We start from the raw sequence: 64,163 nt of genomic DNA, 5'->3' as shown, positions 1-64,163 counted from the left end.
CTGGACGTGTTCAATTGTATTAATGTCAGAGATGTGGTATGGGTTCCAGACAGGTGAGCTGTATTCAAGAATAGGTCTAGCAAATCTTTTGTATGGTCTGGTTAGTAGTGTAGAGTTTTTGGAAAATAAGCTACGTAAAATTAGATTTTAACTCATAGAGCCTTTTTTGCTGTGTAGTTGCAGTGGGCTTTGGCACTTAGATCATTTGATATGAAAACTCCAAGGTCTTTAACAGGGTGGGGGTCATCAGTAAGGTAATGTCCATCAAGCTTATACTTAGTGTTTAGGTTCTTTTTTCCAACATGTAAGACTGAGCATTTGCTGTTTGAGATTTGGAGTTGCCAAGTTTTAGACCAATCGGATACAAAGTCAAGGTCTTTTTGAAGGGTAGAAGTATTGTTGGTGGTGTTAAATAGTTTGACATCGTCAGTAAAGAGAACACAATAACTTGAGATAAGGTCACAGAGATCATTTATGTATAGTATGAAGAGCGTTGGTCCAAGAACGCTGCCTTGGGGATCGCTACTTTTGACAAAAACAGGATTTGATAGAGCGTTGCCAATTTTGACCACTTGTTGTCTGTTTGACAGGAAGGCATTTATTCAATTGTGAAGAGGTCCTGAAATACCATAGAATTTTAGTTTTAGGAGAAGTTTATCATGTACTACTGAGTCAAAAGCTTTGCAGAAGTCTATGTAGATTGCATCTTTTGCTTTGCCTTGTTCAAGGTTAGTAGTCCATATGTTTTTGCAGTGGAGAACTACCCCATGAAGAATCCGCTGCCTTGCTGGCTCCTCTTCTGCATTCCTATGATCTTACGCATGCCGGTCAGTTGGCCGTCACACTCGTGGGAGTGGCATAACCCAGAAGAGCAGCGTTCCAGCACACATGCGCAGGCCGGCACCCGACCTTCCGGGTTGACGTTGCGCGCATGCACGATGGCCAGCTGTTCGTCAGGTGTGCTTCCAGGCCAGTATCTGGGTGCTGCTCTTCCGGGTATCGCTGCTCCCACGCCGTGAAGGCCAGCAGGGCTGCGCATACCTTGCAGGATGGTTTCATGTGCCACTTCCAGCATGCAGGCCAGCACGTGGGAACGCCAAAGGTTCACCATCACAGATATAAGGTCTCTTGTCTGAGCAGGGGCTTGGAGTAGGAAAGATCCCTTCCGACTGTATTATTCTGTCACACTTTTATTCTGATTCTGAACAAATTATTCTTTATCTTAGGAAAGCAGTCTTTTATTTTTATTTTTTTAGTAAGTCCTATCTCATTGATCGCCATCCCACATCTATCTGCCAATTGCGTTTTGAATAATTTCTGCTATTTGTTGGTCAAAATTATTGGCTTTCACATGTAATTTCCTCAGCTCACCTATGGCTCTGCTCCAGTGATAGATGTCAGCACACAGGCTGCTTTCTTGCACCAGACGTTTCCAAATGAAGATCTTCAAATTAAGGGGATGATCCAACTGCTGCTCTATTTCCAGTGGATATGGATTGGGCTGATTGTCCAAAGTACCGATAAACGAGACGGGTTTCTACAGAATAGGATTGCTCTATTTTCTCAGGAAGGTATATGCTTTGACTTTGTGGAAGAGTTACCAAAAGGATCTGTTTCCAATGAAGTTGTAGGTACACTTACACACTATACAAAGATTTACAATGTTATCATGAGGAGCAGAGCCAACGCTGTGATCGGCTATTGCGAAAACCAGGAAACGGCTGTTTTCAGAATGTTGCCCTCTATTTCAGAATTCAAATACAGTGAAGTGAAGAAAAAAGACAAAATTTGGATAATGCCAGCCCAAATGGAGTTCTCATCACTTCATTTTCAAAGATTCCAGAGTATGGATTTCATCCACGGTTCTGTGTCATTTCAAGTTTCCTCAAAGGACATCTTAGAATTCAAGAGATTTCTTCAGATGAGAAAAGTCACTCTTGCCGAGGAAGACAGCTTGATGAGGATATTTTGGGAAAGTGCATTTCAATGTTCTTTCTCCAGTGCCGTGTTAGAGGACGATGCTGTGAACGAATGCACAGGTGAGGAGCAACTGGAGACTCTTCCTCAATCCGTATTTGACACCAGAATGACTGGACAGAGTTACAGTGTCTACAATGCTGTCCATGCTGTGGCACATGCTTTGCAAGCCCTGCTTTCATCCCAGCACAGATGGATGTCAACCAGAAAAAAATCCAAAGTGAGAATTTTGAATAAGAATGTGTGGCAGGTAAAGTGGGGAATGAATTCCCTTTCCATATTAAGCAGGAACCACTAGAACATCCAATAGAACATTTTGATGCAATCTTGATTATTATTTTCAACATTATGAGAGGTCTACAAAGGAGGAGTAAGGAAAAGGCAGTCAGTGGGAAGAAAGAGAAAGAGGACATTGAGCAGAAATTGCATAGGGAATGCAATAAGAGTGAGAATTGTCTTGATTCTATATGGAAACTCAGAATGAATAATGATGAATAGCATTTGGCAACTCAAAATGAATAATGAAGCAACTTATTATAATTTTTTTTTTTTTGCATTTATATCCCGCCCTTCTCCGAAGACTCAGGGCAGCTTACACTATGTTAGCAATAGTCTTATTGCCCCCAACAATCTGGGTCCTCATTTTACCTACCCTATAAAGGATGGAAGGCTGAGTCAACCTTGGGCCTGGTGGGACTAGAACCTGCAGTAATTGCAAGTAGCTGCTATTAATAACAGACTGCATTAGCAGTCTGAGCCACAGAGGCATCTGGTTGCAAACCACTTTATCTTGATCTTTGAATATACAGTAGTGGTCAAAATTTTCCCAAAAGATTTTGGGAAACTGCCGTGTAATGGGTTGAGCTCCCATTACTTGTCTCAGCTTCTGCCAACCTAGAAGTTTCAAAAGCACGTAAAAATGCAAGTAGAAAAAATAGGGACCACCTTGGTGGGAAGGTAACAGCGTTCCGTGTGTCTTTGGCGTTGAGTCATGCCGGCCACATGACCACAGAGACGTCTTCGGACAGTGCTGGTTCTTCAACTTTGAAATGGAGATGAGCACCGCCCCCTAGAGTCAGTAACGACTACCACGTATGTGCGAGGGGAACCTTTACCTTTATATTTTCTAAAACTAGCTAATAACACCATTATTTTTGGGGAATAGCACCATAAAATTATTTATCGATGGAAAGATAATTTAATCCAGAATGTAATACAATAACTTTTATGAAGGATCTGCTATTGGAATAGCAGTTACAATATAAAGAAAAAAGTGAAACACATAGAAAAGACAAGATGTACATAAATTATCACCATGTCAGTGAATACTTAGTTGGGTAACCTTTAGCATGAATTATGGCCTTACAACGTCTTCCCATGGAGTGAACAAAGTCTTTTAGTTCTGCAGATGTTATAATGTGAAACCAAGATTGCATGATTGCTTCTATTAACTGGGTTTTATTGCTGGGTTGCTTCTGACTAACAAGTTTCTTCACTCGGCTCAATAGATTTTCAATTGGGTTAAGGTCCGGGCTATTCCCAGGCCATTCCAGCAGTGGAAATATTTAGCTACCATTAATCTGTATTTGATTAACTTTGTATATTCTTACCATTTTTAATTTAATTTTCTTTAGCTTCATAAGCACCTGAGGACTGTTTCATTTAACAATAGTGCAGGAGAAAATATTTTCTTTGATCAAACTGGGAAAATAGCAACTGGCTTTGATGTAATCAACTGGGTCACTTTCCCCAACCAATCCTTCCATCGAGTCAAAGTTGGGAAAGTAGATCCATTTGCTCCCCCAAACAAGCTGTTGTCCATTTTTGCAGAGATTATTACCTGGCCCACCATGTTTAAGAAGGTAGGCTCTTCACTTATCTCAGAATATGTGAAATGGTTATCTCCTTATTCATATCATGCTTCAGTTTTCAGATAATTTTCTTCTAATCATTGTGAATGTGATCTTACTAAAAAGCATCACCCTGCCAACAAAAGTGCATATAGTCAATGCAATGGTTTTCCCAGTTGCAATGTATGGCTGTGAAAGTTGGACCATAAGAAAGGCTAAGAGCCAAAGAATTGTGGCCTTTGAACTATGGTGCTGGAGAAGACACCTGCAAGACCCTTGGATGGCAAGGCGATCAAACTGGTCAGTCCTAGAGGAAATCAACCCTGACTGCTCTTTAGAAGGCCAGATCCTGAAGATGAAACTCAAATACTTTGGCTACCTAATGAGAAGGAAGGACTTACTGGAGAAGAGCCTAATGCTGGGAAAGATTGAGGGCAAGAGAAGAAGGGGATGACAGAGAATGAGTGGCTGGATGGAGTTGGCGTGAGCTTAAATGGACTCCAGAGGATGGTAGAGGATAGAAAGAAAGGCCTGGAGGAACGTTGTCCATGGGGTCACAATGGGTCGGACATGACTTCGCAATGAAGAAGAAGGAGGAAGCGGAGGAGGAGGAGGAGGAGGAGGAAAAGAAGAAGAAGAAGAAGAAGAAGAAGAAGAAGAAGAAGAAGAAGAAGAAGAAGAAGAAGAAGAAGAAATAGTAGTAGTAGTAGTAGTAGTAGTAGTAGTAGTAGTAGTAGTAGTGTTATGGAATATATCCTACTGTCCAAATGAACAAGGAGTAAAAGAATTTGAAAAAAGTACTCAAAATGCTTTTATTTTCATTGCATGAAAATTAGTGGGGGGAGGGGGGAGAGCCAAACTGGCATACTTAGAATATGTTTCATGCTATTGATCAAGAACCATGTTATTGATCAAGAGGTCCAATAAAATTTCCTATTCAAGAGACTTATGATGTTTTTTGATACTAAAATTAGGACAATTGAACAGATATTTTGAAATGCCCTATACATCTCCATAATAAGGTGCCACAAAGAAGAGGGAGTCAGGCTATTCTCCAAAGCACCTGAAGGCAGGACAAGAAGCAATGGGTGGAAACTAATCAAGGAAAGAAGCAACTTAGAACTAAGGAGAAATTTCCTGACAGTTAGAAAAATTAATAAGTGGAACAACTTGCCTGCAGAAGTTATATATGCTCCAAACTGGAAATTTTTAAGAAAATGTTGGATAACCATCTGTCTGAGATGGTGTAGGGTTTCCTGCCTGGGCAGGGGGTTGGACTAGAAGGCCTCTAAGGTCCCTTCCAATTCTGTTGTTGTTGTTGTTGTTGTTGCTGTTGTTCAGAAACAAACAATTCAATAAATTCAGACTGGTCACAACAGAGAATGATACACTTCATACTAAATGAGAAAGCAGAGTCTCTGAGAAGGAACCCAGGTTTCGTGCTGTCCTAATCTAGACAGAAACAATCAGAACTGAAGGTGATAGAAGCATATGTAGTTGCTGCTGTGCAATTTCTTTTTGGCATATCATTCTTTTAATTTTATTTTCTTCTGCAACTGTAAATCCTTAACAAATCTAAATAAATGGTAAGTTTTCAACCGGTTTGCTTTTATCTGTAAAATAAGGAATGTAGTGAAAATCATAATATTACTCTCCTTTTATGACTCTTGTAATCCTGTAATTCAGGATAAAGTTGGGGTGATTGGAGGAAGAATAGAATAGAATAGAATAGAATAGAATAGAATAGAATAGAATAGAATAGAATAGAATAGAATAGAATAGAATAGAATTTTTTATTGGCCAAGTGTGATTGGACACACAAGGGATTTGTCTTGCTGCATATGCTCTCAGTGTACATAAAAGAAAAGATACGTTCATCAAGGTACAACATTTACAACACAAATGATGGTCAATATATCAATATAAATCATAAGGATTGCCAGCAACAAAGTTACAGTCATACAGTCATAAGTGGAAAGAGATTGGTGATGGGAACGATGAGAAGATTAATAGTAGTGCAGATTTAGTAAATAGTTTGACAGCATTGAGGGAATTATTTGTTTAGCAGAGTGATGGCCTTCGGGAAAAAACTGTTCTTGTGTCTAGTTGTTCTGGTGTGCAGGGCTCTATAGCGTCGTTTTGAGGGTAGGAGTTGAAACAGTTTATGTCCAGGATGTGAGGGATCTGTAACTATTTTCACGGCCCTCTTCTTGATTCGTGCAGTATACAGGTCCTCAATGGAAGGCAGGTTGGTAGCAATTATTTTTTCTGCAGTTCTAATTATCCTCTGAAGTCCGTGTCTTTCTTGTTGGGTTGCAGAACCGAACCAGACAGTTATAGAGGTGTAAATGACAGACTCACTTCGTACTAAATGAGAAAGCAGAGTCTCTTAGAAGGAACCCAGGTTTTGTGCTGTCCTAATCTAGACAGAAAGAATCAGAACTGAAGGTGATAGAAGCATATGTAGTTGCTGCTGTGCAATTTCTTTTTGGCATATCATTCTTTTAATTTTATTTTCATCTGCAACTGTAAATCCTTAACAAATCTAAATAAATGGTAAGTTTTCAACTGGTTTGCTTTTATCTGTAAAATAAGGAATGTAGTGAAAATCATAATATTACTCTCCTTTTATGACTCTTGTAATCCCTTAATTCAGGATAAAGTTGAGGTGATTGGAGGAAGAATAGAATAGAATAGAATAGAATAGAATAGAATAGAATAGAATAGAATAGAATAGAATAGAATAGAATAGAATAGAATAGAATAGAATAGAATTTTTTATTGGCCAAGTGTGATTGGACACACAAGGGATTTGTCTTGGTGCATATGCTCTCAGTGTACATAAAAGAAAAGATACGTTCATCAAGGTACAACATTTACAACACAAATGATGGTCAATATATCAATATAAATCATAAGGATTGCCAGCAACAAAGTTACAGTCCAACAGTCATAAGTGGAAAGAGATTGGTGATGGGAACAATGAGAAGATTAATAGTAGTGCAGATTTAGTAAATAGTTTGACAGCGTAGAGGGAATTATTTTTTTAGCAGAGTGATGGCCTTCGGGGAAAAACTGTTCTTGTGTCTAGTTGTTCTGGTGTGCAAGGCTCTATAGCATCGTTTTGAGGGTAGGAGTTGAAACAGTTTATGTCCATGATGTGAGGGATCTGTAACTATTTTCACGGCCCTCTTCTTGATTCGTGCAGTATACAGGTCCTCAATGGAAGGCAGGTTGGTAGCAATTATTTTTTCTGCAGTTCTAATTATCCTCTGAAGTCCGTGTCTTTCTTGTTGGGTTGCAGAACCGAACCAGACAGTTATAGAGGTGTAAATGACAGACTCACTTCGTACTAAATGAGAAAGCAGAGTCTCTTAGAAGGAACCCAGGTTTTGTGCTGTCCTAATCTAGACAGAAACAAGAACTGAAGGTGATACAATGAAGGAGCATATGTAGTTGCTGCTGTGCAATTTCTTTTTGGCATATCATTCTTTTAATTTTATTTTGGTCTTGATGATGATGATGATGATGATGATGATGATGATGATGATGATGATGATGATGATGATGATGATGATGATGATGATGATGATGATGATGATGATGATGATGATGATGATGATGATGATGATGATGATGATGATGATGATGATGATGATGATGATGATGATGATGATGATGATGATGATGATGATGATGATGATGATGATGATGATGATGATGATGATGATGATGATGATGATGATGATGATGATGATGATGATGATGATGATGATGATGATGATGATGATGATGATGATGATGATGATGATGATGATGATGATGATGATGATGATGATGATGATGATGATGATGATGATGATGATGATGATGATGATGATGATGATGATGATGATGATGATGATGATGATGATGATGATGATGATGATGATGATGATGATGATGATGATGATGATGATGATGATGATGATGATGATGATGATGATGATGATGATGATGATGATGATGATGATGATGATGATGATGATGATGATGATGATGATGATGATGATGATGATGATGATGATGATGATGATGATGATGATGATGATGATGATGATGATGATGATGATGATGATGATGATGATGATGATGATGATGATGATGATGATGATGATGATGATGATGATGATGATGATGATGATGATGATGATGATGATGATGATGATGATGATGATGATGATGATGATGATGATGATGATGATGATGATGATGATGATGATGATGATGATGATGATGATGATGATGATGATGATGATGATGATGATGATGATGATGATGATGATGATGATGATGATGATGATGATGATGATGATGATGATGATGATGATGATGATGATGATGATGATGATGATGATGATGATGATGATGATGATGATGATGATGATGATGATGATGATGATGATGATGATGATGATGATGATGATGATGATGATGATGATGATGATGATGATGATGATGATGATGATGATGATGATGATGATGATGATGATGATGATGATGATGATGATGATGATGATGATGATGATGATGATGATGATGATGATGATGATGATGATGATGATGATGATGATGATGATGATGATGATGATGATGATGATGATGATGATGATGATGATGATGATGATGATGATGATGATGATGATGATGATGATGATGATGATGATGATGATGATGATGATGATGATGATGATGATGATGATGATGATGATGATGATGATGATGATGATGATGATGATGATGATGATGATGATGATGATGATGATGATGATGATGATGATGATGATGATGATGATGATGATGATGATGATGATGATGATGATGATGATGATGATGATGATGATGATGATGATGATGATGATGATGATGATGATGATGATGATGATGATGATGATGATGATGATGATGATGATGATGATGATGATGATGATGATGATGATGATGATGATGATGATGATGATGATGATGATGATGATGATGATGATGATGATGATGATGATGATGATGATGATGATGATGATGATGATGATGATGATGATGATGATGATGATGATGATGATGATGATGATGATGATGATGATGATGATGATGATGATGATGATGATGATGATGATGATGATGATGATGATGATGATGATGATGATGATGATGATGATGATGATGATGATGATGATGATGATGATGATGATGATGATGATGATGATGATGATGATGATGATGATGATGATGATGATGATGATGATGATGATGATGATGATGATGATGATGATGATGATGATGATGATGATGATGATGATGATGATGATGATGATGATGATGATGATGATGATGATGATGATGATGATGATGATGATGATGATGATGATGATGATGATGATGATGATGATGATGATGATGATGATGATGATGATGATGATGATGATGATGATGATGATGATGATGATGATGATGATTTATATTGATATATAAAAGTAAATAAATAAAAATAAATAAAAAAATAAATAAATAAATAAATTCTTCTGCTTGGAACCAATCACCACGACCAAACGCCGAGATTTATTTTGGACAATAAAGGATTATACGGACAGAGCGAAAGTGGGAGAACTTTAAGTAAGTAGCCAAGCCGATTCCCGATACTTTGTAACAAGCTTGAAAACAGCAAGAAAATGGAGGCGAATTGTTAACAAGTTAACGAGTGGAAAGCGAAAGTGATAGTTGCTGCTGTGCAATTTCTTTTTGGCATATCATTCTTTTAATTTTATTTTGGTCTGCAACTGTAAATCCTTAACAAATCTAAATAAATGGTAAGTTTTCAACAGGTTTGCCTTTATCTGTAGAATAAGGAATGTAGTGAAAATCATTATATTACTCTCCTTTTATGACTCCTGTAATACCTTAATTCAGGATAAAGTTGGGGTGATTGGAGGAAGCTGAGCATTTACTGGCCAGATGCCTTCCTGATGCCACACAGAGTTCACAGCAGATATTTTTTTTCCTTTGCACCCTAGGAGAGAAACATCTGTCATTACCTAGGGTTGAAGTCTTAAACTTCTGAGTTCAAAGCAAGCCTCTTCACAACTAGGCTACAATGCTGCTCTAGTGGAAATAATAATATTATATATTATTAATACAGAATATTAGTGAAATGGAGTGAAGACCATAATAACTGTTCTTACAAATGTTTATGATTCCGATTTTAAGAATGATGTCATTCTAAGACTAAGAATATTAAATAGAAATTTTATTTTGGTCTGCAACTGTAAATCCTGAACAAATCTAAATAAATGGTAAGTTTTCAACAGGTTTGCTTTTATCTGTAGAATAAGGAATGTAGTGAAAATCATAATATTACTCTTCTTTTATGACTCCTGTAATACCTTAATTCAGGATAAAGTTGGGGTGATTGGAGGAAACTGAGCATTTACTGGCCAGATGCCTTCCTGATGCCACACAGAGTTCACAGCAGATATTTTTTTTCCTTTGCACCCTAGGAGAGAAACATCTGTCATTACCTAGGGTTGAACTCTTAAACTTTTGAGTTCAAAGCAAGCCTCTTCACAACTAGGCTACAATGCTGCTCTAGTGGAAATAATAATATTATATATTATTAATACAGAATATTAGTGAAATGGAGTGAAGGCCATGTTCTTACAAATGTTTATGATTCCGATTTTAAGAATGATGTCATTCTAAGACTAAGAATATTAAATAGAAATTTTATTTTGGTCTGCAACTGTAAATCCTGAACAAATCTAAATAAATGGTAAGTTTTCAACAGGTTTGCTTTTATCTGTAGAATAAGGAATGTAGTGAAAATCATAATATTACTCTCCTTTTATGACTCCTGTAATACCTTAATTCAGGATAAAGTTGGGGTGATTGGAGGAAGCTGAGCATTTACTGGCCAGATGCCTTCCTGATGCCACACAGAGTTCACAGCAGATATTTTTTTTCCTTTGCACCCTAGGAGAGAAACATCTGTCATTACCTAGGGTTGAAGTCTTAAACTTCTGAGTTCAAAGCAAGCCTCTTCACAACTAGGCTACAATGCTGCTCTAGTGGAAATAATAATATTATATATTATTAATACAGAATATTAGTGAAATGGAGTGAAGACCATAATAACTGTTCTTACAAATGTTTATGATTCCGATTTTAAGAATGATGTCATTCTAAGACTAAGAATATTAAATAGAAATTTTATTTTCTGAGGAATCTCTACAATTTACACCACAGAAATGTGCCAAGTGAATAATATATTCATGCCATAGCCAAATAGAAAAATCTGAAATATATATAGCAAAAGTTGTGGAATCCGTGCCTCTGAAATACAAGAATTTCTGAATATTAAAGAATTTCTGTATATTAAAGAAGAATTTCTGAATATTAAAGAATTTCTGTATATTAAAGAAGAATTTCTGAATATTAAAGAATTTCTGAATATTAAAGAAGAATTTCTGAATATTAAAGAATTTCTGAATATTAAAGAAGAATTTCTGAATATTAAAGAAGAATTTCTGAATATTAAAGAATTTCTGAATATTAAAGAAGAATTTCTGAATATTAAAGAAGAATTTCTGTATATTAAAGAATTTCTGTATATTAAAGAATTTCTGAATATTAAAGAAGAATTTCTGAATATTAAAGAAGAATTTCTGTATATTAAAGAATTTCTGTATATTAAAGAATTTCTGTATATTAAAGAATTTCTGAATATTAAAGAATTTCTGAATATTAAAGAAGAATTTCTGAATATTAAAGAATTTCTGAATATTAAAGAATTTCTGAATATTAAAGAATTTCTGAATATTAAAGAATTTCTGTATATTAAAGAATTTCTGTATATTAAAGAATTTCTGAATATTAAAGAAGAATTTCTGAATATTAAAGAAGAATTTCTGTATATTAAAGAATTTCTGAATATTAAAGAAGAATTTCTGTATATTAAAGAAGAATTTCTGTATATTAAAGAATTTCTGAATATTAAAGAATTTCTGTATATTAAAGAATTTCTGTATATTAAAGAATTTCTGAATATTCCATTATTTATTTATTTGATTTCTATACCGCCCTTCTCCCAAAGGACTCAAGGTGGTTTACAGCCAGATAAAAACAATTATACATATAATATAAAATTTAAAAAATCTTTTAAAAAACTAATTCAATTTGGCCGAATTAAAACTTAAAAACGTCAGATTGAATATAGATGGGATATTCCAACTGGTATAATAGTATATTATGCAGGAAGTACATCGTCTCAATACAGTTGGAAAAGCGAGAGAATTTTATGTTGAGGCATTAAAAGTTGGAAGTCTTTCTCCACTGGATGCTAGAAGAAAGGAGACTGAAGTGAAGGAAAGAGAAGTGAAGCAGGTTCAAGAACAGATTGCGATGGAAGAAGATTTATTACAAGTGTTGGAAATACCTATGACGGGTCCAGATTCAAAAGAACAAAGGCTGACAAGAGCTGCTGCTAAACGCAAGGAACAAGAGATGAAGGCACAACAACAACTGGCAACTACTACAACGGAAACAGTGGGAGGAGCAAGGCCTAAAGCAAAATGTGATTTGCGGCTAGTATTCCAAAAGTTTCCTTTGGCCGATAATGGCAATTAAACTATTATCTTGGAATGTTAATGGTTTGAATTCACCAGAAGAGAAGGAAAGTATTTCATTATTTGAAACAATTTAAAATGACATTACTTGTTTACAAGAAACACATATTAGATCTTTAGACCAGAAATATTTGATAAATTCAAAACTGGGAGTACATTTGTTGCCTCCTCTTTGGAGAAAAAAATGGTTTAGTTATATATATAAAGAAGGATATATCAGCAAAATTAATTGAGGTGGATAAGCAAGGAAGATACATTGCTATTGAACTCTTGTTGGAGGAAAGAAGACATTATTAATAGGAGTTTATGCTCGAATCAACAACAAGAAAATTTTTCAAGTTTTACATAAAAGAATAGTATTTTGGGATTATAAATCATATATATTAATGGGTGATTGGAATGGTGTGTTGGATACTCAAAAGACAAAAAAGCTTAAGGAAGATATCAAGCGGGCGAAATTACCAAAGGCTTTTTGATATGATGGAGGACTTGGAATTAAGAGATATTTGGAGAGAACATAATACAGAAGAGAGGATTTTACCTTCTTTTCTGATAGGCACCAATCATTTTCGAGGATTGATTTTATTTTGATTACTAATGACTTGTATTCTAGAGTGAAGAAGACGAAGATTTGTTCAAGAACTTTATCTGATCATAGTCCAGTTTGGATTGAATTTGATCGGAAAAGGAGGCTAGGAGATCATGGAGGTTGAATGAGAATTTGTTTAAATATGAACAAAATGTAAATGAATGTAAAAACAAATGAAAGAATTTTTATTATGAATATGAAAAAGAGACATCTATAGAGATGATTTGGGACTCCAGTAAGGCTTATATGAGAGGAAATCTTATACAAATGAATATTAAATACAAAAATAAATTGCAGAAAAGAAAAAGGAACTGGAAGAGGAAATTAAAAGAAAGAACAATTATTGATAAATAGCCCAGGAAATAGTAAAATAAAAGAATCAATAAATATATTGAGAGGTCAGTTTAATATGTTGATGGCAGATCAAGTAGCAATTAATTTACAATATGTAAAACATAATCGTTTAATAATGCCAATAAGCCAGGAAGATGGCTTGCCTATTTAATAAGGAAAAACAGAAATCACGAACGATTGATAAAATAGAATATAGGGGTAAGGAAGTTTATCAAAAGAACTTGATTAAAAAGCATTTTAGAGTATTATAGTAAGTTATATTCTAGGGATATGGTTGATGATACAGAGATAGAAAGATATTTACAACAACAAAATATTTGTGAGCTTACAGAAAATCAAAGAGAAGAATTGAATCAATTAATTACTTCAGAGGAAATTTTCTTAGCAATCAAACAACTTAAAATCGGTAAAGCACCAGGAACAGATGGTTTAACAGCTGTTTATTATAAAAATTTACAAAATGAGATGGTTGAACCACTTAAAGAGTTATTTAATAAAATTCAAATGGGAGGAGATGTTCCCCCTTCATGGAGGACAGCCTTTATTTCGTTAATACCGAAGGAAGATCGAGATGGTATTAAAGCAGAGAATTATAGGCCTATATCACTTTTAAATACTGATTACAAGATATTTACCAAGATATTGGCTAATAGATTAATGCCAGTGATGAATCAAATAATTCATAATGATCAGTCAGGATTTATTAAGGGTAGGCAGATGAGATATAATGTGAGGCAAATCGTAAATTTACTTGAATATTTGGAACGAAACAACCAAGTATCAGCGGCATTCCTTTTTGGATGCTGAAAAAGCTTTTGATAGATTGGATTGGCAGTTTTGTTTAAAGTAATAGAAAAATGCAATTTGGGGATTATTTTATTCGTGCAATTAAAGCAATATATCAGAAGCAAACAGCACAAATAATAGTAAATGGTGGGTTAACAGAAACTTTTAAAATTGAGAAAGGGACGAGACAGGGATGTCCCTTGTCCCCATTACTTTTATTTTAACTTTAGAAATTCTTCTGAATAACATACGTGGTTCCGATCGAATAAAGGGAATTAGAGTTAAACATCAAGATTATAGATTAAGAGCTTTTGCAGATGACCTGGTTGTTACTGTATCTCAACCAATATACTCAGTAACTGGTTTAAAAGATATAATTGGTCAGTATGGTAAAGTATCTGGATTTAAGGTGAATCAGCAAAAGACAAAGATGATAACTAAAAATATGAATATACAACAAAAGAAGAGTTAGAAAGAACTTCAGGTTTTGAAATCGTTAAAAGGTTAAATATTTAGGAATATATATTACAGCTTCAAATGTTAAATTATACAAAAATAATTATGAGGTATTGTGGCAGAAGGTATGGAAAGAAATGGAGAGTTGGAAGAAGTTACAACTATCTTTGCTGGGAAGAATAGCGGCTATAAAATGAATGTTTTGCCCAGGTTTTGTTTTTGTTTCAAATGATACCGGTGTTTAAGAATGATATTAAATTACAGGAATGGCAAAAGGGATTAGTAAATTTGTATGGATGGGCAAAAACCAAGAATAAAATTAAAAGTAATGCAGGATATAAGGAAAGGGGGTCTTAAAATGCCTAATTTAAAATTGTATTATGAAGCAGTTGTTTTATCATTAATTACTGATTGGATTAATTTAACTGAGGAAAGAGTTCTGAATATAGAAGGTTATGGTTTGTTATATGGGTGGCATGCCTATTTATTATATGATAAGAAAGTTGATAAAATATTTAAAAATAATATAATTAGAAATGCATTATTGAGGGTTTGGAGGAAATATCAATACAAATTAGAGGGAAAGATTCCAATATGGGCAAACCGAGACACATGATAGAAAATATAAATATATATCAAAAGATGGAGGTAGTTACTTATAAAGAACTTCTTTGTATGGAAAAGGGGAGTTACAATTAAAATCTAGAGAAAAGATGGGGAAGAAGGAAAAATTATACATGGTTCCAATATGGACAACTACAAGCTAGATGGAAATTAGATCAAAAATAGGTGTTAAGCAAATTGAGGATAATTTGTTAAAACAAATGAGAGATCAAGGTCAACAGCATATTAAGAGGTTGTATAATGTATTAGTAGAAATAGATTCAGAGACTGATTTGGTTAAGGATTGTATGATTAAGTGGGCACAAAATTTTCAGCAACCAATAATGTTGGAAACTTGGGAAAGAATTTGGGTGAGGAATGTTAAATTTACACAAGCGCAAAATATGAGAGAAAATTTTATAAGATGTTTTATAGATGGCATTTAGACCCCAAAAATTGTCATGTATGTATCCTAATGTACAGGCTAAATGCTGGAGATGTGATTGTGAAGATGCTACTTATTATCATATATGGTGGACTTGCAAAAAGTTAAAGCATTTTGGATTAAAGTATGGTGGATCATGCAGAATATTTTGAAAAGAAGATTAAGTTTACCCGCAGTTCTTTTTACTAGGAATAATTATGGATTGTACAGCTATAGAGACTAAATTGATTCGAACTTAATAACAGCCGCAAGACTTTTGATTGCTCAATATTGGAAGAAAGAAGAATTACCTACAATTGAAGAATGGACTCTTAAAGTATCAAATCTGGCAGAAATGGCAAAATTTCTGCTTACTTGAAAGACTATACACAAGAAAATATATTTTAGAATGGAAAATGTGGATTGATTATATTCAAAATAAGTATCAGATAAAAAATATCAAATAGCATATGAGTAAATTTAGGAAATAATTTGTATTAGATATATTTTTGAAGGAGAGGGAATTGAGAGTGTGAATAAGCGTGGAGAGACTAGGGATTATTGAAGATGTATAAATATAATTAATGTAGGGTCGGGTCTGACCAGTTGCCATTTTAGAACGGTGGGGAGGAAAAAGAGAGTAGGAGGTAGGAAAGAGGAGAAGAGGAAGGAAGAGGGGTAGAAGAGGGAGAAGAGTGTAGGGTGGAGGGAGGAGAGGAGGTAGATAAGAGAAGGAGAGGAAGGTTTGGAAAGTAAAAGAAGGTAGAAGAGGGAAGAAGGTTAAAAAGGGGGATGGTGACTGGGCAGGCCCGACTAATTGTATATAACTGTACATTGGATGAATTATTTGATAAGATTGTAAAAATAAAACTTTTTTATAAAAAAAAAACAAAAAACATATATATACATAGGGGAAAAAACAGGACAGGAACGGTAGGCACGTATGTGCTCTTATGCACGCCCCTTAAAGTTCAAAGCAAGCCTCTTCACAACTAGGCTACAATGCTGCTCTAGTGGAAATAATAATATTATATATTATTAATACAGAATATTAGTGAAATGGAGTGAAGACCATAATAACTGTTCTTACAAATGTTTATGATTCCGATTTTAAGAATGATGTCATTCTAAGACTAAGAATATTAAATAGAAATTTTATTTTCTGAGGAATCTCTACAATTTACACCACAGAAATGTGCCAAGTGAATAATATATTCATGCCATAGCCAAATAGAAAAATCTGAAATATATATAGCAAAAGTTGTGGAATCCGTGCCTCTGAAATACAAGAATTTCTGAATATTAAAGAATTTCTGTATATTAAAGAAGAATTTCTGAATATTCCATTATTTATTTCCAACAGGTGCAACCCATTTCTGCATGCAATGATCATTGTGTTTCCGGTTACAGTAAGGTGAAAATAGAAGGGAAGCCATTTTGCTGCTATGATTGCCTCCGGTGTCCAGAAGGGAAGATCTCAAATAAGGCAGGTAAGAAATACCATAAAAGGAAAATCCTAATAAGTTTTCCAGAAATCAAATTAGGGCCTCTGGTGGCTCAGCAGACTAAGTCTGTCTGTTATTAACACAGCTGCTTGCAATTACTGCAAATTCAAGTCCCACCAGACCCAAGGTTGACTCAGCCTTCCATCCTTTATAAGGTAGGTTAAATGAGGACCCAGATTGTTGGGGGCAATAAAAGTTGACTTTGTGTATAATACACAAATGGACGAAGACTATTGCTTAACACTGTGTAAGCCACCCTGAGTCTTCGGAGAAGGGCAAGATATAAATTCAAATTTTAAAAAAATTACAAGTTTAACAAGTTGTTCATGTTGGCAGGTTGTAGAGATCACTCCCCTCTGGCCGCTGTGGGTATCCCTCGGAGACAGTCTTGAGAGAGATATGTCTGGAATGTGCTTTTGTTTTTGGCTGCCGTGCTGCTTCACCATTTCCCCATCCCCTTTGCCTATGGTAACTCGAGAGCAGGCGAGGGATGCTTTGTGAGTTGACAGTATTGACAAGTTGCAAAGGAATTTTGAAAGAATAAAATATCGTATAATTTCTTAAATATGAAAAATGAGTTGCCTTAAATCGTATCCTAATTTCATAATTTTTCATCCAAATGAAGAGTTTTTAATGCTTAAGTAAATGAACAATATCAATGTAAAAGGTCTTCTCAAGTTAAGGCACCTTTAGTAGAAAGGCTAAATGAAAAGCATTTAGACTTTACTATGAAAGTTAGCTTGCTTTCGCCATTTATTGTGGTGGAATGTCTATGAAGGGGGAGATGGTATGAAGTAGCAGTTTCCCAGGAATATAGGAGCACTGTTGTGGCTCCCGCCCCTGAACCTGGCCCCATGCCCGAAAGTGACTCGGAGCCGGGCCTGCTGCCAGAAAGTGATTTGGACAGTAAGGGGGAAGGGCCATCAGGACTTACCTCGGAAACAGCGGCCTCCCTGGATCAGCTCCAGGAGCCAGAAGCAGGCCAAGCAAAAGAGATAATGAGGCCTTCTTCTCCTGACTATTCCCCCCCCCAGGCCACATCTGCAGACCCAGCTGACAGCAATCAGGCTTGTAGCAATCAGGTTTCGTAGGCAGGAGAGAAGGGAGTGACAGAAACAGGGGAGGGGCAGACCTAGGAAGTGCTGAGTCATGGAGTCACACCCCACAGGATATAAAAGGCAGCAAGAGCTGGTGTGTCTCTTAGTATCAGGCAAATCCATGGATTGACTAGAGCTGAAGGTTGTGACTCACCAGCGTCTTGGCAGCCAATGAGGGCTCTTGGCAGACGCTGGCTGTTTTGTTGCCAGAGCTGATAAGAGCCGGCTAATTAAGCTATCATTTGGACGGAGGCGAGGAGGACATAACAAGCACCTTCTATGGAAGGTGAGGGAGTGAGACAAGATAAATCACAACCATGAGCTGGATCAAAGAAATAGGAAGTTTTAGGATAGCCATTCCCTAGAATCTCCAGGACTTATCCATTACGATTAGAGTAATATAGGTTTAGTCCGGCAAGATTCTGTCTATATGGTATGAGCAAATAAAGAAGTGAAGTTTGGCTGTTCTGTGTTATTCTTGGGCTAGGTCTGACATTTATAAACTTTTTAAATATGACTGAAATTATTTCTTTTTCAGATGCAGATGACTGTTTCTGGTGTTCAGAGGATCAATACCCCAATAAAGCTCAAAATATTTGTATTCCAAAACAGATCACATTTTTGTCGTATGAAGAAAACTTGGGAATCACCTTGACCAGTGTTGCTTTCTTCTTTTCTTTCTCCTCAGCCATGGTACTGGGGATCTTCATTAAAAAGCGGGACACTCCCATTGTCAAAGCCAACAACAGGAACCTGACCTATGTTCTCCTCATTGCTCTCCTTCTCTCCTTTCTTTGCACTTTGCTCTTCATTGGGCAACCAGATCAGGTGAAATGTCTCTTGCGGCAAACTGTTTTTAGCATCATCTTCTCTGTAGCCATTTCTTGTATATTGGGGAAAACAACCATTGTTGTTCTTGCTTTCATGGCCACCAAGCCAGGCTCTAAAATGAGGAAATGGGTGGGGAAAAGGCTGGCTTATACTATTGTCTTGTCTTGCTCCCTGGTACAAGTCACTATTTGTAGTGTGTGGCTGGCAATTTCCCCTCCATTCCCAGATTCAGACACATACTCTGTATCTGAAGAAATTATTCTGGAATGTAGTGAAGGTTCATCCATCATGTTTTATACTGCCCTTGGTTTTATGGGTTTCTTGACTGTTATCAGTTTCATGGTTGCTTTCCTGGCTAGGAAGCTGCCTGATAGTTTCAATGAGGCCAAATTTATCACCTTCAGCATGTTGGTCTTTTGTAGTGTCTGGATATCATTTGTTCCCAGCTATCTGAGCACTAAGGGGAAATATATGGTAGCTGTGGAGATCTTTTCCATTTTGGCTTCTGCAGCTGGATTACTGGGTTGCATCTTTGCCCCTAAATGCTACATTATTGTTCTGAGGCCTGATTTGAACAGAAAGGAGCAGCTGATTAAGAAAGAAAACTGACTCTTTTAGTCCAGTGCACTATAATTTCTCCAAATTATGAGAGAAACTTAATTTGTTTCATTAAGAGTCACACTAATAACTCAAATAGCTCATAGAAAAACATTTAGTAATTGGTAAGCATCTAAAAGAGACTTGAATGGAATGAGAAGAGGTTACATATTTACATATTTATAGGGATAGCTTTAAGGATTGTGTTTAAACAGAGATTGAATACAGTCAATTCAATGTAAGAATACAAAAGAATGCAACTAATAAACCAATTGTAAGTAACAAACAGGAAAGTTCTTAAAAAGTGTGTTTATGTACATATATTTACCTATTTCCCTGTGTGCACACATAAAATGTGTGTCTTTCTGTGCATGTATGCACACACACATATGCAAGTGAAATAGTAGCTCAGATATAGGAAAGTGTTTATTAGTAGCATATGTTTGCCAATCTGAATGGATTAAAAACCCTTTCAAACTCTCCTTCAATACCTTTATTTTTGTTTGTTAGTATTTCTTCTTAATTAGTTGCTTTTTAATCTTGTGTTTACCAAAAAAACTGTGAGATGGGCTACTGTAAATATAGCAGTAAAGTATGAATGTATGAATAATGAAATAAACAATGAAAAATAAATACCGTATTTTTCGGAGTATAAGGCGCTCCGGACTATAAGACGCACCTACCTTTTTGCAGGAAGAAAACAAAAGAAAACAAAATCCTGCCTCTGCCTCCCAGCAATTTGCCTCATTGTAGTAAACAGCAGAGGCCCACACGGCAATGGGCAATGGCAATCCCTGCAGCCTGAAACAGCTGAGGGTCTGGAGGCTGATCCAACTGACAATCAACTGCTTGTGATAATCAGGTTGTGCTGAAGCTGAAACGGGCTCTTTGCTGTTGGCTGCTTATTGCAAGGAGGTAAATTACTGGGAGGCAGAGGCCAAAAGGTGGGGGCCAATGGGATGGTGGGTCTACATTCAGTGTATAAGACGCAGCCAGGTTTTCACTCTCCTTTAGGAGGGAAAAAGTGTGTCTTATACTCTGAAAAATATGGTAAATAACTGAATTGTGTAAAGAGCCAACTCTCTGTATGTTAGATTCGGGCAATAACGAGGCAGGAGACCAGATGAGTGACAACAGCTCTTTAGTTTATAGTGAACCCAGCAGCGAACAACAGACAAACCCCTCTTTATATACAGTTCAGTCGGAGGCAACAGCCAATCAGCAACGTGCTATTTCCCGCTCTAATTTCCCTCCAAAACTCTTAAAGATACATTACACTCCTTCCCTCCCAGAAAACATTGTACCCCTATTTACATGAAATTAGCATCTTATTTCTCTACGTAGTCACGCAAGTAGACTGGGCGTCTCCTAACTCTTTCGGACCTGCGCAATTCATTCTCTGGGAGTGAGTCGAGCTGGCCGGAGGGACTGTTTGTTCCTCTCAGCTCCTCCTCTAGGCCATCCGGCCCTGGATTATTTGCAGAATCGTTCCTGCTCTCTTCAGGAGGGACCGGTTGGTGTCGCTGGACCTCATCGTACTCAGATAAGTCCCGCTTTTGCCCCGGGTTTGAGTCAGCTGTGAATTCAAACATTGGATAGTCAGGGCCTGTTTCTGGACTTGTGATTGTTCTTTTTCTTAATTGATCTATGTGGCGCTTCCAAACCCGGCCATCCTCTATCTCTACCCAATACGATTTGGGTCCAGTTGTTTCAAGGATTGTCCCCTTTACCCAATTTGGGCCTTCTCCGTAATTGTGTGCCCATACTGGACTTCCCACTGTCATTTCTCTTGTTTTACCGTTTGTCCCTTTGTACCCGTCTGGGGTGTAGTTTGGATTTAACCGGTCTAATGGGCACCTCAGCTTCCTGCCCATCAGTAGTTCTGCTGGGCTGCGGCCAGTTGCTACACAGGGGGTTCTGTGTTGCACTGCTAGGAAGGTGTCAATTTTTAATTGCCAATCGCCTGGCCTGATTCTGGACAATGCTTCCTTTGCACTCCGTACGAAACGTTCTGCAAGGCCGTTCGTCGCAGGGTGGAACGGCGCCGAGAGGACATGCCGGATGCCCTCTTCTGCCAAGTACCCTTCAAACAGGGTCGCTGTGAATTGAGGGCCGTTGTCGGAGACTAGGGTGTCTGGTAACCCGTGGGTTACAAATAGGCGCCGCAGGACTGGGATTACGGCCTCGGCTGTCATGGATCTCATAAGAATGATTTCCAGCCATTTGGAATAGGCATCGACTACCACTAGGAATGTTTGCCCATGGAAGGGGCCGGCAAAATCGATGTGGATCCTAGACCATGGGCCCTGGGGTTTCTCCCACTCCCGAGTTGGGGCCGTTGGTGGTAGTGGTCTGGACTCCTGGCAGGCTTGGCATTTTCCTACCCTGTCGCTAATCTCCTTGTCCATCAAAGGCCACCACACATAGCTCCTTGCTAAACCCTTCATTCTCACTATCCCAGGGTGGCCCTCGTGCAGGAGTTCCAAAACTTTTTTCCGCAATTTCTCCGGGATCACCACTCTATCCCCCCAGAGCAGACACCCTCCTTGAGCCGACAACTCCCCGTGTTTCTTTACATATTCCTTAAACCGCTCGCCCGGCGCAGCGGGCCATCCTCTTTGCACCCAACCCATTACAGTTCTGATTGTAATGTCCTTGTAAGAAGCCCGAGCCACCTCCTTGGAAGTGACTGGACCCGAGTCCAAAGAGTCAATTAGCAGGACGGGTGCGCCCGGAGTGGGGTCTTCGATAGTCTCTGGTAGTGGGCATCTGCTCAAAGCGTCTGCATGCCCTAACTCCTTTCCTGGCCGATGCAACAATTTGTACGAATACGCAGCCAGAAAGATAGTCCATCGGGTCAGTCTAGGCGAAAGTGCCACGGGCGTTGGGCGGTCACCTGCCAACAGGCCTAGCAGGGGTCTATGGTCTGTGACTATTTCGAAATCACGGCCAAATACATATTCATGGAACTTCTTTACCCCGGAAACTATGGCCAAGGCTTCTCTATCTAGCTGACTATAGTTTCTTTCAGCCGATGACATTGTTCGGGAGTAAAATGCTATAGGGGCTTCTGTGCCATTTGGCAACCTGTGGCTGAGCACAGCCCCCACCCCGTAGGGAGACGCATCACAAACTAACACCAATGGCAGCGTGCCATTGTATTGAATCAGTAAACTATCGCTAGACAGAAGGTTTTTTACTGCTTCGAATGCCCTAGCTTCCGCCTTTCCCCAAGACCACACAGCTGTCTTCGTTAGTAATTTGTGGAGCGGTTCGGCTATGGTCGCCTTATTTTTTAAAAATACCGCGTAAAAATTGACCAGACCTAAGAACGCCTATAACTCCGTTTTGTTTTGGGGAGCTGGGGCCTTCCTGATTGCCCTAACCTTGCTCTCAATGGGGTGGATTCCTTCCTTGTCTATCCTATAGCCCAGGAATTCCACGGATCCTACCCCTATCTGGCATTTATTCAGTTTGACTTTGAGACCGGCAGACCGGAAAATGCCCAGAACTTTTCTCAACTGTACCCCTAAGTCTTCTAGATTTTCGGCGGATACCAGTACGTCATCAAAGTACGGTACCACCCCGGGGAGTCCCTGCAATAGCCGCTCCATTAGGTTCTGAAATAACCCTGGAGCCACACTAACCCCAAACTGTAACCGGGTGCATTTAAAAGCACCCCTGTGCGTTACGATCATTTGTGCTTTGGCTGTGTTGCTATCTACGGGTAACTGCTGATAGGCTTGGGCCAAATCTAGCTTGGCGAAGACCTGGCCTTGCCCCAAAGAGTGCAGTAAGTGTTGTACTACTGGGACGGGGTAGGCACTCTTCTGCAACGCTTTATTAAGCGTTGCCTTGTAGTCAGCACAAATCCGGACCGACCCGTCCGGTTTGATCGGGGTGACTATGGGTGTCTCCCACTTTGCATGGTCAACTGGCACTAGTATTCCCTGGCTTACTAGTTTGTCCAGCTCCGGGTCAATTTTGGGCTTCAGGGCGAACGGGACCCTCCTAGCCTTTAACCGGATAGGGGCAACCTGTGGGTCAAGGTTAAAGGAGATCGGGGTCCCCTCGTACTTGCCCAAACAGTCTTTGAAGACGTCCCCGAACTCTTTCATTAGTGCGTCCTTTAGGTCGACGTCGTTCCGGAAGACTCCGGTCACTCCCATGCCCAATGCCCGGAACCAGTCCAGTCCCAACAAGCTCGGCAAGGTTCCGTCGACCACGGTGATGGGCAGGGTCTTGTTGTGTTGTCCATACTTGACTTGGACGGACGTTACCCCTCGGACGGGGATGCGATTTCCTTGGTAATCTTGTACCCTTAGTTTCTGTGGTTGTGTTGTGTCTTGCCCGCCCTCAGAGCAGCCGGGGCCTTCTTACCTGCTCCCGCACACTGAGGAATGTATGCCTCCCGGTCCCAGTCCTGGCTCCATGCCCACACAAACTGCAGAAGGAGAATCTCCCTGCCCCAGCCCTGACTCCATGCCCAGGCAAACGGAGCAGCTAGACCCCTCCCCCTCCTCCACAGCAGGTGAGCCTGAGGAGGGTTTATTACCAACAGCTGATTGGTGTGACCCTCGCATCAGAAGATTGGAGAGGCGGAGGCTACAGAGGAAGGAGGGCAGGCCTTAATGAGTGCTGAGTCATGGAGCCACACCCCATGGCCTATATAAAGGATCTACTTTCTGGCAGTCTCTGAGTCAGGCAAAAGTCAAACTTATCTTGCTGAAGTCACTTACTGGTCTCCTGCCTGCTCTGAGGACTTTGCTAGGACTTTGGGCAGAGCTGCAGAGGCACACCTGATTCGGATTTCCCGGACCCAGCCGTCAGCGGAGGAGTGGGACACGACATCTTGCCTGACTCCTCACACATCTACAAGATGGATCAGCAACAGCTGGCGCTGATTGTGCAGCAGCTACAAACAGACAACCAGCAACTGCAACAGCAAGTCGCCCAGCTGACTGCTCAACTGGCTGCTGGGAATGCCCCAGCAGTCCAACCTCCTCCTCCTCAGCGCCACAGCCCGGTACCGGTGCCGGAGAAGTTCTCAGGACGGATGGAGATGTTCCCGGCCTTCATGGCCCAGTGCCAGACCTACATGGCAATGCGGCCGGGGGACTTTCCAGATGACCGGGCCAGGGTGGCCTTCATGATGAACCTGTTGTCTGGCCAGGCTGCGCAGTGGGCCACGCCCTTGGTGCTCAGGGACAGCCCCTTGCTGGCGGACTACCAGGGGTTCTGGGGGCAACTACGCCTGATGTATGAAGACCCTGTGCGGGCCCAGACGGCTGCCTGGCGCCTCGGAGAGATCCAACAAGGGCCCCGCCCCCTCCGGGAGTACATCGCGGAATTCCGGTTGCTGTACCATGATTCGGACTGGAACGACACGGCACTAGCGGACGCGTTCAAGAGGGCCTTCGGAAGAGCTGCAGGGCGAGCTGGCTCGGGTGGGCGCCGCGGACCCTCGTTGACCTGGTGCCCCTCTGCCTGCGCCTCGACACCCGTCTCCAGCAACGCCCGTCCTGTCGCCGCCCGCAACCGTCAAGACCGTCGCCCTCCTCGACCCGTGCCGACCCGTCCCGGGCCACCCGCGCCGTGGCGCGCCGAGAGCCCATGGAGTTAGGAGCGGCCAGGCCTCGCCTGACGGCCCAGGAGCGGAGCCGAGGCGCCAAGGGGCTGTGCTTGTACTGTGGGAGCCCGGCCATTTCGCGCGCATGCCCCAGGAAGCGGCGGAACACGTCACGCCCGTCCCGAATCGGCCTGGCCAGTCGGGAAGCGGGCAGGCCCGGCCAGAAACCCTAGGCGGGCACGGACCAAGCCCGCCAGACATGGCGGCGTGGACCCTGGGCCCCTCGGCACCTGATTTTGGACACCGGGTGTGGGTGGGTGACCGGCGGAAGGATCCCGGCACACGCTGGTGGATTCAGGGGCCACCACGAACTTTATGGACCGGGCCTTCGTGGACCATTTGGTGTCCCCTTGGTTCCGTAGACCCTCCGATGGCGTCGAGACCATCGGCGGGAGGGAGCTGGTGGCGGACCCATTAACCGCCACGCAGCCCTTGCGCCTCGCCATCGGGGACCACGAGGAGGCGATTCGCTTCACGTGACGGCGGACCTCCACTTCCCAGTGATCCTCGGACTGGCCTGGCTGCGGACGCACGACCCTCAGGTGGCCTGGTCGCGAACGCCATCTCGTTCCCAGCCTGCAGTGTGTCGACCACATCCGCCACACCTGCGCCCGGCCAGGGCGTCTTCACCCGGCCGTCGCCGTGCCCCGAGCTGCAGGACTTCGCTGGCGTCTTCAGCGAAAAGGAGGCGGACCGCTTACCCCGCACCGCCCTCGACTGCCCGTGGACCTGCAAACCGGCGCCCGCTGCCCACGGGCGCCTGTATTCCATGTCCGAGCCGAGTTGGCGCCTCAGGGACTTTCTGGACAAAAATCTGGCCCGAGGTTCATCCGGCCTTCAAGTCCCTCTGTCGGCCCCGGTCCTCTTCGTAAAAAGAAGACGGGATTTGCGCCTGTGTTGCGACTACCGCCGGCTGAGCGCCATCACGGTGCGGAATCGCTACCCCTGCCGCTCATCCGGAGCTGATGGACCGGCTGCGGAGGCCTCCATCTTTACCAAGCTCGACCTCCGGGGCCTACAACCTGGTGCGGATGCGTGAAGGGACGAGTGGAAGACGGCGTTCGCACCGCACGGACACTACGAGTACACGGTCATGCCGTTCGGGCTGACCAACGCCCCGCCGTCTTCCAACATTTTATGAACGATGTGTTCCAGGACATGTTGGATCGGTTCGTGGTGATCTACCTGGGCGACATCCTGGTCTACTCGGTCCAGGAAAGTCACCTCCAGCACCTCCGCCTGGTCCTGCAGCGCCTGCGGAGCACCAGCTCGCCAAGCTGGAGAAGTGTTTTTCCTCCGGTCGTCCATTGAGTTCCTCGGCACATCCTCTCACCCGAGGATCGCCATGGACCAGCGCAAGGTGGAGGCCCTGAGCAGCTGGGAAGCCCGCGTCGGGTGAAGGATGTCCAGCGGCTGCTGGGCTTCGCCAATTACTATCGGACCTTCATCCCGGGCTTCGCCACGCTGACGGCTCCGCTCACCCAGCTCCTTCAGAAGAAGGTCCCGTTCCGGTGGGGTCCCCCGCAGGAGGAAGCCTTCACGGCTCTCAGGAAGGCTTTCATCACGGAGCCCATCCTGCGACATCCCGACCCGCACCGGCCTTTCGTGGTGGAGACGGACGCCTCCAACGTCGCCCTCGGAGCGGTGCTGCTACAGGCCCCGGCGGATGGCGGCACTCTTTTTCCCTGCGCGTACTACTCACGGAAGCTCAACCCTTCCGAGCACAACTATACCATCTGGGAAAAGGAGTTGCTGGCTATCAAGGCTGCGTTCGAGGCGTGGCGGCACCACCTGGAGGGGGCCCGGCATCAGGTGGAGGTCCGAACGGACCATCGGAACCTCGAACATCTCACCACGGCTCGGAAGTTGAACCAGCGGCAGATCCGGTGGTCGCTGTTCTTTGCCCGGTTCAACTTCCACGTCACCTATATCCCCAGTGGCCACAACCGGAGGGCGGACGCCCTGTCCCGTAAGCCGGAGTACCTGAGCGCCCAAGACCCTCTTCCTCCACGGACTGTACTGCCGGCGGAAGCCTTGGCCGCCGCCCGGGAACCGGTGGACTTATGGGCCCGGGTGCGAGAGGCGCAGCGCCAAGACGCCTGGTCTCAGCAGCGGCGAGCGGAGGCGGGCCCCACGTCTCCGTGGACATTGGAAGACGACGTACTCAAGTTCCGGGGGCGGTTGTATGTGCCCACGGAGCCACTCCGGTCCCTCGTCCTGACCCAGTGCCACGACAACCCTGCCGCGGGCCATTTCGGGTTTTTCAAGACTCTCAACCTGGTAACGCGGACCTTCTGGTGGCCCCGGGTGCGGCATGATGTCCATGCCTATGTGACGTCCTGCGTGCCGTGCCGGCAAGCCAAGGCCACCACGGGGGCCCCTCCCGGTCTCCTCCAGCCCTTGCCGACTCCTGACAGACCCTGGGGGGCGATTTCCATGGACTTCCTGACGGACCTGCCACCGTCCTCGGGGTTCACCACGGTGCTGGTGGTGGTGGACATGCTCACCAAGATGGCACACTTCATCCCGTGCCGCGGGCTGCCCACCGCCACCAAGACGGCCCGTCTCTTCTTGCAGCACGTCTTCGCCTCCACGGCCTGCGGACAGGGTGGTGTCGGACCGTGGGGTGCAGTTCACGGCCCGCTTTTGGAAGAGCCTGATGGCGCATTGGAAGTGCAGGTGTGCCTGTCGTCGGCGCACCATCCGGAGACCGACGGCGGACGGAGAAGATCATTGGCGTCCTGGAGCAGTACCTCCGGTGCCGTGAACCAACAGCAGGACAACTGGGCGATTACCTGTCCCTGGCGGAGTTCGCATTCAACAACTCCCAACACACCTCCACCCAGACCACCCCGTTCCTGGCCAACTTGGGGTACCATCCGCGGCTCTTCCCTCTGGCGCCCCCGGACTCCCCGGTTCCCGAGACACAGTCCTTTCTCTCTGAGTTGCACGCGGTCCAGCAGATGGTGCGTCGGCAGCTGAATCGGGCGAAGGAGGACTACAAGCGGGTCGCCGATCGTTCCCGACGGGCAACACCCCCGCTGGTGGTCGGAGACCGCGTGTGGCTCTCCACAAAGCATCTCCCGTCCGACCGGCCGGCAAAGAAACTGGACCACCGGTTCATCGGTCCGTTCCCCGTCGAGGCGGTCATCAATCCGGTGGCCTACCGATTGACCCTGCCGCGTTCCATGCGGATCCATCCCGTCTTCCATCGGTCCTTGCTGGTCCCTGAGGCCCCGCCGTCTCCCCTCCGGCGCCCGGCGCCACCCGTCGCTGTCGACGAGGACGGGGCGGGGGAGGACGAGGTGCACAGCATACGCGACTCCCGCTGGCTGAAGGGGCGCTTCCAATACCTGGTGGCGTGGCAAGGGTACGGGACCGAGTTCACCTGGGTCAATGCCTCCGACGTCCACGCCCCGGACCTGGTGCGGGCCTTCCACGAGCAGAACCCGGCCCGACCGCATACCAATCGTCAGCCCCGGGGGAAGGGCCCTGCGGTGAGGGATAGTGTTGTGTCTTGCCCGCCCTCAGAGCAGCCGGGGCCTTCTTACCTGCTCCCGCACACTGAGGAATGTATGCCTCCCGGTCCCAGTCCTGGCTCCATGCCCACACAAACTGCAGAAGGAGAATCTCCCTGCCCCAGCCCTGACTCCATGCCCAGGCAAACGGAGCAGCTAGACCCCTCCCCCTCCTCCACAGCAGGTGAGCCTGAGGAGGGTTTATTACCAACAGCTGATTGGTGTGACCCTCGCATCAGAAGATTGGAGAGGCGGAGGCTACAGAGGGAAGGGAGGGGCAGGCCTTAATGAGTGCTGAGTCATGGAGCCACACCCCATGGCCTATATAAAGGATCTACTTTCTGGCAGTCTCTGAGTCAGGCAAAAGTCAAACTTATCTTGCTGAAGTCACTTACTGGTCTCCTGCCTGCTCTGAGGACTTTGCTAGGACTTTGGGCAGAGCTGCAGAGGCACGCCTGATTCGGATTTCCCGGACCCAGCCGTCAGCGGAGGAGTGGGACACGACAGGTTGCAGCTTGCGCTTCGCGACAGCTGGCAAACGTTTCACGAGAGTGTCCCAGGACATGATCGTGATCGATGAACCGGTGTCCACTTCCATTCGGCACGGCACCCCTTCAATGTGCGTTTTAGTAAAAATCTTTTTTTCAAGGCGCGTGGCTGCTTGGCCTACTCTCACGGCAGTCTGATTGAGTTTCGCGCCTTTTTTGAATTGACCAATCACTGGCCTCTTCGTCGTTCCCGCGCTCTGATTGGTCGGTTTGAATTTTTGGCGGGAAGGTTGGGGCGCTCGACAGGCCTGTGCTATGTGCCCCTTCCTTTCGCAATGCCGACAAGTCGCATCCTTAAATTTGCAGTCTTGTCATTTGTGTTGTCCCCCGCAACTCGCGCATTCGTCCCTGTCTTCTTTCCTTGGCCTCCCGGTGTGGAAGACTTCTTCCTCTTCCTCGCCGTCCTCTTCGGCCTGGACTTCCTCATTGTGGACCGGGGTTGTTTTCGCCCTAGCCCCCATCGCGATCGGTGTTTGCAAGGTTTCTGCCGCTTGGGTGGACATCTCGTGAGCCCTGGCCTCGTCCAAGGCGACGGCCAGTGTTAGGTTGCTTCTGGACAGCAGCCGCCGTCGCAATCGGATGTCTCTGACCCCGCAGATGAGTTGGTCGAGTAATGCGTCTTCCAAGTCTCGGTATTCGCAATGGTTAGCGGCTTTTCTCAGCGCTGCCATGTATTCACGAATCGATTCGCCCTCTCGTTGCATCCGTTGCCGCAATTCGAACCTTTGAACAAATTTTGAGGGCATTGGTGCGTAGTGAGCCCGAAGGGCGGTCTGCAGGGTTTGCCACGGTACCGACTGTACCGGCGTTGGCTCCGAAAGCGACTCTGCGGTGTCGAAAACTTCCGAACCGCAGTGGCTTAGGAAGTATGCTCTCTTCCTGTTGTCGGAGACCCCCTGGAGTTCGTTTGCTTCGAGGAAACACTCGAAACGAGCCATGTATGACCCCCATTTTTCTTTGGCTGGGTCGAATGGCACTGGCGGTGTATAGCTGGACATCGTTGCTATCCGCCCTTATTTTGCTGGGTTCGTTCCTGGCGCTCTTTTGCCTTGAGATCCCACCTTCGTCGCCAGTGTTAGATTCGGGCAATAACGAGACAGGAGACCAGATGAGTGACAACAGCTCTTTAGTTTATAGTGAACCCAGCAGCGAACAACAGACAAACCCCTCTTTATATACAGTTCAGTCGGAGGCAACAGCCAATCAGCAACGTGCTATTTCCCGCTCTAATTTCCCTCCAAAACTCTTAAAGATACATTACACTGTAGAAATGTTTAATGCTGGGAAAGGTGAAGGGAAAAATAAGAAGAGGACAATCAGCAATAAGATGATGACTGTTCCATTGGGAGACTGGTAAAGAACAGTTCTGAGATAGAATATTAATTCAACCTGGTGTCAAGATTTTAACATAATTTACAAATTCTGTGACAACAATTTAGACACTTTAATTATCAACTGCAAACCTTACTATTCGCCTCGTGAATTTTCCTCATTTCTTCTAATTGCTGTTTATGTCCCACCACAAGCCTGTGTAAACAAGGCATTACGAACTCTAGCTGACCAAATCATGGAGGCTGAAGCCAAACACCCTGATTCACTGGCCATTGTTTTGGGAGATCTAAACAAGGCAAACTTAAGGAAAGAACTACCAAAATACTTTCAGCATGTCAATTGTCCCACCAGAGGCAAGAATACTCTAGACCACTGCTACACAACACTAAAAGATGCCTATCGGTCTTTACCACGTGCAGCTGTAGGACACTCTGATCATTGCATGATTCACCTTGTACCTGCTTACAGGCAAAGACTTAAAGCCATAAAACCAATAATTAAATCAGTGAAAACCTGGACGGAGGAATCAGAATTAAAGCTACAGGCATGTTTTGACTGCACTGATTGGAATATTTTTAAAGATACCTCTGCAGACCTGGATGAACTCACAGATACTGTAACATCATATGTCAGCTTCTGTGAAGACCTATGTGTACCTACAAGGAACTTGCGAATACACAGTAATAACAAACCTTGGTTTACACCTAAACTTAAGCAGCTACGACATTCCAAAGAGGAACCCTACAGAAAAGGTGATAAAATGCTGTACAATCAGGCCAGAAATGCACTAACAAGGGAGATTAGAGCAGCAAAAAGAAGCTACTCTGAAAAGCTAAAGAATCAATTTTCAGCAAATGAACCAGCAAACATGTGGCAAACTCTTAAAAATATCACCGGCTATGGCAAACCTCCTTCCCAGGCTGAAGGTAATCAACAACTGGCAGATGACCTGAATGAGTTTTACTGCAGGTTTGAAAGGAAACTACAGCCACCTATCTCCACAACCCCCATCTCAGACACACCAACAACAGCCAAGTCTCCTACAACTGACCCCATTTCATTGGGTTCACAACCCCTAGTGATCACAGAAAAGGAAGTGCAGGACCTATTTCACAGACAAAAGCCAGGAAAAGCTCCAGGCCCAGACAAGATAACTCCTTCTTGCTTAAAAGTCTGTGCTGACCAATTGGCCCCCATCTTCACCCATATTTTCAATAAATCACTAGAGATGTGCTATGTTCCTTCTTGCTTCAAACGCTCTACCATCATCCCAGTGCCGAAGAAGCCCACCATCAAGGAACTGAATGACTACAGACCAGTTGCTCTAACATCTGTAGTCATGAAAACCTTTGAAAGGCTAGTGCTTTCCTACCTGAAAACCATCACGAATCCGCTCTTAGATCCCTTGCAATTTGCATACCGAGCAAATAGATCAACAGATGATGCTGTTAATATGGCTCTGCACTACATCCTACAACATCTTGAGTCTCCAAAGACCTATGCAAGGGTCCTTTTTGTAGACTTTAGTTCAGCATTCAATACCATCATTCCACACATTCTTCTAACTAAGCTAAACCAGCTACAGGTACCGGAACAGACTTGTAAGTGGATCACAAGCTTCCTAACAAACAGGAAGCAACAGGTGAAGCTAAGCAAGATCACATCAAATACCTGTACAATTAGCACAGGGGCCTCCAAGGCTGTGTGCTCTCCCACTTCTCTTCTCTCTGTATACCAATGACTGCATCTCCAATGATCCATTTGTTAAGCTACTGAAGTTCGCAGATGACACAACAGTGATTGGTCTCATTCGAGACAATGACGAATCCATATAGGCAGAGGTCGAACGACTAGCCTTGTGGTGCAACCAAAACAATCTGGAACTGAACACACTCAAAACCGTAGAAATGGTGGTAGACTTTAGTAAAAACCCTTCCATACTTCCACCTCTCACAATACTTGACAACACAGTATCAACAGTAGAAACCTTCAAATTTCTGGGTTCTATCATATCGCAAGATCTCAAATGGACAGCTAACATCAAAAACATCATTAAAAAAGGACAACAAAGAATGTTCTTTCTTCGCCAACTCAGTAAGCTCAAACTGCCCAAGGAGCTGCTGATCCAATTCTACAGAGGAATTATTGAGTCTGTCATTTGCACCTCTATAACTGTCTGGTTCGGTTCTGCAACCCAACAAGAAAAACACAGACTTCAGAGGATAATTAGAACTGCAGAAAAAATAATTGCTACCAACTTGCCTTCCATTGAGGACCTGTATACTGCACGAATCAAGAAGAGGGCCATGAAAATATTTGCAGATCACTCGCATCCTGGACATAAACTGTTTCAACTCCTACCCTCAAAACGACGCTATAGAGCACTGCACACCAGAACAACTAGACACAAGAACAGTTTTTTCCCGAAGGCCATCACTCTGCTAAACAAATAATTCCCTCAACACTGTCAGACTATTTACTGAATCTGCACTACTATTAATCGTTTCATAGTTCCAATCACCAATCTCTTTCCACTTATGACTGTAGGACTATAACTTGTTGCTGTCAATCCTTATGATTTATATTGATATATTGATCATCAATTGTGTTGTAAATGTTGTACCTTGATGAACGTATCTTTTCTTTTATGTACACTGAGAGCATATGCAGCAAGACAAATCCCTTGTGTGTCCAATCACACTTGGCCAATAAAATCCTATTCTATTCTATTCTATTGTCATGGACAAGATCTATCGGTATGTTGACTAGGAGTCAAAATGATAATCATGGCACATATTCATTTTTTTTTTTAATCCCATAGTTTCACAAAAATAGCCACTGTTGATTTTTGGAAAACATGTCAAGTATTCTTCAACTACATCATAGCAAAACCTTCCCCAAGCATATAATGACTATCTTCCTGCCATTACGAAAATTTCCGTAATTATTTCAAGTCCCTCTGGAGACCTAAGGAACAGAACAAAACAATGCAATAAAACTGTAGGATATTAATATTATCTTTTTTTTCCCTGTCTTGCAATGCAAGTGGAGAACTTAAAGCTTTTCCAGTCTGATTCTTTAGATGGTACATTTACACCCAAAAGAACATCTGTTCTCCAACATGATTTGGTTCCTTGCAACTTTATTAATGTTGTTGCCTCGGATCACACGTTATATTCCTCTCAGTAAATGCAGTGTGGGAGACCCAGTCCTTATTAAGCACAAGAAATATCATTCAGAGGATCTGGTTATTGGTGGAATCACTTCTCAAATTTCCATGTTTTCCAGTTCTATGACATTCATAAGGAATCCATCAGAAGAAACAGTTGATGATTTCATGTAATTATTACTTATTAGTTTGTATTGCAGAAAAGGAAAAGAAACAAGAACTAGCATAAAGAAAAGAGATAAAGGGAAACAAAGAACAAAGAAAAAGCAAAGGGGAAGAATAAAAAAAAAAGAAATAGAAAGAAGCAGCTTCCAAATTTCCTTACAGCAATTATAGGTACAAATATAAAGTTAACTCTTGATTCATGCAGTTATTTTTAAAGGGGAGGGGGAAGGGGAGGGGAAACCCAAGGTATTTATTCTGGCAAGATATTTGTTTGGGAGATTCTCCAGGGTTAAGGCAACATTTATTTTATTTAAAAAATGTATTGTGTGTTTGCATTTGTGATAATTATTTATATCATTTTTGTTTTCATTGTTTGAGTTACAATCAAGTAGGTCCTCTTTCCCTATTGTAGCAGCATTACAAAGTGACAGGTTATATTTTGTCATCTCAAACGATCTAAGTGCCAGAGCCCACTGTAACAGAATTGCCAAAAAGGCATTACAAGTTGTTAACCTAATCTTGCATAGCTTCTTCTCTGGTAATATTGTACTATTAACTAGAGCATACAAAACATTTGCTAGACCAATTCTCAAATACAGCTCATCTGTCTGGATCTTGCACAGCATATCGGACATTAACACAATTGAGAGTCCAGAGATATTTCACGAGAAGAGTCCTCCGTACCTCCACCCGTAATAGAATACCTTATGCCACCAGACTTGAAATTTTGGGCTTAGAATTACGCTGCCTTCGGTCTGACCTAAGCATAGTACATAAAATTATCTGCTACAATGTTCTACCTGTCAACGACTACTTCAGCTTCAACCCAACAATACACGAGCAAACAATAGATGCAAACTCAAGGTAAACTGCTCCAAACTCGACTGCAGAAAATATGACTTCAGCAACAGCGTGGTCAATGCCTGGAATCCACTACCTGACTCTGTGGTTTCTTCCCCAAACCCCCAAAACTTTAACCTTAGACTGTCTACTGTCGATCTCACCCCATTCCTATTCCACAGGCATTTCCACCCACATTTGGGGGGAGGAGTGCATCTTATAATCCAAAAACTATGGTATATTAGCCTATAGACCACATCAATGTACAGGTTCAAACACATATTACCTATAAAATTCCTAAACATGTAAAATAGAATAAAAAGACATAAAATAATATTACTTTATCACCCCTGCAATCTACTCTAATCAGGCCCACGTATGCCAATATTATATCCAGATCGGGGTGAAATCTAAAAATTTTCCCTACCGGTTCTGTGGGCATGGCTTAATTGGTGGGCGTGGCTTGGTGGTCAGATGGCTTGGTGGGCGTGGCCAATAACAATAAATAATAAAAATAATAAATAAAGTATAAAAAACAATAAGAGGTACCAAAAACCAACTTTCACACTTTACACACACACAACATAACACAACACAACTGACTCACACACAATGTAAAAGCAGCTGCACTTCAAACTTCACATAGCCACAAGAAGCTCAAAAACCAACTTTCACACTTTACATACACACAACACAACACAACACAACTGACTCACACACAATGTAAAAGCAGCTGCACTTCACACTTCACATAGCCACAAAAAGGTCAAAAACCAACTTTCACACTTTACACACACACAACACAATACAACACAACTGACTCACACACAATGTAAAAGCAGCTGCACTTCACACTTCACATAGCCACAAAAAGGTCAAAAACCAATTTTCACACTTTACACACACACAACTAACACACACACACACACACACAATATGCCACATACAGCTTTCTGATATTTTGTGTGTTTGTGTAGTTAGAGTGAAACACTACAGAAACACACCAAATCTCAGAAAGCTGCACAAATATTTTATTTTATTTTATTTTATTGTGGACTTCAAATCCCAGAGTTCCTCAGCAAAGCCAGCCAGTTGATCACAGAGGAAATAGATTAGCTGAGCGATTGATGCTGTCTGACTGAAATGAAACTAGAGCTTTCAGGCTGGAAAGAGAGCCATGTGTTCATCAGTAATCAGGTAAGTGCCTTAAAATCTCTATTTTTACTTGTAGAAAACATGTTTTCTACAAGTAAGAGTACAAGTAAGGTTCTGCTGTTTTTTACTTTTAAAGGCCTGTTTCGGCTGAAGCAAAACCGGCTTTTAAAAGTAAAAAAAACCAAACCTCTGCAGACGGTGCGGCTCAGCAGAGGCAGGGAGGGCAGGGCCAGGGATTTTTGCTACCGATCCTCCGAACCAGCCGCCGCCATCGCTACCAGATCGCGCGATCCTCTCCGATCCAGTAGCATTTCACCCCTGATCCAGATAGAAATATTCAATTTGCATATCAGAGCCAGGGGAATCCAAAATCTTCAACTGTAGTAATTCTGAATATTAAGGACAAATTCACAAATCTCCCATTATTAATTATCAACAGGCACAGCCCTTTTCTGTATGCAGCTACCATTGCTTTTCAGAGTATAGCAAGATAAAAAGAGAAGGCAAGCCATTTTGCTGCTATGATTGCCTTCGGTGTCCAGCAGGGGGAATTTCTAAAAAGACAGGTAAGATTAATAATAATAATATACAGAATTTACCTGATATATTTCACGGAATTTCAATTTAGACTTTGAGATAGTTGTTGATTACTGATAGAAGGATTTTTTTGAACTGTACCAACATAGGACTCAGGGTGCAATGGGAAATCATGATTGTGTCTTCCAAAGGATACATCAATGAATATGTAGAATTCCCACTGGATGGTTTTGTTTATAAACTTCCTTTGCTACATGAAATGAAGCAACTGTCCAATCTGGAACAAAATGGAAATCCATGCTAAATGTTTCCAGCTTGGATAGCTTATAATGCCATGTGCATATAATCCTGCAGAATAGAATAAAAAATTTCAGCAGCAAAATTATATCAGACTTGCGACATCTGCCTTTGACTGAGCAAAAAGGATTTGATTACATGGAAGAGCTATGGGAACAGTAGGCTGAAATCTACAGTAGTGGCCAAAATTGTGGAAATCTTTTGGGGAAAGCGTATTTTCTAAAACTAGCTAATAATACCACTTTTTTGGGGAGTAGTACCATTAAATTATATATCAATGGAAAGATAATTTAATCAAGAATGTAGTGCAATAACTTTTATGAAGGATTTGCTATTAGAATAGCAATTACAGTATAAAGAAGAAAAGTGAAACACGTAGAAAAAATGAGATGTACAAACATTATCACCATAGAAAAAACAAGATATACAAAAATGATCACCATGTCAGTTAATACTTAGTTGGGTGACCTTTAGCATGAATTATGGCCTTATAACATCTTCCCATGGAGTGAACCAAGTCTTTTAGTTCTGCAGCTGTTATAATGTGCAACCAAGATTGAATGATTGCGTCTATTAACTGGGTTTTATTGCTGGGTCGCTTCTGACTAACAAGTTTCTTTCGTCGGCTCCATCGATTTTCAATTGGGTTAAGGTCTGGGCTATTCCCAGGCCATTCCAGCAGTGGAATATGATTATCTTGAAACTCCCCAAAAAAAAAAAAAAAGTGGTGTTATTAGCCAGCAAACCTCAAAAATACACTTTCCCCAAAAGGTTTCTGCAATTTTGGCCACTACTGTAGTCTAAACAAATCTTACGCCTGTTATTTTCATCAAGGAAAGTTATTCGTAAAAAGCAGTCAATTATTTGGGGTTACCGTTAAACAGGATATTGCTCTAAATAAGGATATTTCAGGACCTAAAGGCTATTTCATCTGCCTCTTTGAGGGAGATGGGCAGTTCAAAAATGTCAAATATAAATAAATATTGACTGATTAATTATCTGAATGCATACCCTATTTTAATATTTTACCAATAACCAAAGGGAAATCTTTGTCTGATGAAAACAACAACCGGCAATCATGCGTCAAAAACTTCTAACTCCATTCCTACTACCACCATTATTGAAATTTTCTGTAATTTTGGTAGATGGACTACAATGAATTCATTACAGAGGAGATGAAAAGATGGGCAACCTTTCTTTCCCATTTTTCCCCTCACTCCATTTTTTCTTCCCAATAAATAAATAAATGCATAAGAGCACAAACGTGCCTACCGTTCCTGTCCTATTGTTTTTTCTTTTCTTCTTCATATATATATATATATATGCTTGTACCTCCTAATATTTACTCATATATATGTTTATATATTATATAATCTTTTTGTATGATACTTATATATATTGTTGTGACAAAATAAATAAATAAATAAATAAAATTAAAATAAGCTTCTAGGCTATACATCTAAATTCTTCACTCTGCCTTTGAATTGCATTTGAATTAGCTTCTAAACCAGGGGTGTCAAACTCGAGGCCCGTGGGCTGGATGCGGCCTGAGATGTGGTCAGATCCAGCCCGCAGGGCGGTCCTGCTCTGCTCAGGGCAAAGAAAGATTGGGCCAGTGCAGCTTCAGCCTGTGTTCTGTCTCCGTCCTCACTTTGGAGTAACGAGCTGGCCTACAGCCAGTGGATACACGGCTCCTTTCAGTCCTGGCCGAGAAAATGCAGCTGCCTGCCAAAAGGTTCAAACAGATTAAGACTTCAGCTCACTTCGACATGTTTCAGCTAATTTGCTTCCCGTGGAACTGAGAGAAGTCCCAAAACTCTTTATATATCCTGTGGAGCCCCACCCTTCCCTTTGATGATGCCGCCTGTCTAATCTTCTAAAGCGTGAGTCGATCCAGGCTTGATTAGTATGATTATCAGCTGCATCTGTAGGCATAGCCGGAGGAAGGGAGGAATCAGGGGATGTCGGCCTCATTACGTCCTCCAACTGGTCTGGTTCTGGCTCCTGGAGCCAGGCCAAAGGAATCAGTGCTCCTGAAGTAAGCCTTACCAGCCCTTCCCCTTCACTCTCAGAGTCACTTTCAGGCATGGAGCCAGATTCGGAGGCTGGAGCCACAACAGCCTGGTTTACCTGGTGTGAAGAGGAAAGATCAGGCCAACATAGCTTCAGCCTAGTCTATCCAGTTCAAAGAGGAAAGATCTGGCCAATGTAATTTCAGCCTCGTCTACCCAGTGCAAAGAGGAATGTTCGGGTCTGCCTGGTATCAGTCTGGTCTACCTAATGCAGAGGAAACATGCCAGCAATTGGGTGAGTGGCATCAAGCTGGCCACACCCACCAAGTTGGCCATGCTTACCCAGTCCCCCAAGGTCAACCACAGCCCTGATGTTGCCCTCAATGAAATTGAGTTTGTCTTCCCTGTTCTAGACCATATTTATCCATTCAACAAACACCTTTTACCACCCATATGGCCAAAAATGGCCATTTGAGATATATATCATTATAATTATTTATTTTTCAGATCCAGATTACTGTTTCAATGCTCAGAAGGCCAATATCCAAATGAAGCTCACAATCTTTGCATTCCCAAACACATCATATTTTTGTCTTACAAAGAACCTCTGGGTCTCACACTGACAACCATTGCTTTATTTTTTTTCCATCACTTCAGCTTTCGTGCTTAAGATCTTTATCAGTCATTGGAACACTCCTATAGTAAAAGCCAACAATAGGAACTTCACTTTTGTTCTTCTCATAGTTCTTCTGCTCTCTTTTGTCTGCACTCTGCTGTTCCCTGGGCAGCCCAACCAAGTGAAATGTCTCACATGACAAACTTCTTTTGGCATCATCTTCTCTTTAGCCATTTCTTATATATTAGGAAAAACAACCATTGTTGTTCTTGCCTTCATAGCCACCAAGCCAGGCTCCAAAATGAGGAAATGGGTGGGGAAAAACCTTGCTATCTCTATTGTCCTGTCTTGCTCCCTGGTGCAGATCACCATTTGTATAGTGTGGGTGACTATTTCACCCCCATTCCCAGATTCTGACATGCACTCCATGCCTGAAGAAATTGTCCTGAAATGCAATGAAGGTTCAACCACAATGTTTTATCTAGTCCTTGGTTTCATGAGTTTCCTGGCTGTGATTAACTTTATAGTGGCTTTCTTTCCTAGGAAGTTACCCGATAGCTTTAATGAGGCTAAGTTTATTACCTTCAGCATGTTAGTCTTTTGCAGTGTCTGGATATTATTCATTCCCACCTAGTTGAGCACCAAGGGAAAGTACATGGTGGCTGTGGAGATCTTCTCCATTTTGGCTTCTGCAGCTGGATTACTGGGCTGCATCTTTTTCCCCAAATGCTACATTATTATCCTAAGGCCTGATTTAAACAGAAAGAAACAACTGATAAAGAAACAAATTGATTTCTTCCTTTCATTATGCTATAACTTCTCTAAGCTGTAACTTCAGACATATTTCTGTGGTTAAGATACTGCATTCATTTTGTTTTGCTTTAATCATAAATAAAATTGTGATACATGCAGTTACCTTATAAGTAAGATATATTACAGGTGGATTTTTGTGAGAAACAGATATGCAATGCAGCTACCGTAAGTGCAGCTACCATAAGAGCTGTTGAAGGTTACACTTAAAACCATAATTTCTAAGTTTAAAAAAGAATTATGAAGTGAGGAAAAATGATTTATATGCATGTATTAGTTGTGTGATGGGAGCAATATACACAGATGCCATTAAGGTCTTTCAATTAAAGCCATTGTCTTCTAACTAAAATTGAAGTAGTACATAACTTCATATCTCTATGTATCCATATAAATTACAGATTTAACTCAGGAAAACAACTAAATAGAATCTCAATTTTTGTATTTCAACAGATTAAAAGGTTTTCTTCAAAATGGATGTTGTTAACTTTCACTTCTTATAACTTGGAGGATAGAATCTCAAACCTTCCCAATTACCTTAACAGCCTTATATTTGGGCATGGAAATTATTCATTGTCTATTTAATTCTTCTAGTAATTTTGAAATTTAGCAAATCTTGCCTGTCTTTCAACAGGTATTTCATAAATAAATAACAACAGCTAATGAATAAAAAGGGAGTTTAAAAGCAAAAAGTATATGTGTGAATATACATACTAAAACACATGAATCCATTATTTGCATGTGATGATTTTCCTGAATGTTATAATCAAGAAATATCAAGCTCTATTTAACTATTAAAGTTGTTATAGTGTTTTATTTTTTATACTGAATTACATTCCCACACTATCAATTGCCAGACTTCAAAGAAAGGCCTCCAAGTGTCAGACTTGGAAGCCATCTTTCTACCTTTGTGCCTTCAGGCTTCAGGCCTGACACAAGCCTACCATGGGAAGTTGGGAGGGGTGATAGCATACAGTGAAGATGATTGTAGTCATAATAAAATTCTTTGTAGAAAGTCAAGGCCAAAGTGCCCTGCAGCTGTGCGGAGAAGAAGAGGAGGATATCTTCTGTTCTGGACTATATATGATTGGATGTGTGGTGGACATGTGGGTGAGGGGTAAGGTGTTGAACTTTCTTTTGGGTGTGGAAAACCCAGAATCTCTCAGATTCAGGTTTTCCCAGATGTGCCAATATGACATCTCTAATAAAAGTTAGCTTTGAGGAATGTCAAGCCTCTGAGTTTGATTTCATGTGGAGTGTTACTTGGAACCCTGACAATAATCCAAATCTCCTTTCAAACTAAAGCAGCGTCCACAAATTTCAGGGAGCTGTTTGGGGTCCTGAGCCCCAAGAGGCAACCCGATTCTGGGTGGCACAAAGACTCAGAGAAGATGGAAGAAGAAAAGAAGTCCACAGAGGGAGCAGCAAGCATGGGCTGAGCAAATATTTCTGAGACCCTCTACTCTCCCTCCCTGGCGATTGAGGAATCCATGAAGACCGTGGATACCAACAATGGCTGAATGATCTAGAATTAGGGGATTTAGTCATCAACCCCTTGTCATGGTCAGATCATTCTCTCCTTCGACTTGACTTCCGAACTGCCAACCCACACCGCAGGGAGACGGAGCTGACTGTTTCCCAGGCGCCTGATGGACCCAGAGAGGTTTCTAACGGAGCTTGGGCCACTTCCTGAGGACCTAGATCACAGCTCGGTGGAAGAACGAGTCGCCGCCTGGGATAGGGCGGTGGCAGGAGCTTTGGACCGAGTCGTTCCTTTGCGGCCTCTGACCCGGCCGATCTTGACTAGCTCCTCGGTATTCTGAGGAGCTGAGAAAGATGAAGCGCCGAAAAAGATGCCTAGAGAGTGATTGGAGGGCCAGCCACTCTGAATCCAACTGAACACTAGTTAGGTCTTATATTCAGACCTATCTAGTGGCGAGAAGAGTGGCAAAACGTGAATATTTTTCCGCTCTTATTGCATCGGCAGATAATCGCCCAGCCGCCCTGTTTAGGGTGACCCGCTCCCTACTTCATCAGGGAGCTCGAGAGGACCCCTTGCAGGGTCGTGCTGAGGATTTTGGCCAATATCTGCACGATAAAATCGCTCAGATTCGGGAAGGTTTGGACTCTGATAGGGTAGATTCGAGTGGGATGACAAAGGCTGTTCTTGATGATATTATCTGAGATGAGTTCGACTCTGTGGGTCCCGAGGACATGGACAGGATACTGGGGAGGCTGAATGCGACCACGTTTATTGGATCTGTGTCCCTCCTGGTTGGTATTGGCCACATAGGAGTTTACACGAGGCTGGCTCCAGGGAATTGTTAACGCTTCCTTGATGGAGGGTGTCTTCCCATCCGCCTTGAAAGAGGCGGTGGTGAGGCCCCTCCTCAAGAAGCCTTCCCTGGATCCAGCTATTTTATCGAATTACTGTTCTGTTTCCAACCTTCATTTTGTGGCAAAGGTTGTTGAGCGTGTGGTGGCACGACAGTTTCCCCAGTACCTGAAAGAATCTGTCTATCTCGACCCGTTTTAGTCCGGCTTCCGACCGGGGTACAGCACAGAGACGGCTTTGGTCACGTTGGTTGATGATCTCTGGAGGGCTTGGGACAGGGGTTGTTCCTCTGTCCTGGTCCTATTAGACCTTTCAGCAGCTTTTGATACCATCGACCATGGTATCCTGCTGCGGCGGCTGGGGGGATTGGGAGTGGGGGGCACCGTTTTTCGGTGGTTCTCCTCCTAACTCTCTGATCGGTCACAAACGGTGTTGGCAGGGGGGCAGAGATCGGCCGTGAGGCACCTCATATGTGGGGTGCCACAGGGGTCAGTCCTCTCGCCTCTCCTCTCGCATCTATATGAAGCCGCTGGATGAGATCATCCGTGGTTTTGGGGTGCGATGTCATCTGTACGCTGATGACACTCAGCTGTACATTTCCACCCCTAACCACCCCAACGAGGCCGTCAAAGGTGTCTGGAGGCCATGCGGGTCTGGATGGGGAGGAACAGGCTCCAGCTCAATCCGTCCAAGACTGAGTGGCTGTGGATGCCAGCATCCCGGTACAGTCAGCTGGTTCCATCGCTGACTGTTGGAGGTGAGTCATTGGCCCCTATGGAGAGGGTCCGCAACTTGGGCGTTATCCTGGATGCTTGGCTGTCGTTAGAAGAACATATGACGGCCGTTGCCAGGAGAGCTTTTTATCAGGTCCACCTGATTCGCCAGTTGCGTCCCTTCATGGACCAGGATTCCTTATGCATGGTCACTCACGCCCTCGTCACTTCCCGCCTGGACTACTGTAATGCTCTCTACATGGGGCTCCCCTTGAAGAGCTCCTGGAGGCTCCAACTGGTCCAGAATGCGGCTGCACAGGTAATAGAGGGAGCTACTCGTGGTTCCCATATAACACCTCTCCTGCGCAAGCTGCACTGGTTGCCGGTGGTCTTCTGGGTGTAATTCAAGGTGTTGGTTACCACCTTTAAGGCACTCCATGGCACAGGACTGGGATATCTACGGGACTGCCTGCTGCCACCAATAGCCTCCCATCGTCCTGTGTGCTCCCATAGGGAGGGTCTCCTCAGGGTGCCGTCAGTCAATTAATGTCGGCTGGTGACCCCCAGGGGGAGAGCCTTCTCTGTGGGGGCACCTACCCTCTGGAATGAGCTGCCTCTGGGTTTGCGTTTATTCCCCAACCTTCGGACCTTCCGATGTGAGCTCAAGACTTTTCTGTTTCACCACGCAGGGCTGGCCTAATTTTAATATAGTTTTTAACGTGGGATTTATTATTGTTTTATTGTTTTAATGGAATTCGGCCTAATTGAATTAGATTTTTATAATTACTTTTTAATTTATTGATGAATCTATTTTATGATGGCTGTAAACCGCCCTGAGTCCTTCGGGAGAAGGGCGGTATAGAAATTCAAATAAACTAAACTAAACTAAACTAAACCGTCAGCTGGGTGCCGATGCTAGAGCAGAAATTGCAACAGGACCTGGCCATGCAGGACAAAGCTGCAGGAGTTACCCCGATTCAAGGAACGCTGTGGGAACTATGCACCACTCAGTGCCACAGCAGCCGCACCACTGGCGTACTGAAGAATGGGGATTCTGTCACTGTTGTGCATTCAGTCAGTACCTGTTCTGTCCTCCTTCACCTCCGTCCAAGTGATGGCTTAATTAGCCGGCACTATCAGCTCTGGCAGCAGAATAGCGAGCATCTGCAAAGTATCTCTGTTATCTCCCTTGGCACCGATGAGTCACCCAGGAACAAACTTCAGCTCTTAGTTAATCAGTTGATTTGCCTGCTACGAAGAGGCACAGCAATTCTTGCTGCCTTTATATCCTGTGGGGTGTGGCTCCATGACTCAGCACTTCCTAGGCCTGCCCCACCCCTGCTTCTGTTGTTCCCTCCTCTCCTGCCTACGAAACCTAGGGTCCATCCAGGCCTGATTGCCATCAACTCGGTCTGAAGGCATGGCCTGGGGGGGGAAGAGTCAGGGGATGGAGGCCTTGTTATCTCTTCCATCTGGCCTGCCTCTGGCTCCTGGAGCTGAGCCAGAGGACCCGGTGCTCCAGAGGTAAGTCCTGACGGCCCTTCCCTCTCACTTTCCAAGTCACTTTCTGGAAGGAGGCCCGGCTTGGGGGGCGCAGACACAACACTACCAGGTCTCTCGGAGCAGTTGAGCCAACTCAGCATGAGCGAGGCGGCCTAGCCTTTCAGCACAGGCCAGCCTAGGTGGACATTGGCACAGCCAACATTCATCTTTCCAAGCCAGGGAGCTGCAGTGCAATGGACCGAAGACTCAACCTCTTTTCACTCGGTCCCAAGCCACTCAACTCCCAGCCTGATGTTTCTGCAACCCCAAGCTGCAACCCCTCAACAGGTACCAGTGATCCCGCAACAAGCTCCAGTCCAGCAGCAAGTGCCTGGCCAGCCACCTGAGCAAACCCAGCTGCCAGACCCATCGGCTGCTACTCTTGAGTTCTTGAGGTCCATCGGGTCCATATAAGGACTTAGCTCGGCTTTTCATCTGGGGATGTTACTTGGCACCCTGACACCAAGGTCCCTACCAGCTCTATTCTGATTAATTGATCAATAGCCAGGAGCTCAGGAAAAATCTCAACTTAAAGACTCCCACACCATCGAAGAGAAGGTCATGTCACCCAGATTAAGATCACAGCAGAAAAACTAAACAGCAAGTCACCCCTTCTAAGATTTGCCTTCGTTACTTTTCACATCCAGTTTCTCATAGTCATAGGCACTAGGTCACAATCAAATGACAACCACAATTGTGTTTGACATAAACATCAACTGGGTAGTTTTGAGAGAGGGGGAAGGATAAAACATTGTCTATCTCCAGTCTACAACATAGTCCTTTTAACAATTCTATTAAAGGTCCACACCCATTTCCAATACTCAGTTGACCCTGATAACACAGATAAATCTCCAGGTGGCCTCAGTGACTCTCTTTGTTGTTGTTAGTTGCAAGTCATGTCCGACCCATCGCGATCCCATGGACAACATTCCTCCAGGCCTTCCTGTCCTCTATCATCCTCTGGAGTCCATTTAAACTCATGCCTACTGCTTCAGTGACTCCATCGAGTCACCTCGTTCTCTGTCGTCCCTTTCTTCTTTTGCCCTCAATGACTCTCTAAAAGAATGCAAATGATCAGCTATCTGCAAGGAATATAAATCCTTCCATTCCCCACCATCCAGTCAGAAGCTTCTTGGATGAGAAGCAAAATGTCTTCACAGAAAAACGAAAAAGTCCAGATGCCTCTTAAAAAAGAACATTGGGGACAACCATGAACTGGATAACTGAGAATCTCCATAGACATTTGATTTAGTCATTCCCTCTCGTCCATAAGAAGAACAGAATGGTAAACCATTTATGAAAGTATCAAATTTATGGACTTCTTGTAAGCACCACAAATCAAGGTTGAATCAATCAATTATAACAGTATCATCCATACATTTTGTAAAACAAATGAATTTTACTATAATTCAAGGACTTTTTGCTGGAAAAGAGTAATTAACTCTTGGTCATCTAAGACTAAAAAGCTGTATTCAATAAAAAAAAGTTTCATTATCTGCCAGAAATATTTTTGATTGGATATGGCTACTTTCTCATTTTGGTAGCCTACTGCAAGTGCAAAACTGAATTCCGTGTCATTCCATATATACCAGTGCAAAGCTGAAAAGATTTGTTCTTTTTCCTTTTAATGTTATTTATTTGAGTATTTATTTCCCTTGGTTTTTATTTATTTTTGATTGTGATCTTTTTTTCTCCCTTATTGCTGCTACCTAGAAAGCAACAAACCGCATCACAATTAGATCAATTATTATTGCTACAATTTCATGAAACTGTTGATCAACAGTGGTTGTGCCCTTTAATTGACCACATTTAATTCTACTCTCCTGAACCCTAGGGAGTTACAAACAGCACAGTGAATTGGAATCCAAATCATACTGGTGTTATTAATACTCTTTGTTGCTAAACATATTCAAAGATGAGGCCTGAAGGACAAGGTTGTGTGAGTCTATTTTTCCTATACTTTTCTGCCTTCAGATCATCCAAGAGAAAAAGCCAGAATGTTAGATTACCCTATATGCAGAAGCCAAATCAATTATCATTTGGGCAAAGCACAACTGAAATTTGCTCTGTTGCTCTTCAGACTGTGGCTGTTAATATGGTTTCCTCGGGTTATGTGCCATGATGCTAAATGCACCCTCAACAACCCTAGTATTAAATATAAATCTTATCATTCAGGTGATCTCATCATTGGTGGCATTATTTCCTTGATTTATGTGATATCTAACCTGATCACCTTCAAAAAAGATCCATCAGAAGAGTTACTTGATGATCCTATGTATGTAAATATTTTTTTCTTAACTATACCAGTTCTGAAATGTGGCTGATTAAAGGGTTAATGTATTTTGAGAAGGGCATAAATGATTGTAAGACAACTTTCACTCCCTTTCAGTTAAACTTTCTCTGCTCAGAGATTCTACTATATCATTTACATATTTTATAATAAATGGCTAGAAGCAAGACCGTGCTCGGCTTCAACTTTATAAAATTTCCCACTACAGTTGTCTTGGTCTCATTTAACAGATATATAACTTCCCCCAAACTCTCTGCTTTCTAGATTCTTCTAGCTTGAGTGCCAAACTTCAATGGCACCAAAAAAAATCTAGCATAGCATATCAGCTTTTCTCTAATTCAATCCTCTTGACAATGGAAAATCAATCTTTGAAGCTGCAGATTCTGTATATGTTTTAGATACTACTAAGTACAATAGTGGACCTTTAAAAATCAGGTACTATACAAATATAGAACACTATAAAGAAATTATCTGCCAAATATCTAATTCGCTATTTCACTCATGAAACTGAGGACAAGTATTTTCTACACACTTTCTTTGAGGGCATAGAGTTTATATTTTGGACCTTGATGTTAACAATTATTATTAATTTGAAATCCTCTGTGTGGAAATGTTACTGTTATGACCCTCCTTTGAAGCTTGTTTCTGCAGAACTATCTACATATCTTGTCCTTGAACTTTGCTGTAAATGAGATCAACGCAACTCCTCAGATCTTGCCAAATATCACTCTGGGCTTTGGTGTATCTAACGGCAATTTCATGGCAACATGGGCATATCTTGCTTCTATGGAGCTTCTTTCTTCACATGACAGTTTCATTCCCAACTACAGATGTAACATCCACCAAAATTTAGTATGTGTTATTGCGGGATCCAATTCTCATAACTCTCGAGTAATGGCAGACATATTGAGCATTTACAAGATTCCACAGGTAAGACCTGCCCAAGAAACCAAGTGATGTATATCTGTGTCAGGAACCCTTCCTCTTTAATGAAATTTTCTCTGTTGCTTGTTACTAATGGAAATCTGAACATAAGTAAAATTTGGTCACATGATACTTTCAAATTTCCCTGTCCTAATTTACAGAAAAGCATTTTGTGAAAAGATATCTTGTCTCCACTTTGTCTCAAAGGGGCTTTTTCAAAAGGCAACTGGACTGTTTTTTCCGTGAGGAAGGAGAAGACATCTCACTTCTCATCCAAGAAGCTTCAACAGTTATGGCAGGATGGTGGGGTCAATCCAATGAAAGGTCATGTATGAGAAGCAAAACATCTTCATTTTCTCATTTTCTTTTTCATTTCCAGTTGCCTTTTGAAACAGCACAACCATGACCTCCATTAAATTAAATCTGAAAATTCTGTTGTAAGATCAAGAGGAAACAGGACAAATCCTCTTGATCTTACAACAGAATTTTCAGATTTAATTTGAAATATTTCTCTGTTCCTTTCCATGAAAGTTTCATATAAGGTTGAAAAACAGACTGTCTCTTGGAGTTAGGAGTGTTCCGTCACTGTTTTTAAGGAAAGTTGGACAACTGTGCATTGGATTTCTACCTTTGGAAGGGGATTGGAATATATGATCTCTGAGGTGCCTTCAAACCTATAGTCCATGGGTTTATAAAAAACAGTTTACCTAATCTAGTTGCCATTGGCTATGTAAAATGGTTATGCTTGTTTATCAAATTTCTTTTCTTCAACCTGCACTTTTAGAAAATGATGGTATCTCTTACCATTGTGGTAGAAGGTTCTACTCTTATGTAATATACTTTAAAAAATCATGGCAGAATGAGATCTTGCAAGATATTATTAATATAATTTTACAATAAAGCTAGGACTGTTATTCATTGTTTTGTTTCTTGTATAGACTACATCAAAGGGCTAACAACGAATTACAATTCTACAAGTATTGGTCCCACTCCTTTCCTTTGACTCTCCTGAAAACTGTTGCTCTTCTAAAACATTCCCCATATTGCCTCTGCTTTTGTGGATTTTGTGAAAGAACATCCAAAGATTTGATACCAAAAGACTCTTCTTTTCTTCTCTTTTTTCAGATTACATATGGCTCTGCCCCAGTGATTGATAACATAATTCATGAAGTCTTCTTCCATCAAATGTTTCCAAATGAACATCTTCAAATTATGGGCATTGTCCAATTGCTGCTGCATTTTAGTTGGACCTGGATCGGGATAATTTTTCATGCGAATGACGTTGGTGAAAGATTTCTGAGGGAAGAGCTCATTATGTTTTCTCAGACTGGAATCTGTTTTGATTACATTCAAGAGTTTCCAACGGAAATTTTTTCAGATGAGATGGGAGAACTACTGGATAGTTTTCTTGAAATATACAAAGTCATTATGACAAGTACCTCCAATGTTGTCATTTTATATTCAGAAAACCAAGTGATGGCATTTTTCAGAATGATCTCTGTTTCAGAAATTGTGGATACTGTGGCTGTGGAGAGAAAAGACAAAGTTTGGATTTTGCCAGCCCAAATGGAATACGCTTCTGTTCCATTTCAAAGATACAGAAGAATGGACTTCATCCATGGTACTCTTTCTTTCGCAGTTTCATCAAAAGAATTATTAGGATTCAATAGATTTCTTCAGATGAGAAACAATGTTCCAGAAGAGAAAGACAGACTTTCACGAGTCTTTTGGGAACAAGCCTTTGGATGTTCCTTGTCAACTTCAACTTTAAAGCCAAACTCAGAGAAAAGATGTACTGGGGAAGAGAAGCTGGAGGCTCTTCCAGACTCTGTTTTTGAACTGAGCATGACTGGGCAAAGCTACAGTATCTACAATGCAGTCCATGTTGTGGCACATGCTCTCCAAGGCATGCTTACTTCCTACTCCAAACACAGAGCAATGACCGGTACCGGTATTAGTAAAAGGAAACTTCTCGATCATCAAGTATGGCAGGTAATCTCCTGCATTTATTAATTTAGCAAGTGATTTTTATTTCCATAGCTTCAACTCAGTGGTGGGTTTCTACCGGTTCGCCCCAGTTCAGATGAACTGGTAGTGGACATCATCACAGACACTCTGCGCATGTGCTCCCGGTTCTGTACCGGTAGCGAAGGTAAGAGGAACCCACTACTGCTACCACTGTACACAAAGTATTTCAATATAAGGTGGAAAAATGATCTTGTTGTAGAAATGACAAGACACAAGCCAGCTCCTCTGGGAAGGAAGGGTTTATTATATGCGCAGGTTCAAGTACAGAACAAGGCTGTAAGTCTGAACGAGTTAGGGGTTTTCCAGCAAGGCTTTATATACCTTATAGCTACGTGCAAGCAGCAAATACATCGTCTCAGCATGTTACATTCCATATATGGGTATAATTCCAGGAATAACAGAAATGGGGAACTGATACTATATCAGGGGGTCACATAAACATGTTTACCATTATTGCAAAGTACATTTTCTGCAGAACAGCAGGATGTGGTTATCCGAGCTTAGCACATTTCTGGGTGGTACATGGGTATATGGTCTATTGAGCAAGCGTCTTCTCTGTTACCGCTGACAAGCCTTTTTATTTGCTTGACCAAAGATGTCTCTAGGGCCTGCAGACACAGGCCCGGACACAGGCCTGCCTATTAGGGTCTCAGGTTACCTTAGCAACCCACCTAAATCTAGATGGATCAAAATGTTTACATCTCCTCATTCTATATCAAATGGTTGATTTCTCCCAGAATGTTTCTTTCTGTGTGACCCAGATATTGTATTACTTGTATATTCATGTTTTATGTGGTCTTTCTATAATATTAGAATAGAATAGAATAGAATTTTTTATCGGCCAAGTGTGATTGGACACACAAGGAATTTGTCTTGGTGCATATGCTCTTAGTGTACATAAAAGAAAAGATACGTTCATCAAGGTACAACATTTACAACACTTATTATTATAAATAAGTGGTACGAATTCTGGTTTATAAATTTACAATTACTCTAATATCTGCTGATCAAAATGGGTATGCCTTCTCCCTGGCATTGTTCAATTACATTCTAATTAATCAACTTATTTGTAACTTAATGTAATTAAATTTATTGATTACGATGTATGGAAGAAAAAAAGGATCCCTAAAATTTAGGAATTTGGTGGAAGCACTTTCCCTCCTTGGAAAATGTAAGGGAAATGATGCATAGACTTTTTCTCTTAACACATAAAGTAGAGAATTTTGAAAGGACATAACTAACCCTGCAGTATCGCAGGATAAATCATTGTTCACTGCCAAGAGTTCAATCCTGACAGACTCAAAGTTGACTCAGCCTTCCATTCTTCCATCCTTCCAAGGTCTATAAAATGAGGACCCAGATTGTTTGGGGCAATATATTGACTTTGAGTGCTGTAAAGCACTGTGAAGCGGTATATAAGTCTAAGTGCTTGTTCTAGTTAGATGCATAACATTAAGAGAGAAGAACAGGACAAAATGTTGGCAGTTTCAGACTCTGAGAATGAAAATTGCTGGTAATGGAGGCATGTATCTTTAAATCAAACTAGGGTTGTTAATACTTCCCTGACCCATTTGATAGTTCTTCTGGCTGCTGTGGATGGAGCTGATGGATCAGCACCATTATTTAAGAGTGCAGCAATATTTTTTGAAATAGTATTGCTGTTTATTTTTGCCATTCCTGCATATTAACTTCAGTGATATTCTTCCCTTGAGCTTCATCACTACCTAAGAAAAGTCTCATTTAACAACACTGCAGGAGAAAACATTTTCTTTGACCAGAATGGGAAGGTTGCAACTGGCTTTGACATTATCAACTGGGTCACCTTTCCAAATCAATCCTTTCTTAGGATCAAAGTTGGAAAAGTAAATCCATCAGCTCAACTAGAAAGCCTTTTCTCTCTATCAGCAGATAACATTGTCTGGGCCAACCTTTTTAATCAGGTAACTTCTATTCATTTTCAAGGGTTGCATTGATGCTGCAGCTATGTCTGGATAGTTTTTTGAATAGTTGAACAAATTAATAAATAAGCTAAATGAAAATTAGTGTTTTTGATTCAGAGGACTTTGAGGAGAATTACGTGTAAGAAATAGTAACTCATGAACTCCTAGCTCTGTGCTAAGTAGACTTAATCTTTGAATTATTTATTTATTTTATTTTATTTATTTATTTTATTAAATTTCTATACCTCCCTTCTCCCGAAGGACTCAGGGCGGTTTACAGCCAAATATAAAACAATATTCATAATACAATTAAAAATACTATAAAAATCTAATTAAATTTTGGCTCCCATTAAAACTGTTAAAACGATAATAAAATCCCAATTAAAAACCATAATAAAATTAGGCCAACCCTGCGCGATGAAACAAGAGGGTCTTGAGCTCGTGTCGGAAGGCCCGGAGGTTGGGGAGTGATCGTAACCCCGGAGGAAGGTCATTCCAGAGGGTAGGAGCCCCCACAGAGAAAGCTCTCCCCCTGGGGGTCGCCAGCCGACATTGTTTGGCTGATGGCACCCTAAGGAGACCCTCCCTGTGGGAGTGCACAGGTCGATGGGAGGCTATCGGTGGCAGAATTATACGCAGAATAAGAGAATTTTCCATTTACATAGCTTATTATGCCATATATTCTATGAAATAACACCAGTCATGCACACCAGCATGTAAGGTTTCAAAACTCTAATACAAAAATGAAAGGGCAGATTCCTTGAAGGTTATAATTTCTTAGATTAATGCTTAAATTCTAAATGTATTTTACTTTATTTTAGAATTTAGAATAACAGAGTTGGAAGGGACCTTGGAGGTCTTCTAGTCCAACCCATGGCTTAGGCAGGAAACCCTATACTATTTCAGACAAAATAGTTATCCAATCTCTTCTTAAAAAGTTCCAGTGTTGGAGCATTTACAATTTCTTGAAGCAAATTAATCCACTGATCGATTGTTCTAATTGTCCGGAAATTTCACCTTCGTTCCATGTTGCTTCTCGCCTTGATTAGTTTCTACCTTTTGCTTCTTGACCTGCCCTAAGATGCTTTGGAGAATAATAGCTTCACTCTTTCATTTATTAACAGACACCACCTCTTTCTTTGTGCAATGATCATTGCTCCTTTGGTTACAGCAAGATCAAAATAAAAGGGAAACCATTTTGCTGTTACAGATGCCTTCGTTGCTCAGAAGGGAAAATTGCCAATCAGACAGGTAAAAGATGCCACTCAAGAACTGTTGATGTGCTTTTAACTCTGCAGGTCAATAATTTTGTTTTAGGATGGAAGATTCAAGCGCAAAACCAAGAAATAACTTTGAAAACTCATTTTGTCACAGGAAATAACAAAAGTAAAACGATGTGTAAATTTATTTTTAAAAGGTGATTCTATTTCCATATTGTTTTTCCCCAATGAATGTGAAAGACTGTGGATTATATGGTACCTTTCGTACAAGAAACTTAAATGAGTCACATAAAAGGACGTAAGCCAGTTTTTGAAAAATAAATAAATCTAAAGGCATTTTTTGGGAAATAAAGGTCTGCCCTTCATACTAAAGTATGCATAGGTAAAGGTAAAGGTTCCCCTCGTTGCCGACTCTAGGGGGCGGTGCTCATCTCCGTTTCAGAGCTAAAGAGCCAGCACTGTCCGAAGACGTCTCCATGGTCATGTGGCCGGCATGATGAAATGCCAAAGGCGCACGGAACGCTGTTACCTTCCCACCAAAGGTGGTCCTTATTTTTTCTACTTGCATTTTTACGTGCTTTCGAAACTGCTAGGTTGGCAGAAGCTGGGACAAGTAACGGGAGCTCACCCCATTACATGGCAGCACTAGGGATTCGAACCGCTGAGCTGCCGACCTTTTGATTGACAAGCTCAACATCCTAGCCCCTGAGCCTTGGCAGAAGCTGGGACAAGTAACAGGAGCTCACCCCATTACATGGCAGCACTAGAGATTTGAACTGCCGAGCTGCCGACCTTTCGATCGACAAGCTCAACGTCCTAGCCCCTGAGCCACCGCGTCCCCTAAAGTATGCATAGTCACTGCATATATACATTGTTTTGATACACTGTACAAATAATCCTCAACACACAGTCATTTATTTAGTCACCATTGAAAGTAACAACAGCACTGAAAAAGTGACTTATAATCATTTTCCACACTTATGACCATTGCAGAATCCCCATGGTCACATGGCCAAAATTTGGATGCTTGACAACTGGTATGTATTTATGGTGGTTGCAATGTCCCAGGGCCATGTGATCATGTTTTCAGACCTTCTGACAAGCAAAGGCTACAGGGAAGTTAGATACACTCTTTGTTACAATATCTTTGTTACTAATTTAACAACTACAATGATTCACTCAACAACTATGGCAAGAAAGATCATACACTGGGCAAAACTCACTTGTCAATTATCTGTAATGTGCTCTGCATGGGGTCTTCTCTTGAAAACTCTCTGGTTTGCTTAAAACGTGGTGGCCCACATGGTTTTATGTAAGTCTACATTCACAGTAAGTCTACGGGACCGCCTACTGCTACCGAATACCTCTCACCGACCCGTGCGCTCTCATAGAGAGGGACTCCTCAGGGTGCCGTCAGCGAGGCAATGTCGTCTGGCGACGCCCAGGGGAAGGGCCTTCTCTGTGGGGGCTCCCACCCTCTGGAACGAACTGCCCCCAGGACTTCGTCAGCTTCCGGACCTTCGGACCTTCCGCCGCGAGCTTAAAACATACTTATTTAATTGCGCAGGACTGAGCTAGATTTTAATTTACGGGTTTAAATTGGGTTTTATTCTTATATTTTTAATTATTAGGCTTTTAGAATAAGTTTTTAAATTGTTTTTAGACTGTATTTATCTGTTTTTAAATGCCTGTAAACCGCCCTGAGTCTTTTGGGAGATAGGGCGGTATATAAATATGAATAATAAATAAATAAATAAAATATGTGTCACCTCGCTTGTGGGAGATCCATTGATTACCAATTTTCTTCCAGAACCAAGGTGCTGGTTATCAATTTAAAACCTTAGCCAGGTTTTTTGTTTTTAAGATTCATCTCTTCCTACCCAACCCAGCAGATTTGGAAGTCAGGATTTTTATGGCTTCCCATCAGGGGTGAAATGCTACCGGTTCGGAGCAAATTTCCCTGAACTGATAGTGAAAATGCTAATGGTTCGTCCGAACCGGTAGTAAAAAAATTCTTTAAAAAGTAAAAAAAAAAGTTCCCACGATGGCACGGCACAGCTGATTGTTACAACTGATCGTCGGAACCTTTTTTTTTTTTTTTACTTTTTAACGCATTTTTTTACTACCGGTTCAGGCAGTAGGTAGTTAAAAAATGTTTTTAAAAAGTTTTTTAAAAAGGTTCCGACAATCAGCTGTAACAATCAGCTGTGCTGTGTGATCATGAGAACATTTTTTTTTTACTTTTTAAAGCATTATTTTTTTCACTACCTATTGCCTGAACCGGTATTTTTGCATAAGGTGTGATAGTTTGTTTTTGAGCTCTCTGTGACTCTGAGTTTCTTGCATGTTGCAGGGGCCATTTTGTGTGAAGTCCAGCTGCTTTTGCACTGTGTGTGAGTCAGTTTTGTAGCTTTTGTGTTCACCAACTGTGATAGTTGGTTTTCCCGGTCACATGACCACCACGCCACACCCACCCAGTCACATGACCACCAAGCCACACCCACCAAGCCATGCCCACATAAGCAGTTCAGAAAATTTTTGAATTTCACCACTGCTTCCCTTCCTGTTAAGGAAGTCCATCCAGTTAGATGAAGATGAAGAGCCTTTTTATAGTGGCTCAATCCTTGAAGAACATCATCCTCTGGTGGCTCAACAGACTAATGCAGTCTGTTATTAACAGCAGCAACTTGCAATTACTGCAGGTTCAAGTCCCACCAGGCCCAAGGTTGACTCAGCCTTCCATCCTTTATAAGGTAGGTAAAATGAGGACCCAGATTGTTGAGGGCAATAAGTTGACTTTGTATATAATATACAAATGGCTGAAGACTATTGCTTGACATAGTGTAAGCCGCCCTGAGTCTTTGGAGGAGGGCGGGATATAAATGCAAATAAATAAATAAAAAAAATCCTGGTAGATTTGTGACTGGTTCCCACTGTGATGCTCTTTTGAAATACCTTGAAAACATGTCTTATAGCAATCCTAGGGATCCAGGCTGATGCAGGGCACATCAAGTGATTTGTCTGAATAGTGTTTCCAGGGGAATGGAATGGAATGACTTTTTTTATATGGCGCCTTATCTTCAGAAGACACCCAGCATTACCATGAGTTAGGCAGCAATATGAATCTTTGATCAATAACTTACCAAGTAAAGTCAGAGTAATTACTATGCTACTCTTCTTACCCAATTTAGTTATAGAACTTTCCTGGTCTACAACCTTTCATGTAGGTTAGATATCAAGTTTGGAAATTCGAGGCCAGTGATGGCTAACCTCTTTGGAACTGAGTTCCCTAAATGTGTGCGTGCATCTAAACCAGGTGTGAAATGTAAAAATTGTTACTACCGGTTCTGTGGGCGTGGCTTGGTGGGGATGGGGGTAATGTGACTGGGTGGGCATGGCCAACTTTTTTTTTCTTTTAAAAGCATTTTTTCTACAAGCTATTTGGCCGAAGAGGCTGTAAAAAAAATGCTTTGAAAGGGTTCTGGTGATCCCAGCTGAGTTGCCTAATCGCCAGAACCCTTTCAAAGCATTTTTTAACAGCCTCATCAGCTAAAGAGCTTGTAGAAAAAATGCTTTGAAAGGGTTCTGACAATCCCAGCTGAGCCACGCGAACATAAGAGGTTATTTTTTCTTTTAAAAGCATTTTTTCGGATGAAGGAAAAATGCTTTTAAAAGTAAAAAAAAACCCTCTGATGATCAGGCAGCTCAACTGGGCATGTGGGGGGAAGGCAGGGATTTTTGCTACCAGTTCTCTGAACCACTCTCCGCCATCGCTACCAGATCGGGTGATCCGGTCCAAACCAGGTGTTCTGTCCTCCCTTGCCTCCGTCCGAGTGATGGCTTAATTAGCCGGCACTATCAGCTCTGGCAGCAGAATAGCCAGCGTATGCCAAGAGCCTCCGTTATCTTCCACGATGCTGGTGAGTCACCCAGGAACAAACTTCAGCTCTTAGTCAATCAGTGGATTTGCCTGTTACAAAGAGACACAGCAGCTCTCTCTGCCTTTTATATCCTGTGGGGTGTGGCTCCATGACTCAGCACTTCCTAGGCCTGCCCCACCCCTGCTTCTGTTGTTCCCTCCTCTCCTGCCTACGAAACCTGGGATTGAGCCAAGCCTGATTGCTATCAGCTGGGTTTGCAGGCATGGCCTGGGGGGGGGAAGAGTCAGGAGAAGGAGGCCTCGTTATCTCTTTCGCTTGGCCTGCTTCTGGCTCCTGGAGCTGATCCAGGGAGGCCGGTGTTCCTGAGGTAAGTCCTGATGGCCCTTCCCCCTCACTGTCAAATCACTTTCTGGCAGCAGGCCTGGCTCCAAGTCACTTTCTGGCAGGAGAGTCAGCTCGGGGGTCGCAGACACAACACCAGGAGCATTTCACCCCTGATCTAAACTCCCAAAATGCAATGCATGTGTGCCCCCCCATACATGTTCTCCACTCCCATGCATGCACACATGGCCCCCTGAATGCACCCCCATGCATGTGTGTGGCCCCTGCACACACCTCACCCCCTGTGCATATGCACACACATCCGTATTTGCCCCATTCCCATGCACATGCCCCGCCACCCTGCGCATACACATTAAAGACCCCAAAACAAGTTGGCCAGCAGGAGACGCATGTGCATTCACAGCAGAGGTGAACTGGGGCAAGGTCTTGTGTGCCAACAGAGAGGGTGCTGCCTGCCACCTCTGGCACGTGTGCCATAGGTTCGCCATCACGGTTCTAAACACTGAAATAGCCTTCATCTGAGAGTTGGGAAAGGCTGAGCTACCTCTGAATTCTTACATGTTTGACAACTCTATTTCCTCTTCCAGATTCAGATGACTGTTTCCCATGTCCTGAAGAAAACTATCCTAACAAGGAACAGCTGCTTTGCATTAAAAAACATACAACCTTCTTGTCTTACAAAGAACCCTTGGGAATCACCTTGGCAAGTGTGGCTTTCTTCTTTTCTTTAATCTCAGCCATGGTACTGGGGATTTTCATTAAACAGCGGGACACTCCCATTGTCAAAGCTAACAACAGGAACCTGACCTATAGTCTTCTAGTTGTTCTCTTCCTCTCCTTCCTTTGTACTTTGCTTTTTGTTGGACAACCTGACCAAGTAAAATGTCTCATGCGACAAATTGCTTTTGGCATCATCTTCTCTGTAGCTCTTTCATGTATATTGGGGAAAACAACTATAGTCGTCCTTGCTTTCTTGGCCACCAAACCAGGCTCCAAAATAAGGAAATGGGTGGGGAAAAGGCTGGCCAATACTATTGTCTTATCTTGCTCTCTGGTGCAAGTAACTATTTGTAGTGTGTGGCTGGCAGTTTCTCCCCCATTCCCAGATTCAGACATCCACTCCATGACTGAAGAGATTGTCCTGGAATGTAATGAAGGCTCAGGCATCATGTTTTACATTGTCCTTGGCTTTATGGGGTTCTTGGCAGCCATCAGCTTCACGGTGGCCTTTTTAGCTAGAAAATTACCTGATAGCTTTAATGAAGCCAAATTTATCACCTTCAGCATGTTGGTCTTTTGCAGTGTCTGGGTTTCATTTGTTCCCACTTATCTGAGTACCAAGGGAAAGTACATGGTGGCTGTGGAGATCTTCTCCATTTTGGCTTCTGCAGCTGGATTGCTTGGCTTTATCTTTTTCCCCAAATGCTATATTATTGTTATGAGGCCTGATTTGAACAGAAAGGAAAAGCTGATAAAGAAACAAAACTGAACCCCTGTCTTATTTATTTATTTAGTAAGTTTCGCTCTTTAGTTCAAACTTCGTTCTGCTTTCAATTTGATAAAGTTAGTTCAGAATCAATCCTTTTTCACAAAATAATCATGAGTAACATATGCACTTTATGCCTTTATTTCAGAGGTAGAATAGGTTTTTTTAAAAAAAGCAGGAAGAGTCATATATATTTTTCTTGAGTTACTTGTAACTTGATGCCAATACTCCATGTCAAAATGTTATGTTATGTAGAAAAGACCAATTTTCAGAAAAACCTGATTTTAACTTCAAAAGCATACAACAACATGCATGTGGATATTTTGATGGAATTCTGAAAGGTGCTTTTTCAAAAAGCAACTGGACTTCCTTTGTTTTTTCCTTGAAATCCAGTTGCCTTTGAAGAAAAGGACTTTTGAGATAACCATCATCAGGATTACTGAGAATCTCCATAATTACACTGTCTTTGCACCACAACAAATAGAAGTAAACAGTATCTTTGCACAAGTCCAGATAAAAACAACAACAACCCTATTGGTTTGGGAATATTGAGAGAAGAGAAGGAGGTAGGAGTGATATTTTATATATATATATATGGGTCTTGGCATTTTCGGGTCTTTTCCCATGTAAGGTTTTATTTATTATTTATTTATTATTTAAATTTTTATACCGCCCTTCTCCCGAAGGACTCAGGGCGGTTCACAGCCAGAATAAAAAATACACAATAATACAATATAAATACGATTAAAACACAATTAAAAAACTTATTAAATTGGCCAAGATTAAAAATTTAGGATAAAAACCCATTAAAAACCCATAAATTTAAAAACTAACCCAGTCCAGCGCAGATGAATAAGTGAGTTTTAAGCTCGCGACGAAAGGTTCGGAAGTCCGGAAGTTGACGGAGTCCTGGGGGGAGTTCGTTCCAGAGGGCGGGAGCCCCCACAGAGAAGGCCCTTCCCCTGGGCGTCGCCAGACGACACTGTCGCGCCGACGGCACCCTGAGGAGTCCCTCTCTGTGAGAGCGCACGGGTCGGTGAGAGGTATTCGGTAGCAGCAGGCGGTCCCGTAAATAGCCCGGCCCTATGCCATGGAGCGCTTTGAAGACGTTGAGAGTATCTTGGTCACAACATGCTCAAAACATCACATCACAGAACTTCAGAGGCCACAACACCAAAGCTCAGGAAGAAAAGACCAGGACCACACCCACACAGGATGCTACAAAACAGCTGACCAATCTGCAAACACCCACTCCATCTACCAATCAGGATGCAACCACAGAGCCAACCAACCCACTCACAGCAACACTCCCCACCTCGACCAATCTGCAAACACCCACTCCATCTACCAATCAAGTTGCAACCACACAGCCAACCAACCCGCTCACAGCAACACTCCCCATCTCCCCACCAGTATTTATAGAGAGATGGCAGCTCCAACCACTCTTTGCTCGAGAAGCATGAACTCAAAGACACCAGCCTGAAAATGATGAGTGAGACCTCATCGAAACGTTGCGAAGATACTCTCAACCTTACATGGGAAAAGACCCGAAAATGCCAAGACCTACATGCCTATACCCGTGAAAACCTATGAAAACATACACACACACACACACACACACACACACACATATATTTTCTGAGGTTTTCACGGGTATTTGTATGTAGGTCTTTGGTTGTTCGGGTTTTCTCCCATGTAAAATTGGAAGTGTCTTGGCAACGTTTCGACGAAATCTCATCGTCATCTTCAGGCTTCAGCTTCATGCTTCTGGGAGCAATGTGTGATCGCAGCTGTTTCTTCCTTTTAACTGCTAGTGGGGGTTTGAACTGATTGGGTGGGAGCTTGGCTGTGCTCTGATTGGATGGGGGTTTTTTGTGCTCTGATTGGCTGGGGGTGTGTCCTGTTTGGGTGGGGGCTTGGTTGTGCTCAGTTTAGTCTGAGTTGCAGGGGGATTTGATCTGGTGAGCTGCATTGCTGCTGTTTGGCTTCATGGTCATGGTCGTGCTACATCTTCATAGTGGGTGTCAGTCTGCTGCATGTATGGATTGGAGGGGTTTGAAATGGCTAATGTTGCAGCTGCGGTCTGGCTTCTGGTCCTTGGTTGTGCTTCCTAATCAGTGTGGGTTTGGGTCTGCTTTCTGGGTGGGTGTGTGGTGGTGACATCATGTGTGGACCTCGTGAGTGTGGGTCTGGTGTCATTCCTCATGTTAGGGACTCGTTTGTCAATAAGGGCGGGTTTCCAAATGGCTGGTAGGCGGGAGGTATCATCTTGTTTGTTCATGCTGTGTGGGTGTTTTTCTATCTCGATGGCTTCTCTGATTATTCTGTTGTTAAAGTGTTCAGTTTTGGCGATAGTTCTGGTCTTTTTAAAGTCAATATTGTGTCCTGTGGCTTTAAGGTGTTGGACCAGGGAAGAAGTTGGTTCCTCTTTTTTGACTGAGTTCTTGTGTTCTTCAATGCGTGCACTTATTCTTCTGTTGGTTTGTCCAATGTATGTGGTGGGGCAGGCAGTCCATGGGATTTCATATACTCCTTGATTTTCTAACTCAATTTTGTCTTTGGGGTTTCTTAGGATGGTGGATATTTTTCGGTTTGTGCAGAATGCTGTCTTGATGTTATGTTTGTGGAGGATCTTGCTGATTCTGTCTGTGGTGCCTTTTACATATGGGAGGAGGGCTGTCCTGTTTTCTTGTTCTCTGTCTTGGATTTTAGTGGGGGGTTCTTTTTGGATTAGTTTGGTAATCTTATTTCTTTGGAATCCATTGGCTGTTAGTACGTTAGTGAGAGTGTGTAGTTCTTTTTTTAGGTGTTATTCGTCAGCTAAGCATTTTGTTCTGGAGATGAGTGTCTTGGCTACGGAGTTGATCTGTGCTGGGTGGTGGTGTAAGAGTGCGTGCAGATAGCGGTTTGTGTGTGTTTTCTTCTGGTAGATGGTGTGTCCTAGGGACCCATTGGGTTTCTTGTAGACTAAGACATCTAGGAAGGGAAGTTGGTTGTTAACTTCTGTTTCCATGGTGAACTGTATTTTGGGGTGTAGGCTATTGAGGTGTGTGAGGAAGTTATCAAGTTTTTCTTTCCTGTGTGGCCAGATTATGAAGGTGTCGTCTACGTATCTGAGCCAGAGTTTGGGTTTGTGATCAGATTTTTCTAGAGCTTGGGTTTCAAAGTGTTCCATGTAGAGGTTGGTAATGACAGGTGAAATGGGTGATCCCATGGGTGCTCCTTCTATTTGTTTGTATTTTTGTCCATTATAGATGAAGTATGTGTTGGATAGGCAGTGGTTGGTCAGATCTAGGATGTGCTTGGGGGGATATATTTGTTTTGTCAAGGCTTCTTTGATTGGCACTTGGGTGAAGAGGGATATGACATCAAAGCTCACGAGTAGGTCGCTGGGGTGTAAGTTTTGTTTCTTTATGATCTCTATGAACTGGAATGAGTTTTTTATGTGTGAGGCAATGGATTCTGCATAGGGCTGTAGTTGTTTGGCGAGAAATTTGGCTAAGTTTTGTAGAGGTGAGCCTATGGAGCTGACTATGGGTCTGAGTGGGGTTCCTTCTTTGTGTATCTTGGGGAGACCAAAGAGCTTAGGGCATCTGGATTTTAGGGCATCTGGATTTTACGCGGGAGAAAACCCGAATAACCAAAGACCTACATACAAACACCCGCGAAAACCTCAGAAAACAAATATATATATATATATATATATTTATATATATATATTATATATATAATAATAGGGATGTAGTTTCCCTACCACAACCAGCAGAGAATGTAAAAGTAGTTTCTCACCTGTCCAAATTAAACACAAAAAGAACAAAAGAAAAATAATTTCCTTGGTCCATTGGTACAAGAAAGAAGGGGAAAAGGCACAGATAAAACTCTAAGTGACCTCAATGACTCTCAGAAAGAGTGCTAATGACCAGATGATTGCAAGGAATATAAATCTTTCTATCCTCCACCATTCAATCAGAACTGAAAAAGATTCCTGGATGAGAAGCAAAATGTCTTCAAGGAAAAGCAAAGTCCAGTTGACTTTTAAAAAAGCAAATTTGGGACAACCATGACCTGGATGTCTGAGAATCTCCAGAGATAAGACGAAAAAAAGTTTGTCTCAAAAGCAAAAGAAAAGGAGAAAGTGTAATGTACAGTATTTTTTTTCCCAACTAGTCAAACCACCTAACAAAATGAATGCTTTGATCCTAGAAAGACTTACCTAATTAAAAGAAATGGAATTACGAATGTTGGTGGGCTGACAATCACCTACTCATCCAAGGAGAAAGTGAAATGATGGCTTTCAAACAGTGGTGAAATTCAATTTTACTACCAGTTCTGTGGGTGTGGCTTGGTGGGCTTGGTGTGGCTTTATGGGCATGGCTTGGTAGGTGTGGCAGGGGAAGGATACTGCAAAATCTCCATTCCCACCCCACTCTGGGGCCAGCAGAGGTGGTATTTGCCAGTTCTCCGAACTTGTCAAAATTTCCGCTACCGGTTCTTTAGAACTGTTAGAAACTGCTGAATTTCACCCCTGCTTTCAAAATCTCCCAAAGAGCCTTAAAGGGTTTAATCACCCTGAGCTTATTCCAGAAGCAAAGCCTGCCAACTGTGGCCCTTCCAGGAAATTTATAAATTCTCTTTTGACAATTGATAGTTTAGGTTTTAATATTGGTTCTAATCAGGGGTGAAATGCTCCCGGTTCGCACCAGCTCGCCCGATTAGGTAGCGATGGCAGCTGCTGGTTTGGAGGACCGGTAGCAAAAATCCCTGGCCCCGCCCCCCTGCTTCTGCTGAGCCACACCATCAGCAGAGGGGTTTTTTTTTTTACTTTTTTTTTTCCGGGCAAAAATTTTTTATTTTCCATAATTCCCACAATTTAACCAGTGTACAGTACAGTACAATCCAACAATCGATCCTATACTCAGATTATGCTCAATCAGGCCTGCTCGGTCGCCACTCCCTTCCTTAATCCTTCCTACCCTTCTCATCCTCTTTCTACTTTCCCCACTATCCTCTCCTCGCTTTCCTACTTCCCCTCCTCTTTCCCACTTCTCACTTCCATCCTTTCTAACCCTCTATCTTCCTCTCCCCCTATACTTTCTTCTCCTCCTATACTTTCT

At 42.3% G+C, this 64,163-nt stretch overlaps 1 protein-coding gene across 1 annotated transcript; it reads left to right on the top strand.

Annotated features, from left to right (window-relative positions):
• The first annotated feature begins 33,871 nt into the window (after nt 1–33,871).
• Nucleotides 33,872–59,052, top strand: LOC131198916 (vomeronasal type-2 receptor 26-like). Its single transcript, XM_058184189.1, has 6 exons — nt 33,872–34,091; nt 47,983–48,158; nt 49,278–50,144; nt 51,893–52,120; nt 53,245–53,371; nt 58,151–59,052. The coding sequence occupies exons 1-6, from the start codon at nt 33,872–33,874 to the stop codon at nt 59,050–59,052; spliced, it is 2,520 nt and encodes an 839-aa protein (XP_058040172.1).
• The last annotated feature ends 5,111 nt before the right edge of the window (nt 59,053–64,163 follow it).

Source organism: Ahaetulla prasina, chromosome 4 (genome assembly GCF_028640845.1).
Source record: "Ahaetulla prasina isolate Xishuangbanna chromosome 4, ASM2864084v1, whole genome shotgun sequence".
Classification (NCBI taxonomy): domain Eukaryota; kingdom Metazoa; phylum Chordata; class Lepidosauria; order Squamata; family Colubridae; genus Ahaetulla; species Ahaetulla prasina.
This window is presented reverse-complemented; position numbering and strand designations above follow the sequence as displayed.

Bases quoted from the DNA above. Each gene is read 5' to 3' on its own strand.
- LOC131198916 (XM_058184189.1), top strand. From the start codon at position 33,872: ATGATTTGGTTCCTTGCAACTTTATTAATGTTGTTGCCTCGGATCACA. The intron at 52,121-53,244 runs GTAACTTCTATT...ATTTATTAACAG, and splicing joins GGGCCAACCTTTTTAATCAG to ACACCACCTCTTTCTTTGTG. The intron at 53,372-58,150 runs GTAAAAGATGCC...TTCCTCTTCCAG, and splicing joins GAAAATTGCCAATCAGACAG to ATTCAGATGACTGTTTCCCA.